This window comes from Epinephelus lanceolatus, chromosome 15 (genome assembly GCF_041903045.1).
Source record: "Epinephelus lanceolatus isolate andai-2023 chromosome 15, ASM4190304v1, whole genome shotgun sequence".
In the NCBI taxonomy this organism is placed as follows: Eukaryota; Metazoa; Chordata; class Actinopteri; order Perciformes; family Serranidae; genus Epinephelus; species Epinephelus lanceolatus.
The window spans coordinates 29,202,855-29,273,861 of record NC_135748.1 but is presented as its reverse complement, the minus strand read 5'-3'; the positions used below and the strand labels follow the sequence as shown (position 1 = coordinate 29,273,861).

Here is a 71,007-nt window from a genome sequence, read left to right as displayed (position 1 = left end):
GCCAAAATGACACATGGTAAACATAATGTTAAACTACAGATTGGTTTTGTGTGTTTGGCAGCAAAGTCACGTGGCTGATTTAAGCAAACATCTAATTGAACACTAAAACATCAGCAAAGCAAACACACACTCATCTGAAAGAGATAACATATAGATGGAATCCTGAATGCTCTGTCAGATCGCTGTCTTCAGCTGCTTCTCCTCCCTCCTCCCAGTGCTGCTGAGGAGCTGTCATGTCTCGGGGTGATTCAGAAAAAGATGACAGTCAACGCTACAGATGACTCGTACGATAAGGCTCGTCAGAGCATGGCGCAGGCTGAGGAGGAGACGCGCAGTCGAGGGGCCATCGTCATCAAACACGGTGGGCGCTTCCAGGGTAAGAAACACACAGAAAGAAAGAGAAAAAACAACACTCACATGTGCGATCTACAGCCTGCTCGGTTATACAACACATGACTCCAGCTAAGGAAGAATACTGGCCTGGAGACAAATCTGTACACAGTCAGCCATATTGCATCGGTTGCCATGGCAACACGTGTGGTAACCAGTGACATGGTAACAGTTAATCTTATTTTCTTCTGCAGGTTTTTGTCCTTTTTGTCTGTTTTCTTCAACATACGCACACACACACACACACACACACAGCAGGGTAAATATTGTAAGTGTGTGTAATAATTTTAGTCTCAACAAACACACAAAGACTGTTCTGTGCGACACAAGCACCAAAATACACACGATGAGAACAGTGATTTAGCCTTTTTTTGTTGTCACCGCTGTCTTTCTTCTCCTAACCACCAAACCACTTCCCTCTAAACAGATATTTTTGCCGCCGTCATCTTGTTTCGGTGAACGCACACTTACGCACATAGAGTACACGCACACACACACGACACACACCAGTTTTGATGATTTTGTCAGTTCCGAGGAAGCCTGTACAAAAGCACTTCCTCGCTCACGACAGGGTTGTGCAACTGTGTGGTTATTTCCTAAATTAGATGGCAGCTTGTGCTCACTGAGACTTGAATGTGAATCCCTGTAACCCGACTGTGGGTTTGTGAAGAGGTGAAATGAGGTCTCGTCTCTTTTCATCCACAATCCAGCCACAGGACAAATATGGTGATCCACTAAATCCATTTCCTCTTGTGTCTGATCTCGCCAGAGCTGGCCTGAAAAAGTACTCTTCTTAAGGAGTGGGTTCACACATTTATAGCCGGGATTTATGTTCAGCCTAGTGACTTTCTAAAAACAAAAACGACATCACAAGGTAACTCACCTTTTGATGATGAAAACCAAAGCCAAGTTTGAGCGTAGTTTTACTTTATAAGGCAAGTGCTGCTTTTGATGTGAGATTTCGTGCTCCCTACAGGCAAGAAGGTGACGGTGCGAGCCCCAGCCCCTGCGCTGGCCAGCCTGACCAAGCCCCGACACTCGTCCCAGTCTCTCCTGAGTAAAGTTAAGAGGGGGGTTGGCGTGTCCAAGCCAAAGAAGGGCGCCTGTGCTTCACACAGGAGGAGCGTGGGTGACGTGCAGGAGAGGCCGCTCAGGGAGAGGGTAACACACCTGCTGGCTCTGAGGCCGTACAAGAGGCCGGAGCTCATCCTGAGGCTGCAGAAAGACGGACTGACAGCAGGAGAGAAGGACATGCTGAACTCTGTGCTGATGGAGGTAATTTATTCTCCTCTTTAGTCACATTAACACAGTAAATCTTTTTTATTTACGACACTAAACATCCATTTTTGTGAGTTAGATAACAACATGTCACCCTGAAAACAGATTTGTACTCTGAGCACTGATGTAAGTCTTTCTCACCTGCTTTTTTTATGTGTGTATTTGTGTGAAGGTCGGCCAGCTCAATAGCAGAGACAACACATATGTTCTAAAAGACGGTCTGTATAAGGACCTACAGAAGGATTGGCCAGGCTACACTGTGGGAGACCAGCAACTTCTGAAACGAATCCTCGTCAGGTAACGCAAAAGAGATTCTTGCCACCTGCTTCATATCATGAAAATGTCTAGCATTCAGCTAGAAGGAAAAGATATATAGTTCAGTCAGATACCAACTAGCTGCAGGAAATATGGAGCCTTCAGAAACTAGAATCAGGAGCTAAGTCTGTGTTCAGACTGCCAGCTCTTATCAAGTTTTTTGGCGTATCCAGATTGTGTCCAGATTGATTTTTAGAAAGTCTGGACAGCTTAAAAAAACAACACATGAAATGTGATTTTTTTTTTTCGTCTTCAAATTGGATCTAACGAAATTTGGAGATGAGTTATAATGCAATTCTAATTTGATATACAGATGCTTTCAGTCCGGACACTGTGGATGCTCAAATTGAATTTCAAAGTGTCTTTTGCGCACCATGTCACTGAAGCTGATCTTTTCCAGCTGAGTTGCGTGCATGAGTCTGTCTCAGCAGTGGGCCGTGAACTGGACTGAGGAGAAAAATCTGACATACTGGACACTATAAAGGGAGGGCTGTTGTGATAACCGCAATATTGCAATACATAAGAAAAGCCAGCTGCAGGGGATGGAAAGCAACCACCACAATCACTATGTAGGTTTTTTTTTTTTTTTTTTTAGCTTTATTGGCATGAACAAAGATGTGTTATTGCCAAAATAAATAAATAAATAACTTAATAAATAAATAAATAAATAAATACAAGTAGAAATAAAAGTAATTCATATTTTACGTTACATACATTCACACATATACATATTCAATACACAGTTGTCGTATATAGGTTCTATGTTATACTGCTGCTCCATTTTTGAATATTATACAATATAATATATATAGTACACTGCTTTTTTTAAACAGATGAATACATATTAATTGTTGGTCCCTCAGGCTGTGACAGGCAGATACATATTTATCTGCACTATATTACAAATGCCAGCAGAGTGAGGAGGCGTTGAGTGTCTATTCTGCCCATGAGCACTGCACGTTTACTTTTTTTTTTTTTTTTTCCTGGTCCCTGAGAGTTGAAAATATTCAGCTTTGGGTAAAATGCTGCAGCCGCTCATCCCTGTCACTTTTACAAGCTGTCTAACCACAGTGGAGGGCCAGGACAAATACCACAAAGACCAGCTGTCATATTGCTCAAGAACAATAGTGGAGGAGAAATTAATACAGAATCCGCATAGTCCAGCGGGTATGTCCTCTCTCCCTGTGTGCTTCAGCTTTCCCCATTTCAAGAGCAAGTAGATACTCTACCTTGTGCTGACATATTTGCTCCCGCAGCCATTCTGTATCATAGCAACCAGGCGCAACCAAAGCATCTCAGCTGAAAAAAACTCTGCGCTCCAGATTTTGCCTTGTTGCCCTTGTGTGTTCTGCATTTAACACTGAACAAGTTTTGCCCAGAAGCTAACATTAACAAACACTTTCCTACCATGAAACACTCTAAGAGAATGGCTGAAAACCCATTAACAGTATACAAGACAAATCACCACGACAGAGGCTGTTACATTCAGATCTATTGCAAGTCCCGAAAGAATCAAGGGGAGTTAGATTAACTACACATGGTCAGGGTTAATGTTAGTGTCATATAAATCACAAACTCAGAACAGTCAGTGGGTTTTTTTGTCTCTCGGATGATAGACAGCAGGTTGTCAATGTACCCTCGAGTCATCCTAAAATATGCCTCAAAATGGCCATCATGGAGGAGAAGCTCCTGGACCAACTGGTGGTTCTCCCCATGATCCACCCTCTTTTAGGGTCTCATGTACCCACACAGATCTCTTTTTCCCCGTGAACAAAAAAATATTTGCTTGTGTTTTGACAGCAGCTCAAAAACTGTGAATACTATACTGTATATGCTAAAATACAGTGTAGAGTTTAATATTTTATGTGTCTCCTTTTTATTTCTGTGCAGGAGACTGTTTCAGCCACAGCAGAACCTCCTCACCGTCCCAGAGGCCCAGGTCAGTCCACTACGAGACACCCCCAACTCCTCCCCAGCGCACCGTCCAAAACCTTCCCTCCCAGAGGAATACACCGACCCTTTGGCGAGTAAGAAGCCCAGGATATCGCACTTATCAAGGAAAACAGCCAGCGACACGTCAAGATCGAGGCCGTCGGAACAAGCGGCCCTTAAAGACGTCACAGAAGCGGCGGGGGACGGGCAACAAAAGAACTCGCTTGATCCTGGAAAGCTTTTTGACTCCTTGTCAGCGGTCTGCGAGCGGGAGGCAGACGTGGCCGAGAGGCTAGAACCAGCTCCCTGCGCTCAGGAGGAGCCCACGGTCACAACAGACCCCCCTCAACCCAACTCTGATCGCCCTCCATCACCGCTGATAGTGCCTGATCTGAAAAGACACACAAACAAAAGGAAAAAGAGCAAACACAAACACAAAGATCATGTAAGAGAAATACTTGTTCTTTAGTTTATGGTTTTCCCATTTTATGTGATGCATTGGTAACTGAGTTTTGTGTTTCTTGTTCAAGGAGAAGGACAGCTGGAGAGACAGGAAAGAGAGGAGAAAAGACCACAGTTCAGAGGATACGAACAATAAAGTCTCTAAGGATGGCATAGGTGAGTGCTGTCAGCTGTTGACTGGTGACTTTACGTTTTAATTTTTCAGTATTTTCAAATAGTTTAACGCCGTTTCTTTTTTCTTCAGAGTCAAGTGAAATTTTGTTTGACTCTGGTGTGCTTAAAGCTGACAAAGATGCACCAGACTATCTAACGTAAGTAAACCTGTTATTGGTTCTTTGACACAAAATACATCCAAGGTTTCAAAATGTTACACAACACAATATCTGAGATCACAGATTTGGTTATCAGGGTTGTGTATGTGTTTCTCTGACCTTGATCTCAAAACCACAAATGCTTTCTTTGTGTTCTGTAGATGTAGGTTTACTGATCTGATCACAGTGTCCCTGTATGTTCTCTGCACAGGAAGTACACAGCGATCCGCAGCCACAAGCAGAGGCAGTGCTACAAGCAGGACTTTAACACTGAGTACAGCGAGTACAGAGATTTACACGCTCGTATTGACGGAGTCACGCGGCAGTTCATGGAGCTGGACATGCAGCGCAAAAGGCTACACCATGAATCACATAAATACAAGGTAAAATAAAAAACCACAAAGACATCCAACATTTAACTTTGTGACTACTGTCAAATTACGTGAAGGGGGGTCCATCTGCATTCTTTTCTGGGTACTCCAAATGGAAACCCCCTCTCTGCTCTTAGTAAACAGAAGTGAGGTAGGAATGAGTGGTGGGAGCTAATAATTATACTAACTGAAAGGGTTAGTTTGAATGTTTTTGAAGTGGGGTTGGATGAGGTAGACCTATCCATAGTCAGTCTAAAATTTTCACTGCTTTACCTTGCCGTCAGACAGCTCTTTCCAATGGAGAACTGAAGCTGTTATATCACTCTCTTCAAAGCCACCAGGCTCCTTTGACAAAAACAGTCATTTTACCTGGCAGAACACGGGAGTTGCTGGAATACTGCTGCCTCAATTTGTTTGTTTGTGGTTTTAATTATGCCTCTGGCCGGTGATAGCCAAGGCTGATATCGCAAGAAAACCTTGAGGAAATTTCTTCAAATTTGGCACAAACGTCCACTTAATGATGAGCATATTAGATTTTAGTGGTCAACGGTCAGGGTCACTGTGACCTTGCGTTTGTCTTATTCTCATAAATGCGATATCTCAAGAAGGCCTTTCGGGAATTCTTTCAGATTTGGCACTAACATCAACTTGGATTCAACGATAATCTCATTAGCTTTTGGTGGTCAAAGGTCACTGTGGCCTCATGTTTTTCTCATTCTCGTTAAACACAATATCTCAAAAAGGCGTTGAGGGAATTCCTTCAATTTTGGCACAAACGTCCACTTTGACTCACAAGATTCCACAGCAGTACATTGCTAACCTACTGTATGGCTAAAGGGGTTAAGCGCAGTTTGGACCAATGATTCGCAAGATGACAAAACCATTTGAGAACGTTGTAGAGAAAAGTTGCGGTGGTGTAAACTGGCCGTCAAGCCTCAAGCCGGCTGATAGCGTCACCTGCAACCCGGCTGGCAAATCGCTGGCAGCTGGTTTTAGAATGTAAGGCGTGTCGCCTATTTCTACAGCCAATCGACTTGTAGTGAAATCCACTGTTTCAACATGTCTTATCGCAAATCTTTGGTCAGAACTGGGCGAATACAGCTAATGTGGAAGATTGATAACACACATTTCTCAAAGGAGGCTTGGCTCAGTTACAAAGAGGCACATTATGCGGGCTAGGGGGTTTATATGTAGCAACGTCATCATGCGGAAACCTACGTCAGGTCACGTGAAAATACTCTATAAGAACGGCTTGGGGAAAAAAGCACTATGATGCTAAAACATACATATTTCAACCAAGATTTGAATGTTCACACAATGTTCAAACACTACTGGGAAGATACAGAATGATAACCCTCAAAACTATAAATTATGGACCTGCACCTCAAGTCATAGATTCTTCTTCCAAAGAGATACTCTGCATGAAATCTAAGTTCAGAATAACACTCATTCCCTTCGTGTTTCAGTCTTCCTTTTATAAAAATGCGCATTTGTAAATCCATAAATTTCTGTTATAGGCTCTGTTGTTGTACCAGAGAAGCAAATAAAGTAATATATTGGCAAAATAATCACTGTTAATAACATACTGAGCAGAGGTATAACCATACACAAAATCTACAGCTCAATAACTCAGTTTTTGTGTCACAGTTTAAAACCTTTTCAGAGGGAACACAAAAGAAATGAAGAAAACATTTTTGCCATTTAATCTGAAAACGTGACCTTAATTGGTGCTGAATATAACTCTTACTTTAAAAATTGTGGCACTGAAATGTCGGCATATGTTCATTAAGGAAAGAAAAAACAAATGTCAACATGTCAGTAATTTTCAGTTGTTTCATTTAAGGTGCCCTGTGGGGTTTTCTTTCAAACAAACAAACATTATGTTTACATTTACTGTTACTCACTAAAATGCCCTGTTTGCTTTTGAGCTTCAACAAACATGTTGAACACATTTCCTTCCTTGCAAAACATTTTTTTAAGCAGAAGTCATTCAGCAAACTTTAACAAACAAACACGATGGAGGTTATTTATTTATCTGTGCGTATTAATGAATTCTTGTTTCTCTCCTTTAGACGCTTCATAATCAAATTGTTCAAGAGTATCGCAAAATTAAAAAGGTAAATTTCTTTTCTCAAGATTGCTTCATGGGGCAACTCCACTCCTGTCTTTGCTTCTAAATAACCAAGTCTTTTATTTGTCCCTGTAGTCCAACCCCAACTACAATCAGGACAAGATGCGCTGTGAATATCTGCACAACAAACTGGCCCACATCAAGAATCTCATATCAGAGTACGACCAACAACAGCTCTGATTGTGAGACCAACGATCTTAGACGAGCACAATAATCCCCCTGAGGCTGGGGAGGTTCACGCTGCTGAGCTGAATGCCATCGAGCTGGAAGTCTATGGTCTTCTTGGCTAAACGTGGTCTCACGGGACCTGCTGGAAATGTCACTGAGGGCAGGAGTCATTTGTGAAGAGAGGCCGTGGTATGCTGGGAAAAGCAGACCTATAATATGAGATCTGTTCTTAGAAGATGCGACATCATCTTTGAAAAAAAAGAAAAAGTTGGACCAGTACAGTGACACGATACTGCCAAGGACACAAGGAGAAACATTACTTTTACAAAGAAGTTTAAACTAAACTCTTTAAAAATACAGATGCACACATGTGGAGATGCGGTGCTAAGAAAACATTTGTAGATTTCCATCCTCCATCACACACTTCAGCTTTGTTTGGGTGTTTGCTTATGTGTTCTGTTCGCCAAGTCAGCAATAACGTTTGAGCCGGAAGCATGATAACCGCACGCTGTACATACCCAGACGGCTCGTATGGCAGCTGGGAGGCAGATGTGCACATCCTGAGAAGATATCTGTTTGTTGGGTTTGATGAATTGAGACTGTATCAGTGTTGTTGTGTCAGTTCTGCTCGGGTCAGGCCCGATCTGCTCTGAGAGTATTGCCAGCGCCTGAAATGGTTTCCAGTTCTGGGCTCATAGTATTCCACTGGTGTTCTCCCTCATGTGGCTTTCCTGGGTGTTGAAGACAGTATGAACCATTGATAGCACTATATGAAGTTGTATTCAGGGACTTTACAGTATGAGTAACTGCTTATAATTATCAGAGTTCAGAAAGTTACGGAGTCGTTGTTACTGTTCGCTGAGACAGAAGAGCTGAGAAACAAAGACTTTGTTGCATGCTGTGTAGTTTACAGAATGCATGCAGAATAAATCAGACGTTTTGTCAGAGTTTCAAATAAATTCATTTGTATTCATTTTGTTTGATCTTTTTCCTTATTTATGTTTGTCACGTACAAACCCGACTCCAAAAAAGTCTGAATGCAGTGTAAAAGGTACATAAAATCCTTTTTTGACCTATAGTGGGGGATAGAAGTATTAAACATGTCAACATTTAATGCAGGTATTCGCATGAAATTAGACCAGATATTGGTGTTAACTCAATAAAATTACACTGATAAAGAAATCATGTTTTAGCCCTTAAAAATAAAGTGGACTGACAATAAAAAAGGACTGAACATGCTAACTGAAATGTTTTTAATACTTGGAGAAGCCTTTGTTTGCGACGCCAGCTCCAAGATGCTTCCTGTCTGAACAAACTAATCTCACATTGTTCAGGCTGGAGTTTGGCCCACTCTTCCACACAGACTGTCTTTGACTGTTGAAGATTTTGGCAGGCTTGTTCGTGAATCTTGAGAAAGAAATCCATCTTTCAGAACTTCCCAAATGCTCACTGAGTGTTGTTTAAAGAAAAGATGGTCTAACACTGGTAATGATGCCCCTGCCCAACTGTTTTGGAAAGTGGTGCAGGCAAAATGAGTGCATATTATCATTTTGAACATTAAATATCTTGTCTCTGTAATGTATTCAATTGAATATAGCTTCCCAATTTTCTTGGGATGGAGGTTGTACAAGGCTGGTCAAAAATCTCATGCAGTTATTGACACTGTGAAACAAGTATTAATCTCGTCCAGTCAGGCATCTCTAGCAGACAAAAAAAAGAGGTTGTCTTACATGTAATGTTTGCCAGACATTATTAATGTATTTTATTTAAATGACGTTTTATATTTCTGTTTTAGATTATTTAAAGTGCTTAAAAGTTGTAATTTAATTTCGTCTTTGTTGAGCTGAGCTTCATTGGCTAAAGATGTTTGAGCACACAAGGAATTTGGTTCCAGGAGCTCTCAGTATATGTGATGCTGAGAGCAAACGGCGGACAACAAAACTACTACTACCACCACCAAGAAGAAGAAGTAGAAGGAGGAAGAGGAAGAAAAAGAGGAAGGAGGAGGAAGAAGAAGAAGGAGGGGGAAGAGGAAGAAGATTGGGAAGAAGGAGTAAGAGGAAGAAGTACTACTACTAAAACTACTACTACTACCACCACCAAGAAGAAGAGGAAGAAGAAAGAGGAAGAAGTACTACTACTATTACTACCACCAAGAAGAAGACATAGAAGGAGGAAGAGGAAGAAGAACTGCTACTAAAACTACTACTATTACTACCACCACCAAGAAGAAGAAGTAGAAGGAGGAAGAGGAAGAAGGAGGAAGAGGGAAGAAGAGGAAGAGGCAGAAGTACTACTACTAAAACTACTACTATTGCTACCACCATCAAGAAGAAGAGGAAGAATGAGTAGTAGAAGAAGAAGGACGAAAGAAGATAGATTTATAGCACTTTTATGGATACTCAAAGATACTTTACAGAGAACAAGAACAAGAACAAAACAACAAAACTATAAGAAATGAAACAATGTGGGGTGGGGGGTAGAAGGAGGAAGAGGAGGTAGAAGGAGGAAGAAGTAGAAGGAGGAAGAGGAGGAAGAAGGAGGAGGAAGGAGGAGGAGGAGGAGGGGGAGGAAGAAGAAGAAGGAGGAGGAGGAGGAAGAATGAAGATGGATTTATAGCACTTTTCTGGATACTCAAAGATACTTTACAGAGAACAAGAACAACAAAAAAAATACAAAAAAACAAAAAATGTATTAATCTACAAGAAGGGAACCAATGCAGAGGGGCAGAAGAAAAACTATTTTTTTAGAGGTTGTAGGAAAATTTCAAGAGGTGTGTTTGAGGGATTTATTGAAGGTGGAGAGTGAAGGGGGGGGGTCTCTGATGTCTTTAGGGAGTGAATTCCAGAGGGTGGGAGCAGCAATGAAGAAAGTCCTGTCCCCTCAGGTGTGGTGGTTAGTCCTACGCCTGTACATGCTGCTGCACATGGTGCAGATCACACTGTATATGTTAGAGTGTCAGATCAAAGACCTAAATCTTTCTACTGATGAACCTATAAATTACCAAACTTCTAGATCCAGAGGGTACTCTTCTTTTTCTGTATAAATGGCAGGTGTTCCAAAAAAGGGTTGTTTTTTTTTGGCAAATGAATTACACTCAAAATGCGAGTTTAAGAAGGTGGAGAGAGTCTGTGACCATAAATCATACAAAAAAATTATTTAACTTCATGGCTTGTGAAAACGCAATCAGATGAGGGAGACAAAGCAAAAATGTGAAGAAAAGAGATGATTTAAGAGGGGCTGGATTATTTACACAGTATTGTCATATGTGTGTTATCAACATGATACCAATATCTTATTTTTAAATATCATGGTTATTGTCAATACCGGTATTTGGCATCACCCTGAGATGAATAGTGTTGCATTAAAGGCATTTGCTCTAAAAAGTCAAATATGTACTGTATGTCTGTTAAAGTTGATCTCAACCCCCAACCTCAGCTGCCAGCTGAGTTGGCCTGATTCGGGGGTGTCAATCATGCCAAGTTTCAGCTGAGTCTGGCTGCATCCAGTTACCAGTGAGTTTGGGCCGATGCTGTGCCAGGTCATTTTGGCTACCTGGGAAGTTAAAAAAAACCCAAAGGCTTTAAAACAGGTAAAATGTTCTATTGTTGTTGTTTTTTTTTTTTAGTAAACATTGATAAATCTCAGTGCTAGGGTTATTAAGCATATTTTTGTTATACAGTAGGTATGTCAGGCATTTTTCATCATTTTACAAATCAAATCCTAATTTAATCAGCTCATTTTAAGCAAACTGTCTAGGGAAATATTGAATCAAGCAAATTAGTTTGTTTCCAGTCCAGGCAGCACGTGGGAACACAGATTCTCCCTCGTGCTCAAATAAAAAGTGGGTAATTATTCACTTTGTCTCACTAAATCACAGAAATGCATAGGTGCATGTTGTATTCTACGGCTCTGCGCATGCTCAAACAAGAAGGGAAAGTGACTTTCTTTCCCACAATCATGATTGGCTGCCCAGCCACGATGAAAGACTCGCAGTTATTGGTTCAGTTAGCAAGACAGCCGCTGATTGGCCCATTCCTATCTCTATGACCCTTCACCCTATCAGGCTCAGTGGCGTCCTGCACTCCGTACCATGCTAGCTGTAAACATTCACCGTGGTCATGCTTAAGTAACTTTACTGCCCTTGAACTTTGTGACACATTTCGCTTTGAGATATGACACGAAAAAGACACGCGAGGAGAAAGATGCGGATTGTTAGCTGAACGTTCACGGTGAGTAAATAACGATGTTGCGCGCTAGTTTTTTAACAAACGGTTTGCTAATCGAGCTAAGCTAACTGAGGTGTTAGCTTCTTCGAGGTTAGCTTTCCAGGAATTAACCTTTTGTTGTGGTGAAAACAGCGATGGAAACAGGTGTCAGTCTGCTAGTAGTTTGTACGCATGCTAGGTGAATGCATCGTAGTCAGGGAAGTTGTTGCCAACTTGTTTTTCTTCCTTAATTGCAGCAACAGTACAGTGAATACGTTCAGTTAACTCACAGGTATGATGGGACATGACTTCTTAAATCATGTTCAAACTGTATTTCACATGGTGAAGAGAAACAAAGTATCTGTGGTATGTGTCTTGTTGAATCCAGACGTGGACTGAAATTGACCTCAGTGAAATATCACAAAGGTGTATATATATATATATTTAAAAGTTAAATATCTTAAACATTTAATGGCTTTTTACTTTCTGTATTTAATTACGTAGAAATAGAGGATATTTGTCTCCACACCTGTAAAAATAAATCTAACGATTTGCTTTTTGTTCAGGCATATTCATGAAAACTTAAAAGGATATGGATCTTATAAGAAACTAAAAAAAAACACATTTAGATAAATATCTGGTACATTTAATGATTTTTTATTCTCTGTATTTATTCATGTAGATATGGAGAATATTTGTCTCCACAAAATTTAACGATTTGCTTTTTTTTGTTCAGGCATGTTCATGAAAACCTATAAAGATCTGGAATTTATGATGAGTAACTAAAACCTAACTAGATGTGGAAATGCTCATTACAGAATATTGATTTTGTAAACCCGTATCACTGAATTTATAGCATTGAAATATGTTGCTGCTCAAAACAACTATCTGAATTTATTAAATTTAAAAGTTACAGTATCAGTCAATCAATCAATTTTATTTATAAAGCCCAATATCACAAACCACAATTTGCCTCAGAGGGCTTTACAGCATATGACATCCTTAGGACCCTTGCAGGGTATAAGGAAAAACTCTAACGGGGAAAAAGTCAGCAAGTAATTCCAAAATGTGCAATTTCAAAGACTTGATTTAAAATACATTTTCTTTGTGAAGCCAAAACATGTAAGTGTCCTATATTAAACAAACAATATGCAAGTTTATCAAATTCCCTTGTCATTTTCTGATATGAAAATATCAAATTTAATATTTAATATCAAGTTGCTCAAATTGGATTGGCCAATTGGCATTGGCATGGATTGGCATTACATGATCCAAAGCTCAGATAAGCAGCTGACATTTGCATTTTCTATATGAATTTGCAACCCCAGGAAGAGTAGCTGATGTTATGTATCCACTAATGGTGATCCTAATAAAATCAAATAAAACCTGCTCAATGTATATACTGACTATAGATTTCTCTCTGTAGTTTTTCCAAGTTTTTCAGAACTTTTATGTTAGTGGACAGCAGGAATTGATAAGATTTTATTGATATCAATGCCATTATTGATTCTGCTTATCAGCCTGACTCTTTATTGATTCCCTTAGCGATTCCTGATCAGTTTTCAATGTGGAAAAAATAGACATACACAGGTTTTAAGCGTCAACGCACCAGTTTTATTATCTGAGTCTGAACACAGTATAGAGACAGAGTAGAGAAGAAGGCATGCATGTGACTCAGCCAGGCAAAAGCTCCACTGTTAAACTGTTTTCTTAGTCAAAGAAAAAATGTGCCACACCTGCCCATATGGTGCTAATGTTAGGATAACCGAGGATATTTACCCTTGATATCAGACATGCTTGGTTTGGAAGCAGTGGCACTCGTGTTTAGAATGTCAAATACACGGCATTCCTGGAAGTTAAGCCCATGTTGTGTAGACATGAAAGCATATTGCTTCCTCACTTGGAATTATCATTTTACAGACATTTTAAGCAGCACTCATGTCATCTTTCTTGATGAAATGAAGTGCTGCTTGGGACCTTCTTGCTGCAAGTTTCCAGCAATGCAGATGCATGACTTTGACGTCATTGTTTTGCAATGTGCAGCTGTCAGAAAAACCAGTTCTCAACTGGAACCGGTTCCAAACTGGTTCCTAAGTTTACAGTTAATGAATAAGTTTTCAATAGACAGGAGGACAGTACTTTGAGATTACATTATATCAGTGGCTTGGTAACTGACTAACATTATCTACAAAGCAGACAAATGAATAGAGACGTGTAGTTTTAGTTGTTATATTACCCAGCTGCTCCACATACTTAGTCCCAACTCCATACCAGGTAAATAAGAATTAGAATACTGGCTCAAGTAAGAGATTAACCAGCCTCTGTCTCAAGGAAACAGATTTATAATTCAACCCACATCTTTTCCGCAGCCTGTTTTGTCGCCTATAGTCCAGTAATGGCGGGGATTTTCCAAAAAACACTGAGACTGAGGACAGCTCTCAGACATCTGAGCCCCCACAGCACCTTCTCATCAACAACCACAGCCAGACTTTCACCTGTGGACCTCCGCAGTCTGTTTCTTCCCACCACATCATGGCATTTTGGAGTCTGCTGTCAGAAGCTGCACACAGGGGCAGACAGGTCCTCCCCCTCCCCCTCTGCTGCTCCAGACAGGCTGCCTTTCTCCAGAATAACTCAGGAAGATTTGGCCTTCTTCAGGAAGATCCTACCAGACAGAGTCATCACTGATCCGGACCTGCTGGAGTCCAGTAATGTGGATTGGCTCAAGACAGTGAAAGGTGATGGTTAGAAATGAATTAAGCTCATCCCACTTAAAGATATGTTTCTTACACCAATTCACTGATGGTAATGTTTGTTAATACGGCTTCAGGCTCCAGTGAGCTGCTGCTGAGACCTCAAACGACTGAGGAAGTTTCTCAGATTCTCAAGTAAGGAGCAAACAGTGGGTGGAAGGACAAACACAGAAGCGAGGAGTCTATAAGGGGGGTCTAAGTTGTTGTATTTTCACTCCTGTAGGTACTGCAACAGTCGTAATCTGGCGGTGAATCCTCAAGGAGGTAACACTGGGCTGGTTGGGGGCAGCGTGCCGGTGTATGATGAGATCGTCCTCTCCACTGCCCTCATGAACAACATCCTCACCTTTGATAGTATCTCTGGTAAGTCTTAAAGTACTAAAGTTTCAGCCAAAATGAGCAACCTGCTTTATAAAAAGCCTGTGTGACTAATCTTTAAGAATCGTTCCCTCCATGTGTCAGGCATTCTGACCTGTCAGGCAGGCTGTGTCCTGGAGAACTTGTCCCTTTACCTGGAGGAGAGAGACTACATCATGCCACTCGATCTGGGGGCTAAAGGCAGTTGCCACATTGGGGGAAACGTGGCAACAAACGCAGGTGGACTCCGGCTGCTGCGATACGGCTCCTTACACGGGACTGTGCTGGGTTTGGAAGTGGTGAGTGGAGTCAATAAATGAGTAGCTTTGATATTCTTTGAATCTCAAGGATAAAAGCACTGGTTGAATGTTTGTGTGTGTGTGTATGTGGCATGTTCAGGTGTTGGCAGACGGGCGAGTGCTGGACTGCTTGGCCACACTGCGGAAAGATAACACAGGATATGACCTCAAACAGCTCTTCATAGGGTCAGAGGGCACACTGGGGGTCATCACCGCAGTGTCCATCCTTTGTCCACGGAAACCCAAATCTGTTAATGTGGTTTTTCTGGGTAAGAGTTTCTCATTGCTTATACCATGACAACCACACACAAACTGTGTCTCAGTCCAGGTGTCAGGATGAGTGTGTGTTGACAGAGCAGCAGATACATGATGTTACTGTCTAAATTTGTTAGGCTGTGAGACCTTTGAGCAGCTGCTGAAGACATTTCAGCTCTGCAGAGGCATGCTGGGAGAAATCCTGTCAGCCTACGAATTCCTGGACAGTGAATGTATGAGGCTGCTGAACACGCACCTCAAACTCCCCAATCCCATCTCTGGTAGGCACACACACACACACACACACCTAGCATATAAAGCGATTAAACACGCACGCACGACAAACTCTGTCCTCCATCTTGCAGATTGTCCGTTCTACGTTGTCATAGAAACGTCTGGATCCGACCCAACACATGACGGAGAGAAGCTCCACAATTTCTTAGAGGAGGCGATGACATCATCGTTGGTTACAGATGGGACTGTGGCAACTGAAGACTCAAAAATCAAGGTTTAGTTTCTAATCTTCTAAGTCTGTTGATATTCTGCAGCAAATCCCACAAAAAGACCAAAAGCAAACTAACAAGTGTTTGTGTTTTAAAAATTGTGATACAGCATAATCCTCTGTGCTACATCACTCTGATGTTGTCCTAGAAGTGTTAAAAAGACATCAGTTGCTGTTAGTGACATACTTCTTTGTTACAATGAACACAGCCACTGCAATTTTTGGAGTCAATCCCACATACACCATCCTACATTTATAGTGTCATGTGACGCGTTACCATCAGAAATAAACTGTTCATTGTTTTCATTTTTCATTCATCCACACCGCTCCACTTCCGCGATTGCACTTCCAGAAAAAAAAACTTGAATTTTGTTGTGTGTTGTCATGTCATTCATTATACGCTACCTTACAGAAGGGTGCCAGTGATGTGTGCCAGTCAAATCATAGGCCCCAAATATCTGTCTATATCTCCTTATTATCAGACTTTGATCCTCTGCCTGACCCTCCCTGTGTTCAAGGCTACTTAATGGTTCTATATCATCACACTATTATTAATATAAGCAGAGGATTTTAATACAAAGTGGGAACCACTGTATGTGAATGCATGAATGGGTCAGAGCTGCAGCACTGGATTTAAAATGAACTGTAATAAACTGGAGCTTCTGTGCTTTGATCGGCTGCTGTGAAACAACAAAGCCCTCATTTATTTATTTGACCTTTTTATGAATGAAAGTATACATGTGTGACTTATTTTTTAAATATGTAAGACTTCAATAGAAACGACATGCTTCAGGCTGAGTGCCACAGACAGGGGAGGGAAATCAGAAAGTATTGAAAGATAAATGCGTTGTTGGCTCTGGTCTTTTTATGGGATTTATAGACAATAAGTAATGTAGAATATCACCAGCCTTAACCCCTAAATCTTTTGACCCAAGCTTTAGTTACCACTCTGTTGGGGTTGTTTAATTCATACTTCTGTGTCAACTCTATAATGAACTTATTTTAATCCTCATCTATGTTTAAAACTGCAAATGATGATGATGATGTCATCAACCTTTCCATTTCCACCTTTCCAGGCTCTGTGGTCGATGCGTGAACGTGTCACGGAGGCGCTGACTCACGATGGCTTCACTTACAAATATGACATCTCGCTTCCAGTGGAGCTGATCTACCAGCTGGTGACAGACATGAGGGAGCACCTGGGGGACCGAGCCAAGAGTGTGGTGGGATATGGACACGTAGGTAAGACGTGAAAAGAGCCTGTATATCAGGGGGGAAATAACGGCCTGCTAGCATGAGATGATTCATTGGCAAGTCTTTCCATGTGTACTTTTAGGAGACGGAAACCTCCACCTGAACATCACCTCTCCTGCCAAAGACCCTGCTCTCCTCGCTGCCATCGAGCCCTTCGTTTACGAGTGGACGGCCAGCTGTCAGGGCAGCATCAGTGCAGAGCACGGACTGGGCCTGAAGAAGAGGAACTATATCTACTACAGTAAACCCAGCCAGGCTGTGGCTCTGATGGGTGACATCAAAGACATGCTGGATCCTAAGGGCATCCTCAACCCGTACAAGACTCTGCCCGATAACCTGAAATGACCCAACGTGTCTCACTGCGGTGGGGTAAGTGGCAACGTACACAGAACTCATGCTGGAGCTCTATTTCAGCTGTAACTTTATTACCATGTTTTGTTTTTATGGCAGCTCACGGCCTTTCCTGTTGTACCTTTGACACACATTTGGTGCCGAGCTGCAGGGTTTGCAAGTAGTTTCATTGTCATGTGCACAAAGCATCACTTTCAGAATGATGTCCACTTTAACACGCTGCTGACTTTGTACTGTAGCAGTCTAGAGTTAGACTGTTACAAGTCAAGTTACTGCTTAACATTATCAACTACCTCTGCTACTCACACGCCCAGAGTAGCTTTAATGACATCCACGGGTATTCCACGGAATATCCAACAAGTTTTAGACCTTAAAGGGACAGTTCACCACAAAATCAATGACACATTTTTACTTTTACCTGTAGTGCTATTTATCAGTTTAGATCAGGGTTAGGCAACCTGCGGCTCCGGAGCCATATGCAGCTCTTTAGACCCTCTCCAGTGGCTCCCTGTGCCTTTGATATAAATTTATATGGAAATGAATGATTGTTTATCATCATGCAGATTTATATTTATCATTGTTGTAGGCCGAGAGCGATTATTGCTTTCTACGTTTGTAAAAATGTGAAGCCTATACATTGAATTAAAAAATGTTTTAAAGTTTCATCAACTAAAATGCGTGTCATACGTCTAGGACCTGGTGCTTTATCTTCTAAAGTTTACTGAACTTCAGTTGCGGTGGTTAGCCTTAAGTCTCTCTAGCAAGGCTAGCTATTGATTCCAAATCCATTAAAGGAAAAGTCCTGGAGGAAAACAGCGAATTTAATATGTGAACAGATTCATTTATTTTCACCAACGCTGCAAAGTTAAAGTACTATCTAATTATTAATAACCCACTGCAGAGTAGCTGCCTTGTAGTAAATCATATCAATAAATGCTAATTTAGACCTAATAGGCTGTTACCTTTATTCAAAAATGTTCTGCAGCTCCAGACAGAATTTTTCTTTTCCTTTTCGGCCAGTAATGGCTCTTATAATAGTAAAGGTTGCCAACCCCTGATTTAGATTGTTTTAGTGTGTGTGGTGGAGATATCAGTCATCCTTCTCTCTGATATAATGGAACTAGATGGGACTCAGCTTGTGTTGCTAACAGCAGCATCACTTTCCAGAACTCATGACCTGGTTACTCAAGATAATCCAGAGATCTTGTTTTGAGCACTTTCATAAAGAACAATTTTCTTTCTATCGATACCCACTAAACATATCAGTGTGCAGAAGGAAGTGTGAATGTACTTGTGGATGAGAGGCTCGTGCTTGTGACAGCATGAGATGTTAACACTGATAGCGTTCCCCTCAGCTGTAACGTTAGGTAGTGGTAGTAGGCAGTGGTGCTAAGTGAGCTAGTAGTAGATGCACGCTTCCTTCTGCACAGTGATACAGTTGGTGGGTGTAGTTTGGTAGAAAGAAAATAGTTCTAACATGAAACTGCTCACAACAAGGTCTGTGGATTATCTTGAGTAACCAGGTCATGAGTTCTGGAAAGAGACATTGCTGTTGAGTTTTTCCAAATGTTTTTTTTTTTTTTTTTTTTTTTTTGGCACCACAAGCCAAGTGCCTTCTAGTTCTGTTAGAGAGATGGCAGATATCTTTACAGCTGATATCTCCCAACACTCTGCAACTCACACTAGAACAATGTAGACTGACAAACAGCACTACAGGTAAGAGGAACTATGTGCATTTTTAATTTGTGGGGTGAACTGTCCCTTTAAATAAAAGACACTTTGTACAGATGAAAAGCATAGAATATATTTTTCAGTACTGCTAAGAGGAAGTGGATGAATGATCATGAATGACAACGTAGGTGTTAGTGTGCCTACTAGTAGCCACTAGAGGGCAGACAGAGTGTGTCTGGATATACACTGTAAGGTTTTGTAGCATTTTGAAATTGTGTAAATTGGCCATGTACATGTGAACCTTACTATTGTTTCAAGGCTGATTTCTGAGACTGAATCTATAAATGAAAATGTATTTGTATAGATAAACTCAGCTGTCAGTTTATTAGGTACACCTGGCTTAAACTAACACAGTCTAATGCAACAGTCCTGCAGTCAGTCTGACCGTCATGAAGGTTGTGATGTTCAGTTTTTGTTTAAAGTGTTTTAGAAAAGTGCTGACTCAAATAGATTGTCATTTTGGAGGCTGCTGGTCGAGGTGCTGTTGAACTGTACTGCATGATAAAGAGGGTTTTTTAAAGCCTAACCTTATTGAAATAAATGGGATTAACAAAATAGAACAGTGCAATGCAGTACGGTTCAACAGCATCACAGACTGCAGCCTCCAAAATGGCCATAAAATTGAATCAGCACCTTTCAACAAGAAAACTGAACTAAATAATCTTGATGAAGTTATAATTTATTGCAGGACTGTTGTATTTGACTGTATTAGTATTAGCTAGGTGAACCTAATAAACTGGTAACTGAGCCTACATCTTTTCTAAACTCACAGGCTGGCTAATCATGAGGCAAGAGTGCAGTAAATGTTTTATTACATATAAAAAAAGACAGAGCAACATTTCTTCCAAAACAAACCCAGCATTTGTGAACAAATTCATCTGTAACTGCACAGCTAGGCAACTTTATCTGTTGAAAATGAATCTTGAATAAAACAGCTTCCAAATGAAGACAGTGTGTTTTTTTTCTTGTTATTCAGGCAACTTGTACAGTGTGGCATGATGGGAGGAGTTAATGGAAGCCCACCTCGCTACCGAAAACAACTTCACCTCCGGTATCTTAAAAAAAAAAAAAAAAAACATCAGCTCTATCACAAACAAGTCTTCCTCGATTCCTCTCTGCCTGCACAGGAGAGCCACAGTGAGTTTACGAGGTGTGCCCTGCAGAGAGGATCATTTTCTTATTATAAGATACAGACTAATGCCTATTGGCAGGTATTTACTGTGTCTACTCCAGAAACCATCAGGATAATCGTGTATCTGTAGTATCTTATCCTGTTTTTTCCTCTATACATCTCAGCGGGAACAATTTCCTACTTTTCTCTCCTATTTCTCAACAAATCATGTTGTACTAGCTCCAATAATGACAATATGGGTACAGAAAGTCCAGTAGAGTAAATGCCTATATATGTATACAGTCTGTTTCACGCCCCATCAGTCTTACATATCCTCAGTAGTGTGGTTGCAGTGGAGATTTAATAAATATACTTTTTAAAAAGTTGAAAAACAAATTTGATTCTATTGGCTCTTTTCCTTTAGTCAGTGGAAATATTTCTGTGGTTTGTAGTGTGTGTTTGTGGCGATAGTTGGCATGTTTTGATAAAGCTAAATGTGTGAAACACTTCTGATTGTCTCTGAGCAGAATGCCACGACCGCATGCCAAAAACACTGGCTGGGGATCAGAAATTGAATTGTAAGAGACACTCAGTGTGTAGTGTTTGGTGTGTGTGCAGTCTGAGATGGGCGTTAAAGCATTTTGGGATGGAGTACTACAATATGCCATCCATGTTCTTCACACTCAGTAACAGTCTAAAGTTCAGGTCAGTGCGAGCACAATGGCAATGAGTTTGTGTCCTGTAACAAAGGCTGGCTTATTCACACAGGACAGGTCCAAACATCTGTGGGCTTCAAGTCAGAGAGAGGGATGTCAGTGGAAGGCAACCACAGAGATAATGAGAGCAAGAGAAGGATGAGGCTGGATGACACTTGAACAACTTTTTCCTCCGGTCCTATGTCCGTCCCCCATTATCATCCTTTCTCAAACGATGGGCTCCTCTCCAAGCTGATCCCTGACATCAGGCAGCTGCCTCCGGGGCTCCTCTCCCTCTCACGACTCCTTGCCCTTCTCCAGAGAGCTGTGAATCTTGTCCAGGGTTTTCTTTATGCGCAGTGCTGTTAGCCTTGCAGAGGGGTTCTGGTACCAGCACTCTTTCATCAGTTTCACCAAAGCAGAAAGAGTCTGAGAGAGGAGAGAAACAAGATGGAAAAATAAAAGGTAAGTTCCGCAGTAATACACCTACAGTGACAGGAAACTGTGCGATCAATGTGACTGCAAGAGCTTTTAGATGTGAAAGGGTCCTGCTGTTCTTTGTACTAGTGGGTTACAGCTATCTCACATCCATCAGTATCAATCTCTTAGCATAAAAAAGTCACAAAATAGTATAGTATGCCGCAAAAAAGGTCATAGTATAGTATGTTAAAAAAAAAAAAGTCATAGTATAGTATGCCGCAAAAAAAGTCAGTATAGTATGTAAAAAAAAAAAAAAAAAAAAGTCATACTAGTATGTCAAAAACATTATAGTATGGTATGTAAAAAAAAAAAGTCATAGGAAAGTATGTAAATAAGTCATAGTATAGTATGTTGAAAAAAGTGCAAAAAAGTCATAGTATAGTATGTTGGAAAAAGTGCAAAAGAGTCATAGTATAGTATGTCGAAAAAGTCATAGTAAAGTATGCCACAAAAAAAGTGCACAAAAAGTCAGTATAGTATGTAAAGAGAAAAAGTCATAGTATAGTATGTCGAAAAAAGTGTAAAAAGAAGTCATAGTATAGTATGTCGGAAAAAGTGCAAAAAAGTCATAGTATAGTATGTAGGAAAAAGTGCAAAAAAGTCATAGTATGTAAAAAAAAAAAAAAAGACAGTATAGTATGTCGAAAAAAGTGCAAAAAAAGTCATAGTATAGTATGTCAGAAAAAGTGCACAAGAATCATAGTGTAGTATGTCGAAAAAAGTCATAGTATAGTATGCCGGAAAAAGTGCAAAAGAGTCATAGTATAGTATGTCGAAAAAGTCATAGTGAAGTATGCCACAAAAAAAGTGCACATAAAGTCATAGTATAGTATGTCAAAAATGTTGTAGTATGGTATGTAAAAAAAAAAAAAAAAGTCATAGGAAAGTATGTAAATAAGTCATAGTATTGTATGTCGAAAAAAGTATGTCATAAAGTGCAAAATAGTCATAGTATGGTATGTAAAATAAGAAGTCATAGTATAGTATGTACATAAAAGTCATAGTATAGTATGTAGGAAAAAGCGCAAAAAAGTCATAGTATAGTATGTCGAAAAAAGTGCTATAGTCATAGTATAGTATGCCGCAAAAAAAGTCAGTATAGTATGTCAAAAAGTGCAAAAAAAGCATAGTTTTTCAAAACAAAGTGCAAAAAAAGTCATAGTATAGTATGTCGAAAAAAGTGCAAAAAGTCATAGTATAATATGTCAGAAAAAGTGCAAAAAAGTCATAGTATAGTATGTCGAAAAAAGTCAGAGTATATTATGTTGTAAAAAGTTCAAGAAAAGTCATAGTACAGTATGTTAAAAAAATTGCTCAAAAAGTCAGTATAATATGTCCAGAAAAGGAATGTTATCTTTTGTCAAAAGAAAAAAAAAAAGAAAGAAAAAAAAGGCTAAAAAAAGACAGTATAGTTTGTCAAAAAAAATCATGGTATACTATGTCAAAAAAATTAAATAAAAATAACTTAAAAAAAAAAAAAAGCTGAAAAGTCATAGTAGTATGTCTATACTGTAATGGTATACTATGTCGAAAAACCTGCTAAAAAAGTCTTAGTATAGTATAGTTAACGGCTGTGTGTGTTCTGTGCTGCTGTCCCTTTTCCCTCCATTGTAGATCTGCCCAGGTGTGCTGTGTTCCTTAACAAGTTGCATTACATCTGGCATGGAGGAGGTGCTTAAGATCTCCTGTGCCAGAAGCAAAAGAGAGGCCTCTGATGTGGAGACTGCTGGTCCTGCTGCCTCTCAGAGGCCGTTTACACGTTGCTGGCTATTTTCATAAACGGACATTTCACCGTCTCCGTTTTCAAAAAGATCTTCGTTTACACTTACCCGTGTATATATACACAAGAGCATGTCAAACCTGTAGGTGGCAGTGTAACGAGAAGCTCAAGCCTTCCATGTATCCATTGTCACCATAGCAACATAGGTCGCACTTTTGACACAGGCGCAAGTTCTGGCGCATACTGTGACGTCGACTGCCTATAACTCCGTTTATCTCCGTTTATCTCAGTTTACATGCAAACGCGCAACCGGAGTTTTCCAAAATCTCCACTCTGGCCAGAGTTTTTAGAAAGACTAGTTTTCAGAGCAGAGGTTTGTGTGTAAACGAAGGACACAAACGAAGGAAGATGTCTCCGTTTATCAAAATCACCGTGTACGTGTAAACGGCCTCTCAGCGTTGGATTTTTGTTGTCTTGTTTGCTGTCTTGTTTGCTTATTTATTTGTTAATAAATCCCATGGATTGGAGCGTTTTAAATGTGTCTTATGTGATTATTTTGGGTCAGTGATGGAGGTTTGTTCACCCTATAGGGCTGCCCAGGGGAGGGGCGTAACATACGGCAAAAACAGTACAAATAAATCATGTTATATGATGGCTTAAAAATGTACTTGTACAGTATGGCATAAAAAGTAGAAAAAAGTCATAGTATAGTATGTCACAAAAAAGTGCAAAAATTCATAGTATAGTATGTCGAAAAAGTGCTACAGAAGTCAGTATAGTATGTGTAAAAAAAAAAGTCATACTATAGTATGTTGAAAAAAACTGCTAAAAAAGTCATAGTATGTTGAAAGAAAGTCATAGTATAGTTTGCAAAAAAAACCTCATAGTATAATGTCAAATAAACTGCTAAGTTATACTATTTTATGTCTAAAAAAGTCATAGTATAATACGTAAAGAAAGAAGTGCTAATAAAGTCAGTATAGTATGTTTAAAAAGTGCAAAAAAAAGTCATAGTATAGTATGCTGAAAAAAGTCATAGAATAGTATGTTGACAAAAGTGAAAAAGTCAGTACAGTATGTGTAAAAAAGTGCAAAAAAAGTAATAGTATAGTATGTTGAAAAAAGTCATAGTATAGTATGTTCCAAAAAAGTGCAAAAAATTCATAGTATAGTATGTCAAAAAAAAAAAACCTGCTAAAAAAAAGAATCATGGTATAGTATAGTATGCTGAAAAAGTGCTAAAAAAGTCATAGTATAGTATATGTAAAAAAGTGCAGAAAAAAGTCATAGTATGATATGTAAAGAAAAAACTGCTAAAAAGTCATAGTATATGTTGAAAAAAGTCACAGTATAGTATGATGAAAAAACTGCTAAAAAAACCCTCATAGTATAGTATGTCAAAAAATTCATAGTATATGTTGAAAAGTCACAGTACAGTATGTCGAAAAAAGTACCAAAAAAGTCATAGTATAGTATGTCAAAAAAGTGCTAAAAAAGTCAGTATAGTATGTCGAAAAAAGTCGTAGTTTAGTATGTTGAAAAAAGTGCAAAAAAAAAAAAAAAGTCATAGTATAATATGTTGAAAAAAAGTCATAGTATGGTATGTCGAAAAAAGTGCTAAAAAGTCATAGTATAGTATGTTCCAAAAAAGTGCAAGAAATTCATAGTATAGTATACCGAAAAAACTGCTAAAAAAGCCATAGCATAATATGTAAAGAAAAAAGTGCTAATAACATCAGTATAGTATGTTTAAAATGTGCACATAAAGTAATAGTATAGTATGTCGAACAAAGTCATAGTATAGTATGTTGAAAAAAGTGCTAAAAAGTCAGTATAATATGTGTAAAAAAAGTCATAGTATATTATGTTGAAAAAAGTGCTAAAAAAGTCATAGTACAGTATGTCGAAAAAAAGTCGTAGTTTAGTATGTTGAAAAAAGTGCAAAAAAAAAGTCATAGTATAATATGTTGAAAAAAAGTCATAGTATAGTATGTTGAAAAAAGTGCAAAAAAGTCAGTGTAGTATATCGACAAAAGTGCAAAAAAGTCAGTGTATTATGTGTAAAAAAGTGCAAAAACAAGTCAGTATAGTATTTCGAAAAAAGTCATAGTATAGTATATTGAAGAAAGTCATAGTATAGTATGTCGTCAAAAAACTGCTAAAAAAAAGCCATAGTATAGTATGTCAAAAAAGTGCAACAAAAGTCAGTATAGTATGTGTAAAAAAGTGCAAAAAAAGTCATAGTATAGTATGTCGAAAAAAGTCATAGTTTAGTATGTTGAAAAAAATGCTAAAAAAAAAAGTCACAGTATGTCAAAAAAGTCATAGTATAATATGTTGAAAAAAGTCATAGTATAGTATGTCGAAAAAAAGTCGTAGTTTAGTATGTTGAAAAAAGTGCAAAAAAAAGTCATAGTATAATATGTTGAAAAAAAGTCATAGTATAGTATGTTGAAAAAAGTGCAAAAAAGTCAGTGTAGTATATCGACAAAAGTGCAAAAAAGTCAGTGTATTATGTGTAAAAAAGTGCAAAAACAAGTCAGTATAGTATTTCGAAAAAAGTCATAGTATAGTATATTGAAGAAAGTCATAGTATAGTATGTCGTCAAAAAACTGCTAAAAAAAAGCCATAGTATAGTATGTCAAAAAAGTGCAACAAAAGTCAGTATAGTATGTGTAAAAAAGTGCAAAAAAAGTCATAGTATAGTATGTCGAAAAAAGTCATAGTTTAGTATGTTGAAAAAAATGCTAAAAAAAAAAGTCACAGTATGTCAAAAAAGTCATAGTATAATATGTTGAAAAAAGTCATAGTATAGTATGTCGAAAAAACTGCTAAAAAGTCAGTATAGTACGTTGAAAAAAGTGCTAAAAAGTCACAGTATGGTATGTTCCAAAAAGTGCAAGAAATTCATAGTATAGTATGTCGAAAAAAGTCATAGTATAGTATGTCGAAAAAAGTGCAAAAAAGTCAGTATAGTATGTCAACAGAAGCGCAAAAAGTCAGTATATTATGTATAAAAAAGTGCAAAAACAAGTCAGTATAGTATGTCGAAAAAGTCATAGTACAGTATGTTGAAAAAAGTGCTAAAAAAGTCATAGTATAGTATGTCAAGAAAGTCATAGTATAATATGTTGAAAAAAGTCATAATATAGTATGTCAAAAAAGTGCAAAAAAGTCAGTATAGTATGTCAACAAAAGTGCAAAAAAAGGCATAGTATAGTATGTTCCAAAAAAGTGCAAAAAAATTCATAGTACAGTATGTAGAAAAAACTGCTTAAAAAATCATGGTATAGTATAGTATGCTGAAAAAAGTCAGAATAGTATGTTGACAAAAGTGCAAAAAAGTAATAGTATGATATGTAAAGAAAAAACCACTAAAAAGTCAGTATATGTTGAAAAAAGTCACAGTATAGTATGACCAAAGACTGCTAAAAATAACCTCATAGTATAGTATGTCAAAAAAGTCATAGTATATGTTGAAATGTCACAGTACAGTATGTCAAAAAAAGTCATAGTATAGTATGTCAAAAAAGTGCTAAAAAAGTCAGTATAGTATGTGTAAAAAAATCATAGTATGTTGAAAAAAGTCAGTGTAGTATGTCGACAAAAGTGCAAAAAGTCAGTATATTATGTGTAAAAAAGTGTAAAAAAAAGTCATAGTATAATATGCTGAAAAAAGTCAGTACAGTATGTTGAAAAAAGTGCAAAAACAAGTCAGTATAGTATGTCAGAAAAAAGTCATAGTATAGTACGTTGAAAAAAGTGCTAAAAAAGTCATAGTATAGTATGTCAAGAAAGTCATAGTATAATATGTTGAAAAAAGTCATAATATAGTATGTCAACAAAAGTGCAAAAAATGTCATAGTATAGTATGCGTAAAAAAACTGCTTAAAAGGTCATAGTATAATACGTAAAGAAAAAACTGCTAAAAAAGTCAGTATATGTTGAAAAAAGTCATAGTATAGTATGTCGTCAAAAAACTGCTAAAAAAAAGTCATAGTATAGTTTGTCAAAAAAGTCATAGTTTAGTATGTTGAAAAAAGTGCTAAAAAAAGTCATGGTATGTCAAAAAATCAGTATATGTTAAAAAAAGTCATAGTATAGTATGTCGAAAAAAGTGCTAAAAAAAAGTCATAGTATAGTATGTCATAAAAGTCATAATATAAAATGTTGAAAAAAGTCATTGTATATGGTATGTCGAAAAAAGTGCAAAAAATGTCATAGTATAGTATGTCGAAAAAAGTCGTAGTTTAGTATGTGTAAAAAAGTGCTAAAAAAAAGTCATAGTATAATATGTTGAAAAAAGTCATTGTATCGTCAAAAAAACTGCTAAAATAAGTCATAGTATAGTATGTCAAAAAAGTCATAGTATAATATGTTGAAAAAATTCATAGTACAATATGTCGAAAAAACTGCTAAAAAGGTCATGGTATAGTATGTCAAATAAAGTGCAAAAAAACGTCAGCGTTGAAAAAGTACAAAAAATCATAGTATAGTATGTCAACAAACCTGCTAAAACAGTCATAGTATAGTATGTCAAAAAAGTGCTAAAAAGTAATAGTTAATTATGTCAAAAAAGCTGCTTATGTGGAAAAAAGTCATGGTATACTATGTCGAAGAAACTGCTTAAAAAAGTCATAGTATAGTACGGCAAAAAAGTAGAAAAGGTCATAGTATAGTATGGCATAAAAATGTCATAATATAGTATGGCATAAAAGTAGGAAAAAAAGTCCTAGTATAGTATGCCATAAAAAGTCATAGTATAGTATGGCAAAAAAAGTCATAGTAAAGGATGGCACAAAAAGTAGAAAAAGTCATATTGTAGTATGGCATAAAAATGTCATAGTATAGTGTGGCAAAAAAGTAGAATAAAAGTCATGGTATAGTATAGCAAAAAAAAAAAATAGAAAAAGTCGTGGTGTTGTATGCCATAAAAAGTCATAGTATAGTATGGCAAAAAAAAAAAAGTCATAGTAAAGGATGGCACAAAAAGTAGAAAAAGTCATGTTGTAGTATGGCATGAAAATGTCATAGTATAGTGTGGCAAAAAAGTAGAAAAGGTCATAGTGTAGTATGGCAAAAAAAAAGTCATTTAAGTATGGCAAAAAAACAGAAGAAGTCATAATGGCATAAGAAAGTCAGTATATTATGTCAAAGAAAGTAGAAAAAAAGTCATAGTATAGTATGGCATAAAAGTGTCATAGTGTAGTATGGCATAAAAAGTAGAAAAAAGTCAGTATAGTATGCCTTAAAAATGTCATAGTAGGCATAAATATACAACACCTAAAACCTTCAATTTTCATGTCATACTGGTTAGTAAGATAGTAACTGCCTCTGACATCCTAGTGATCACTTTTGAAGATTTGTTTGAAGATTGTTATGAAATTAAAGTGGCCACAACTCCAGCGGGACCATGAATGGACAAATCATTAACAGGATTAAATACACTTTAAGTCAAAGACTAATACTTACAGAATCAGAGAACCAACGATTAGGAATGAAAGGCCTCTGCTGCTCCACGCACACCACCTTCCTCATGTCCTCAAAGCTGGGGTCATTTGGCACCTGATCATAGAACGGAGGCTTGTACTCCTCAACAATACCTGGAGAGTCAAATTGAGATGACAGAAATGAGTCCAAGTAACTGGAGCAAGAGGATCAACTTGTGGTAAATCAGGTCTACCTGCTAACAGCATAATAGTAAATAAGAGTAAATAATAAAATTTAAAGGCGGTTGTTTACTATGTGAATATGCACTAAATGCATGTCACTCACCATTGCTGTATGTGCGTCTTGCTATCTCCCACAGCACCAGCCCAAAGGCCCAGATGTCCACTCTCTTATAGGCATCAAAGCAGTCTGTCTGAATGGTCTCGTCCAGCACTTCGGGTGCCATGTATCGCTTGGTGCCAACCTTCGGATTGTTGCCCACATCCAGCAGGTTGTCTGCCTGGGAGTGGGTCACAGCCAGCCCTGTAACATGCAGTTATATACAATATTTTAGTAGGACTTACACATGAGTACACACTAGGTAAAAGATGGACAGATACAGATGCTGGTTGCCAAATATTAAGTATTTGTTAAATATGAGATAACTGTTTGAATTACTAATTGTTCTTACACGAGGAAGTCAAATGGAATTTCATTGTACATTTTGTGTAATGGCAATGAAGATTCATTCATTCATTCATTCATTCAGTCATTTATTCAGATGGGGGAGGACCATAAATCTTCCTACTCCTTCTCGGACATGTAAATATTTTTATACTGTTTATGTTCTTTATGAGAATTTGTACACTGAGAGTTTACTGTTCATTTAATTGTTATTCTTGTTTTTTTCTTTCTTTAATTTTCAAAATAAATCGAATAAAATTCAAACTAGAATTACAGGTCACAGTGGTCTTGACCTTCGACCACAAAATTATAACCACTTTTATCATCAAGTGCAAGTGGACATTTGTGCCAAATTTGAAGAAATTCCCCCAAGGCGTACTTGAGATATACATTCATGAGAATGAGACGGACAAGGTCATAGTAACCTTGACCTTGGACCAATGACCACCAAATTCTAATCAATTTATCCTGGAGTCTAAGTGGATGTTTGTGCCAAATTTGAAGTAATTTCCTACAGGTGTGCTTGAGATATCCCCTTCACAAGAATGAAAGGTCACAGTGGCACTGACCTTCGACCACCAAAATCGAATCAGTTCATTCCTCAGTCCAAGTGCACAGTTGTACCAAATTTGAAAAAATTCCCTCAAGGTTTTCTTGAGATATCATGTTCACCAGAATACGTAAGGACAATGTGAAAACATAGTTTCTCTGGCCACGGCTGTCGTCAATATGGAGCCGGCATGTAAATATGTTTTCCTGTGAGTGCTATTAAAAAATGTAGCAGACAGAAACAAGTAAATCTTGTTTATCTGAAGTGTGAAGTACAGGACAAATGGCTGATAACAACAAGGGTCTGAAAACCCAAAGACAAACAGATTTATGTCACGACTAGAAGAAAGTGAAATACTGGACTGACCGAGGTCTGCGATGCAGCAACGCAGCTCCTTAGTGACGAGGATATTTTTGCTCTTCAGATCCCGGTGTGCAATGGCCGGTTTGCCCTCGGTGCCGAAGATCTCCGTGTGCAGGTGCACCAGGCCGCAGGCTATCGACGCCGCCATGGCCAAGCCCTCTGATGTCTCCACGGCAACTCGCTGCAAGTAGTCATAAAGCGAGCCGTTCTCATGGTAATGGGTGATGAGCCACAGCTGGGTGCTGGAGTTGCGAGAAGTCATGTCAGATGCCATGAAGCCTGGGGAGGAGAGACGGAGAAGGCGGCAGACAGACCAACACGACAGATGAGAAATAAAACAAGATCATAAAACTATGTATAGTTTATTTATTTGCTTTTACACTGGATTGCATTATATTACACAGGTGTTTATTGCATTCAACTCTGTGTAACTGTTTTTTAAACATAGAGGTGTTAAAGGGTAACTTATTTTGAGTCATTCCCACAGACATCATCTCTCTGCTGTACCAGAGCAACAAATCCTCAGCTAAAATTTGTTCTGTTGGAGTAATGTTTGTTAGAAAATACCATGTCCAGTTGTTTTGGGAAATCTGTATCACCAAACTTATTATGTGTGACTTGATTTTGAGATTCGCGTCTTCCGTGGAAACAAATATGCTTCAGGCTGAGTGCCACAGACAGGCCAGGGAAATCTTAAAGTACTGAGAGACAGACCATCACATTGTTGGTTCTGGTCTTTTTATGGGATTTATTAACAGTAACAGTAATATAAAATATCACCAAATTATGGAAAGGATCCCGACAGAGATAGACATCTTTGTTAAAGAGTAAGATCCTTTTTGTTTAACCAGAAACAGCCCTGAAATTGCAATCACCAAACACACCAGACTCCATTGAAATAAACAGTAATTTTATCATTGTAAAACACACTTCATTCAAAGATGACAAAAACTAAATAATACTCAAAAAAAAGTGGTCTTGGTTGGTCTTTCCACTCTTTTTCACTTTCAAACTCAGGTTGGTTGAAATAAACTCTTGATTCAGATGTGAAAATATGCTGCTCTATACAGGCTAAAATAACTGTTTATTTAAATGGAGTCTGGCTGGTTTGGTAATGATGATTTCGGGGCCATTTCTGGTATAACAAAAAGGATCTCGCTCTTAAAAAAGGTCTCTGTGGGGTTCCTTTTCATTATGTTAGACACTTATATACTTATATATAAGACAGACATTTACAAGATATATTAACTATTTTCTATGTGACAATGCTAAAACCATAATCTTTGATTGGAATGGCTGCAGTGGAGACAATGGGGAAATTACATCTTTTACAATGAGAAATATGCTTTGTCTTCATCAACCTTTTCCCCCTTTGCACCAACTGGTGTCACAAGAGCTACATTTTTGTGTGTATCAGACTCACCCAGTATGTTTTCATGTCTTAGCAGCACAGTGTTGTAGATCTCTGTCTCCCTGAACCAGGACTTCTCATCTCTTGAGGAGAAGATTTTCACAGCCACGTTCTCCCCCTGCCACTGGCCCCGCCACACCTCTCCATACCTTCCTTTGCCTGGAAACGAGAGATGAGGAGGAAACAGAGAGATGTCAGGATTTAGAAATTTAAAAAGTGCTTTTAGGATATTTTCGTATCATTTTACGGCAACGTTCACACTGCAGCTGACTTGGTCTGAAAACAGAGCTGATGTTTCCACATCAACAGCATGAAGCTGCACAAAGGCACATTTTTCCAATTCCAAACTGGTGCGAACTGTTACTGTGTGGTGCTAAACAGGATCTCCAGGCTTGTGACCTACATACTTTATTTGGGCACTTAAGTTTGCCAGTCAAGAAATTTGCCAGAGTTGCCATGATAATTAGTAAACCTTGTATCACCAGCTTAAGACAGCTCTCCTACTTCTGAAGACAACAACACAAAGAATGGAAAGACAAGGAAACACAACTTGTGTTTCGACAGTTGCTGTAAATGAGTCAAAATGATGTGACCTGCTATCCTCACATCATCTGTTTGACATCGCTAGAATAACTACAGTGATTCAAAACACTGATATCAGCTACAGACTGAAACTGAGTCTAGGCAAGACTGACTCATGATGACAGTTTGCTCTCAGTGTAAGTAAAATAATCTGCAATGTAGGCTACTTGTAGATTTTTCTTTTTGTTTTGAATCATTCTGTTTAATATGTCATATGTTATATAAATATGCCGCTAGTTGTGACATGAATTACTACCTTCATAAGGTTCTAATTAAATGAGTTGATTGATAAAATCAGTTTCCCAATCGAACAGACCTGAATCTGACCTACAGACGTGCTGTGATGTGTTGTTAATGGTGGCCAACAACAACAAATGTGGTAAAGTAACCCAAAAAATTTCCATCAGGAGAGATGAAATGATGCCATTAACAAAAATAGATACGAAAATCCAAAACAAATACAACAGAAACATGCTGCAAATGAAAAAAATGTGCTGCAGAAAGCCTAAACAAACACATTGACAGCAAACATACATCAAATACAGTAACCACGCAAAGTCAAAAACACAGAAAAAAACCCCCCAAAACAAATGCAACAGAAAAACACTGCACATCCAGTCAACACAGTGGAAGTTCTCCAGGCCTCTAGGGGGAGCACTACATGGAACAGCTTGATTGTTTTTAGTGTAGAGGGAGAGGGACCAGACAAGGGAGTGTGTGTGTGAAGAAAAAAATGGGGAGTGCTGCATTGGGTCAAGACAGTAAGTGTAGGTGATTGTAAAAAAAAAAAAAAAAAAAATCAGGCTCTTCAAGGAGAGGGCACGTACCTACACACTCCATCAGGCTGATCTGCCTGGCCACAGTTCTCTGGACGAGGAAGGGAAGACCTGAACCACTGCCTGATGTGCACGAGTGGTCCAACAGGTCCTAAAGACAGACACACAGATTAGCTGAGCATGCTACAATATTCAGAAGAAGCATCACATTCAGGTGCAAGGCTACTGGAATTCAGCGCTGACAAAGATCTTACTGGGAAGGAAACTTTGTCTATTTATTAAAAAAAGTGTGGTTTGGAGTCAGTGTGTAGGCAACACTATTTCTGTGCAGCAGACTTTGGGGCCTAATTAAGGCAAAAATAGCAAGAAATAACTGGAGGTTATGGAAGAGTTATGACCAAAACACCACAATGCTGGGGTTAAATCAAGGCGCCTGCAAGTTTCACTAATTAGATGGTTTTATACACCTTGTGAATGCCAATTAAAATAGAATTATATGACAGATTTTATTCACTAGGGGGAAAAATTGAAAGCAGGTTTTGTTCTATCACATGTAAATGAATTCAATGTCTCCATCGAGGACCAGCGCACCATAAAACCATATTAGACATTTCAAACATGAAATTGCAACACAAAAAGCAGTATTTAACTCAGCATCATTTAAGGCCATGCATTTAGATCAAACAAATAACCATCCTTCATCACGTCTTGTAGATAACCTTAAAAACTGAAAGTTGATGAATGTAAGCATAAGTTTGCACAACTGAAAATAATTTCTGGGAGGGGAACACTTTGCTAATCCAGATGTAACACACTACTAAGGCTCGGAGTGAGCAGAACAAGTGAGAACGCAATCTCTGTTCATTGTTTTTAACAAGAACCTCTCTTGTTCTTACCGCTAAAGTGCTGTCTCCCACATTGGAGGTGATGAGGCCGTCTATGGCTCCCTGCTCAGTGTCAAACTCCTGCAGCCTCTGCAGACGACCGTGATGGAGCCTCCTGCAGGCCAGAACTGACACTACAGACAGCAGAACCAGGACCACCACTGGACCGAGTACAAAGAGAGCTAAGGTCTCCACACGATAGGGAACTGGCTCGCCTTCTGGGACTGTGGACAAAAGGGAGAAATTATAAAATGTAAAGTCTTTATGCTTCTCAGATCATTTAACAGACGGCTACAGAATATAATTAGTCTATTTGAGAATTCTCTTCATTATCAGAATGAGGCATGTTATGATCTACCACCAACCTGATGGAAGCAGCGCAATCAGCGAACTCCTGGTGGTGTTGCCGTTGCACATGTCCTGAGAGCAGCAGAAAATGACATGGTGGAAGGATGGAGCTGTGGAGCATTGCAAATTGATTTTCTCTGGATCATCCATGCAGCCATGGTCAAACACCATCCCGCTGCTGCCCACTTTGACCGAGGAGAAGCACCGGGTACCGTGGCACTGGGTGTCCTGGAGGCATTTTGGGCTATCACACAGACACACCAATAGTCCATCTGTGGAGGAGAAGATATGAGTTCAGCATACACTCACGCTGTTTCGCAGTGCATAGAGACACACTGTTGACTTAATTAAGGCAGCGAGCCGACACCAAGACTTCCATCTCACTCAAACTAGCACGATACCCATCTGGCAAAACATAACTATAGGACAGATAAGCAGCAATGGGCACTGTGGTCACCCTCAAGCAGTTGCCACTAGGAGGGACGGACTTATACTGCACCCAAAATTAAGTTTGTGTTAGCCATAAACAAACATGATCAATAAAACAAATCCTCCAGTTTTCCCCATTTTAATTTTATTCATTAGCCAAGATCTGCCAAGTGTATGACTCACTGTTAAACTGCACTTTAATTTCAGCAATTTTTTGCAGTGGAGATTCATTATTGTTGGAATAATTGATCATAAAGCTCCTGTAAGACAGACACGTTTGTTTTTGTTTTTCTTTACCTGTAAGCCAAGTTCACGTACTGTGTTTGTCCTGTCTCACGTAACTCTAGATTCATGTTTTACTCAAAAACATCCAGAAAACTCAGTAAACCTGTTATCTGGAACAGAATGTGTTGATCTACCTAGTACATAATACAGCATACTATTGCCATATTGATGCATGGAAGCCAAGTATGTATCTTTTATTATAGACATTATCAATTTTTGTAAATAAACATTTTAATACAACTTTTGGTACTAGAACAATACAATGAATTTCTTATCTGTTTACTAGATAGTGCTGATGGGTTTTTTTTCCTGATGAGGAAGGAAGTTAATCAAAACAAAGATGGACGCACCAGAGAATTGGATAAGACACACGTGATTTGCAAGCAGTGTCCTATGAGAATAAAATACTCTGGGAATACTACGAACATGAGGACTCACCTCACACTCCATCATCCAGAGATAGTGTTAGCTGCTGATGGCCAAGCTAATGCTAAACCCGTGCTGCCGAAAAATCAACAAACACTGCACACACTTAGCTTGACAAAACTACCATCCAACTCTGAGAGAGCCAAGAGAGTCCATCATCTACTTCATGTGCAAAGATCTGCATCGAGACAGTGCTGATGAAAACAAAGGCTTTTGCTACATGTGAAAAACACTCGCACCCAGGTATGTGACTCTGTCCTGATGTATTTTCACTAACACAGCCGTACCCAAGCTCTATAGAGAAGTGAACCTAAAGTTGAGGAATCTTTGATTAAAGCAGGAAGGGTGGTGTTAACTTCTGACACTTGGACTTCAAGGTCAGTGGATTCATATGTGACTATAACGGCACGTTATCTTACAGAGGACTGGAGACTGCTGTCTCGTGTTCTCCAAACTACAACAGTACACAAAAGTCACACCTGAGCAAACATCCCAGACCTCCTGCAAAATGCAGGACAAGAATGGGGGATTGTGGTTGTAACAGACAACACTTCTAACATGGGTGTTGCCATTCAGTTAGTGGGATACCTGCATGAGTTTTGCTCATGCGCTTAATCTGGCCTCGCAGAGGGCGTTACCTGCCAAAAGTTCAGTTTGTCAAGTGTATGCAGCATTTCTGACAGGTTTTATGACAGTGTGGTCAGTCTGTCTGCTTTTTGTCATTTATTGATATTTATTGAAGTCAGATGAACAGACTGAAAACTTTATCCTATGAGGCAAAATTGGTGTGACAAAGTTTTCCTTCAGGCAAATAATTTGCAGTTGGAAAAAAAGCCAATAAATCGCAATGTATCGCGATACTCAGCATATCGAAATAATATCGTATCATGGGTCCTCTGGTGATTCCCACCCCTACTATCTAGCCAATAAGAGCTAGGGAAAGGTGGGGAGAGGAAACATTCAAAGTGATTCAAATGGGGGATGCTTTTGTCCAAAGCAATGTACAAATGAGGTATAATACAAGCCACTGCAGATGCTCAACACCCAGTTCCATCTGACACAAGTGTCACAAGATGCATAAAGTAAGTGCACAGAAAATAAAAATTATCTGGGGAGCGAGAGATAGAAAGAGAGAGCGCATTAGTTGAGTAAGTACTCTCAGAAGAGGTACATAGGTCTTCGAGCAATTCTTGAATGAAGAGAGTGATTCTGCTAAACCAAATACCAACCAAATTGCAGAAACCAAATATATTGCAAATGTGTAAACACCATTTACATCTAATTAGTTGTAGCTGTTATGATGCACACACTTTTTTGTGGTGCGGCTGTTGCTGTGCTTCACTGTAAATTTGGGTCAGGTTTATATATTTCTAGGAAACTGTTATGTTTTGGTGACCTTGCAGAGCTCTGCAATGTGACACTGTCAAATAGTTACATGGTGCAAAAATGCCACAAAGTCTGAAAGCATCTTAAATCTTTGCTAAGCTCCGAACTCCATGATTTTCCACCGAGAGATGGGTGATAATAGCTAAACAATTCTCACTAAAAATGATAGCTGCCAGCTATACACATTACTCATCAGCGTCTGAGTGCACAGCAAGAAAAGACAACAGATAAGATCGCAGTCTGAAAACAAGAAAACAACAAAACACAAAGAGGAGACAGAACTGAGCACAGTACCTGGGCCCTCAGCTGATGTCTGCAGGGCCTGCAGCAAGAGCAGCAGAAGGACGTGGACACTGCAACGACCCATGTTTCAGTGCACTGGCAGAGGGAGGGAAGAGGAGCCAGAGAGGGTTCAAATGAGTACACAGTGGCAAAGATAATTACATTTGCCTCCTCTATGTATTCTGATGATCCCTGCCAAGGCATCCGACAGAAAGGAAACAACAACTCATAATGGCTGATTGCTATTAGCACTCTGTCTCTGTCAAAGCTTTGTTTAAAACACATGACTGATTGTGGAATAAACAGCAGCAATTTCAAAGACCTGGAATATGATTCAACAGTTAATTTAGAAAGTTAAATGTCTTTACCCTCACACAATATAATAATGTGGTTTGTTCTTAAGCTGTTAATTAACAAGCTAGATATTATTTTGAGGGGAACATTTACTCTACTGTAGCTGCTCCTCTGCAAGCTAACATTTAATGTAACATAGGCAACAACTAGCATAATAATACCAATCCGCTAACAGCTAACACCTCACATTTCAATGTCACAGCCTCTGGTTTTGACTTCAAGTGTGCGACCAAGCAAAGCTATCAGCAATTCCCCTTTGTAAACCTCCCAGACTGTGTGCCCGGTTATTTGCTGTAGCTAACAGGCCATTAACGAGCGGTTTTATTGGCCGTCCACAGGCGCCTCGGAGGCGCCAGCCAGACAGACGGCTGCCCGGTGCTGCTGTTAGCCCTTTAAGCTAAGCTAGCTGCAAAGCACAAAGCGCAGCCTGTCAGCGGCGCGAGGACTCCCAAAACAGAGCGATAAAAAATACCCACCTACCTGGCACACACGATATACAGCCTCTAACTCATCCTGTCAGGTTTGTGTATTCATATATGAGGTTTGAATATTCGTAGAAGAGCAATTCGCGATGTAAAAAGCCGAAAGCAGGACCACAGCCCAGCCCACCCACTGGCTGTCTTCCCTTCAGCTACAATGACGTCACCAAAACATTATCACCGAGATGCATTGTGGGGCGGAGGAGTCCTCCAACAGGTTGTAGGCAGAGATGAACATAACATCAGATATGTCTGGGTAAATTATCTTGTTAGGACAATTTATGGGAACGAAACATGAATAGATTTTTTCCTCTATGGCACATCTACTCAGGAACTGTATTTATTCACTACTAATGAGAACAGTTTTAAGCTCTGGCACCTTATAGTGTTTTCATTTTTCCAACTTTAGTAACTATTGTACTATTATTTATTAAGCTATATACATGTCAAATGGCGAAAGAAGTATTCAGATACTTAGCAAAAAGAAAAAAAAACACTTTGTTAATAGCACATCTTTGCATTCAAAATGTTATTATTATTATTATTATTATTATTATTATTATATAAATGTTATTTATTATTATGACTGTTAAGCAGCTTTTTAGTAATGCTGTATCTGGTCAAGGTGGAGAAAATTTTACTTGCTTTAAAACTGCTGGCAGCTTAATCTACAAAACTACAGTATATGTTATAAACTAAACAATATTTCACTGACATGTAGTTAAGTAGATGTATGAAATTAAGAGATCCTCAAGGATCTCGAGGCGCAGCCGGGGGAGGAAGGGGTCCGGTTTGGGGACCTCAGAATTGCATTCCTGCTTTTCTCAGATGATGTAGTTCTGTTGGCTCCATCACTCCATGACCTCCAGCATGCACTGGAGCGTTTTGCACCCGAGTGTGAAGCAGTTAGGATGAGAGTCAGCACCTCCAAGTCTGAGGCCATGGTCCTCTGTCGGAAACCGGTGGTTTGCCCTCTCTGGGTTGGGGGAGAGTTACTGCCTCAGGCTAGGGAGTTCAAGTATCTCGGGGTCTTCTTCACGAGTGAGGGTAGAATGCCGTGAGATGGATCGGCAGGTCGGTGCGGCTTCTGCAGTGATGCAGGTGCTGCGCCGGTCCATCGTGGTGAAGGGGGAGCTGAGCCAGAGAGCAAAGCTTTCAATTTACTGGTCCATCTACGTCCCAACCCTCACCTATGATCATGAGCTCTGGGTAGTGACCGGAAGAATGAGATCGCTGATACAAGAGGCGGAAATGAGTTTCCTCCGTGGGGTGGCTGGGCTCAGCCTTAGAGATAGGACGAGGAGCTCGGACATCCGGAGGGAGCTCGGAGTAAAGCCGCTGATCCTTCGCGTCGAAAGGGGTCAGTTGAGGTGGTTCGTGCATCTGATCAGGATGCCTCCAGGGCGCCTCCCGCTGGAGGTGTTCCGGGCACGTCCCACTGATAGGAGGCCCCAGGGCAGACCCAGAACACACTGGAGGGATTATATATCTCGTCTGGCTTGGGAACGCCTTGGGGTCCCCCAGGAGGAGCTGGAAAGTGTTGCCGGGGAGAGGGATGTCTGGGGTGCTTTGCTCAGCCTGCTGCCCCCGCGACCCGGTCCCGGATAAGCGGATGAAAGTGGATGGATGGATGGATGGATGGATGAAATTAAAAAAGGCATAAAATTAACATTTTTCAAGTGAAGTACAAGTACCTCAGAATTTTACTGTAATGATTTAGTACAAAACTGGGACTCAGTTGCAGAGAAAAACCCCAAACACCAAGAACAGTTTATCAAATCCAGATCTTTACCCAGGAGGCCAGAGGTCATACTCATGAAGGCAGTAAGCAAAGGCAGCAAAATCTATTCAGGGAAATCACACAAAAATGCAAAGTCCAGAAATAGAACCTTCCCAACAGATTGCCATATTTGGTGTACCTGAAGCTGGCAAAAGTGTGTCCAAAATACAAGCAAATGTAGTCTCATTTACCTCTTTAATAGCTCGTCGGAGAGTACTCTTATTATTATGCCCCCATCTCCTATTTCATGGCTGCGTCATATGATGTATTTCTTGGAGTTGGAAAAGATCAAATTCTCCATAAGGTGCTCAACAGATACATTTTATAGCAACTGGCAGCCCCTGATCAATCATGTAAAGAGCCTGACCTCTCTTTCCCCGGAATGACCATCTGGACGAGATGATCAACAGAATATTGACAACGCACTGCAGTGGCCCATACATGTACACTTGTCCCTTTCTTTCTCCCTTTTGCTTTACATTAATGTACCTCAGTCATTATTCCTAATATTAACTGATATGTTGCTGTTCTTATTGCAGTTCCTCAACATCATATGAGGGGGGGTAGGAGGGGGTAGGTGCGGGGTCATTGTTGGAAAAACCCATGTCACTAAATGATTTTGTGACTGTTCCTAAAATGCTAATAAGATATGTTTAAAAAAAAAAAGCAAAGTCCAGAAATCAAAGCAGAATCAAAGGAATCAAACACGAGGAAAAGGCCGGAGAGCATGAAAACACAAAGGCAACACTGGACTTTAAATATACAAAGGCTGTTTGCCAACTACACACAGATGAGCGGAACAAGACACAGGTGAAACACATGAGTTAACCAACAAAGGCGGGAAAACTCAGGAAGTAAAAGAAACACTAAACACAATGAGAACAAATTTCAAAATAAAACAGGAACCGGACACAAACACATGAACATAAACCTGACAGAATATCAAATCTACTTAAATACAGTACTTGAGTGCTTTGTTAGTTTGCACCATCGCCTTTGTCTAGTTAGTTGGTACTTACATCATTGAGTTTTATTAATTTGCACAAGAAAAAAATCAAACAAACGACCTGAATAGTTGAGAAAATGAATGTGCAGGAAGAGGGAAGTGATGTGCAATACTTCATAAATAACATACTTGTATGACTAAGATTTGAATGACACTATCAGGAAAAAGGATATCATTAATGACTTCATATGTATCACTCAGTGGCCTAAATATAGACTCAGAGGAGGAGTGGTGTAGCCTGTGAGCGTGTCCCCTCAAAATACAAAGTGTATGACTCAGACAACTTTAAAAGCTTCAGGGAATTTTAGGGAGAAGTCACAGAGTATCCTGAAATCTTTTCGTTATCTTACAGTCCAGTCTGTGTGGGTAAGCATTCACATGGCCATCTCATATCACGCACAGCTCCATGGATATCTGGAAACAAGACAGACAGTGATTACAGCAGCCAGGATCAGTTCCAAGTGTGTCAATAAATAGTCTCCCCATATAAGACATGAGATTAGTAACTACCAATACTGACTGATAGCGTCATAAAACTCCTATCATTGGTCAGTTTCTCAACATAATGGTCTTGTTGAGCATTTTTATAGCATACTAACTTCCAGTGTGTAAACACTCTTGTTTTTTGTCTGTTTTTATGCCCACTTAAATGTGAAAATGTCTTTGGATGACTGAAGTTACTTTTTTTGACAGGTGCAGGGCCGAACATCACGGTTACTGTCATTCTCTGTGATAGACAGCTGCACAGAGAGTTGGCACACTGACGTTTTAGCTAAATTTAGTTCAACGCTTGATTTTCTGTGAATCATCCATCAGAGTGTTTTTATCATATGAGTTAGTGTCTGTTTATTCTGAGTGACAGCCTGCATTAATCCAGGATCACTATTTGCATGAAAGATAAATGCTTCTGTGCTACAGAGTAAATTATGTGCATTTGCAAATCAATTTGTATTTTTGTGGACATGACTTTACCCAACACAAACATAAAGAGACATGTTTGTGGCAGCATGGTTGTGAAGTGTTTAGCATTGTTACCTCACAGCAAGAGGGTTTTCCGGTTTGAACCCGGGTTAGGAGGCTCAGAGCCCTTCTGTGCGGAGTTTGCATGTTCTCCCTGTGTCAGTGTGGGTTTTCCCTGGGTGCTCCAGCTTCCTCCCACAGTCCAAAGACATGCAGGTGGATTGGTGACTCTAAATTGTCCGTAGGTGTGAATGGGAGTGTGAATGGTTGTCTGTCTTTATGTGATAGTCTGGTGACCTGTCCAGGGTGTACCCTGCCTCTCACCCAATGTCAGCTGGGATAGGCTCCAGCCCCCCCTTGAGAGGATAAGCAGTTAAGAAAAATAGATGGATGGATGAAATAAAGAACAAGTATCTCAGAATTTTACTGTAACGATTTAGTATAAAACTGGGACTCAGCTGCAGAGAAAAATACCAAACACCAAGAACAGTTTATCAAATCCAGATCTTGACTGGGGAGGTCAGGGGTCATACTCATGAAGGCAGTCAGCAAAGGCAGAAAAATCTGTTCAGGGAAATCACACAAAAAGCAAAGTCCATGAATCCAAGCAGAGTCAAAAACCAAGGAATCAAACACAAGGGGTGCGTTCTGAATCACATACTTTTTCTTTTTACTTTTAGTTACTTTACTTTTTACTTTTAGTCAGTGTGGGTTTTCTCCAGGTACTCCGACTTCCTCCCACAGTCCAAAGACATGCAGGTTAATTGGTGACTCTAAATTGTCCGTAGGTGTGAATGTGAGTGTGAATGGTTGTTTGTCTCTATGTGTCAGCCCTGTGATAGTCTGGTGACCTGTCCAGGGTGTACCTCAACTCTCGCCCAATGTCAGCTGGGATAGGCTCCAGTCCCCACCAAATATGGAGCGTGAACTAGTAGATGGAGAGGTGCCAGTTTGCCTCCCGGGTGAGCACAGTTTCACTCCAAAAGTTGTTGAAATCCAACGCTAGGGAAGTGACTTGCAGTGCAGAAACCAACAAAAAAAGGCATCCTTAAACGTTGGCATGATATGTAGCCAGTTGCTGTTATAGTTTACCGACACCTGGCAGCATCGGGGGAAACGCGGCAGGACAAGGACAAGAGTTAAGGCAGCGAGAGAGAGGTGTTCACGTCCCATTAGATTCTAAAGCCAAACTCTGTTCTTTATTCCTAAACCTAAGCATGTGTTTTTGTTTCTTTAACTCAACCATGTGTGTTTGTTGTTGAAGGAAAATTCACAGTGTTGTACCGATGTAGTGCGTTCATTTTGAGAGAGACTCTATGTAAACGTTAAGTTTCCTGTGAAAATAAAAGTGTATCTTGAAAGACGAAAACTTGACACGGCTTCCCAGAATGTCAACAACTAACTCACCCAGGGTACCTTGCGCATCCTATATGGACGTAGAAAGTCCATGACCAAACATCAGGCAGCCTCCCTACTGTATACCCAAAGACAGCTCCTGGATTTCCATATAACCACTTAAAAATGAGCAACAATAAACAGCATAGCTTTGTGATAGGACTTTCACTTAGGTAGGTCTTCACAGTAAAGCCATTACAATAAACTAGATTACACCACTGCTGACAAGCACCGATAATGCCCATTCAATCTACTGATACCAGTCAGAATGGCTGCAGAAGAGCAGTGATGCTATTTCACCCAGCAAATATTGACTGAGGCTGGTTTTTAGATACTAAACAAAATTGATTATGAGATGAGAAGTGTTATCTCGGTGGCTCCCTTATAGAGAGCCCTGTTTGCTCCCACTGTATTTCAGTCTGAATGCTTGTGCTTCCTTGCCCCGTCACCCATGCATGCTGAGGATCATATACCGCTTCCCCCAACAACGAGCTCTCCTTCTCTCAAGACCCTCATGAAAACTAAGATGGCCCTTCATCTCCTGAGCAGCCATGCAGGTCTGCCATCCCATAACACTGCAACTAAAAGGTGGATTAGAGGATGAGTTCATTTTAGTTGACTGTTTGACAAACTCTGCCAGTTTCGATTTATTTGACTCTTGGTTCTGTGGCTGTACAGAAAAATGTGTGTGTGTGTGCGTGTGTGTGTGTGCAAAGAGACAGAAAAGGGAGAATTGTATCAAGTAGCAGATATGTTTTCCTCCACTGGCTCCCGTGGCCGCCAACAATAGCCAGCGCTGTTTGTTCTTGCTTACCTGGGGCTTTAGTCTCCAGTGAGTCGGAGCAAGACCCAGCCAGTATCTATTCTCCACGAGCACAGCTCCGGCACAGAGACACATTGTCCCAAGCTTTTTTAATTAAAGACCCTGGGTCAACACTCTGTGCCAGGTGACCTGAACTGCTCCGAGCCTGCGTGTGTCTACCACTATCCTCTCCACTGGGGATAAGTCTCAGTGGATAATTGGAGGTGGAAACGCTATACTGCTATCATGAGATGGAGGAAGGATTATCTACCGAGGACTTCGACTTAAGAGGAGGGGATAGAGGAATAATGTTGTTTTCTTCCTTCCACAGTCAGCCTACCTGCCTCATTCTCCCACCTTTTACCCTCTCTCCCCTTTCTTACTCAGGACCAGGTTACAACAGAGGGAGGGGGGAGCAGAGTTAGTTTTTTCAATGAAATCCACCTGCTCCTCATCTCTGTTGTATTAGACAGATGGACCCAAGCAGGCTTCGTACCAGAGTCATCATGGAGCGTCTAGAGAGAAGACTGCCTGGAGCTTTCCTCCTCCTTCTGCCGCTTCTGTCCGTCAGCTGTGTCACCAACACAAAAACTACAGGTACATCCAAAATAATGCCAGGAAATGTTGAACAGACTTGTCATTAACACGTATAGTTTTGCAGGTGCAGTGTATGTGTTCTTATCTACACTATTATATTCTCACTTTAACTTTCGACTCTCCCTCGCTGTTCTCTTCAGTCTCCTGGTGTGTGCTGTCTGACGCTGAAGAGCAGAAGTGTCTGGATTTGGCCGGGAACGCCACAGCTCGGAATATTAGAGGACATTTAGAATGTGTCCGCGGCCTGAACACCAGAGACTGTATAGACAAAATCAAGGTACCTGGAGAAAAAGGGATGTGGAAGTGCAATGTTTAGTCCGCATGACTATTCTCACCTGTATAAATTACTCAAAAAAAAAAAAAGAGTTTTTGTTGGTGTTGGTGAGGTTATAGACTTAAATATTCCACATGATCTTCAGCAGTTAATCTGGACAATTTTGTTTTATACCATCCCATAATGTCCATATCTTCATTAACTGGTCACATTTTGCTATTCAGACATTTCTGTAATTTATCTGTGGTAATTTTGTTAACAAGTCTAACATTTTTTTTAATCTACAGGTCATGTGAAATATTTCTAGCTGCATGAAACCAACAAAACAAGCAGCATGAATATTTGTTGCCATTTCAGACAATTTGGAATAACTCATGCCCTTTTGTCATTTAATACATTTGTATGTGCAATTGGATTGTTTAGTTTAATAAGGATGAATGAATCAGTCGGGTCTTGTCATTGTGCGTAGGTGTTCTAATATTTCTACATGGTACTGTGCATCTTTTATGTAATTTTATTGTGTCGTTGTTTGGCTGTAACATTTTGTGTGCAGCTATCTTGGTCCAGGTGTTCTTTGTAAAAGAGATTGTTGATCTCAACGGGACTTACCTGGTTAAATATGGGTTAAATAAATAAATAGTAAACTGAATTAGTTATAAATTAGTTTTAGTTTTAATTTAATTTTAGCACACATCTGAAGAAATTCTTAAAATTAGTTAAACCTTACCCTGAAAGTGAGTTTTTCTTATCATGCTATATTTAGTCTGTGGGCATGTGGGACTACTGTTTTTATTTATTTAGCCTACTTCATTATATTTTAGGAAAACGACAGTAGTCCCATGTTCCGAAACACTAAATATACTGTGATAAGAAAATGGCTGTATCTCGGAGCACAAATCACAAGTTGAATATCAAGATAAGATATGCACATACATCCAGTAGTGTTGTCACAACACTAAAATTTCTAACTTTGATATAATACCTTGAAAAATGTCAAAATTGAATACCATTTTTGATACCACGGGAAAAACTGACACAGAGGGCATTAAATTATTATTTTTTTTTATTAAAAAAATAAATATAACAAGGCCATGACATGATGGCAATGGCTTCTCTTTCTTGGTTTGTAACAGAATGACTGTAGTAAACATTTACGATGAGAGAACAAGTCCAGCTTCTAACAGCTTATCTATACTGGAAAAAATGACTATCGAAACAATTTCTAATATTAAAAATCTGTACTTGTATTTGCCAATACTAATATACAGTATAAAAACTATTTTATATGGAAGATATTTAAAAAAGTGTTTGCATTTTTCCTCATTTACAAAAATCCTGATTTTGACTTCTGACATGTTTTTTTTTTTTTCATGTGATCAAAAAATGTCAAAGTCATGCTGTTAGATAGTCACCCAAAGTGTGTCTGTACCACATTTCAAGACTTTCGTCCAATCAGAGCAAATGTTGTGGCTTTTTCTCCTCATCATACTAAATATAGACGTTGGGCACAAGTGGGTTAACAAAATAAATGTGTCTCTGTCAGAACGGGACGGCAGACGCAGCCTCCATGTTTGCTGATGACATCTACGCTGCTGGCCTCTGCCAGGGCCTGGAGCTGGCTGCAGGAGAGTCCCACAACGGAGTGGGTAAGTCACAGGTTTGAGCCTTGAGTATGTTCATCTTGCCGGACACATTATTCTTTGTGTCTGTATCTTTATTAATCATTTTCTTTTTTCCCCATGCTCCCCTGATCTGACAAATGATTCCCACATGCTTCCTCCAGATGGTGTTAGCTACTACGTGGTGGCAATGGCACGTCGCTCCTCATCAGACCTGTCCCTGCTGGAGATGCACGAGCGCAGTTCCTGTCACCCTGGCATACGTACCACGGTGGGGTGGACGGTTCCTATTGGCTACCTAGTCAACACCTCCCAGATCAGCGTAGGGGAGCAGTGCAACTTCCCCAAAGGTGAGAGCAAACAGGACGGGTATAGGGGAGAGATGGAGGCAGGGAAGGTGAGTGGATGTATGAGTGGATGTGTGTGACTGTGTGTGTGTGTGTGTGTGTGTGTAAGCTATATGAGAGGTTCAGAGGGAGGAAGGGTGAAGCAGTGATGTGGAACGGAGAGTGAAGGGATGGAGGAGACTGGAGGTAAGAGGAGAAGAGTTAGAGAACAGTGCATCTGTCTCTGTGAATGTGTGTGTGTGTGTGTGTGTGTGTGTGTGTGTGTGTGTGTGTGTGTGTGCATTCGCTGAAACAATGAACAGAAAGACATATTGTAAGATTGCAATTTCCTCAAGACAGGGAGAGGAAACCAAGCTGGAGCAGAAGAAGGCTGGCAATATTGTCTTTGTATCTAAAGTCTAATATATCTTAACCTTCTTTGCCGCAGAGCTGCAGTGTTGTTCAGAAACCATTAACAACATATAAGTAAACCACAGTGTTGCTCTCTAGGTGACATGTTCTTCTAATGTGAGAAAGACGGGGACTGTAGTTTGAGTCTTGCTACTGTTTGAAGAAAGGTGTTCACACATCCGACTGTCTCATATGCAGGTGTGGTGGAAAATATCACTTGAGTCTTTGAACAGAAAATCCTGCACACTCCTCTTGCTCAGCTTCACAGCTTATTAATAACACTAACGTTTCGGTCCTCCTGGACCTTCGTCAAGAGTGTTCAACACCATTGTTTCCGACAATGAGCTTCAATAGAGACTGCCCCACCCTTTATAGGTGTGCACAGGTGTTAGGGAATTAATCAGCTGTGAGTGTGTTTCTCAATAATTGACAACAGCCTGTGCATCATGTGTCACATATCCCACAAAACTAAATAACAAGGGAATAAAAAACACAGGAATAAAATAGAAAACTCAAGCTCCTTACACAACAAAGGCTATTAACAAGATTATTTTCAAATTACAAATATTTTCCTATGTTTTTCTTGTTCCAAGACTTGAGTCTTGCTACTGTAAATAGTCACTACAGCATTAATATAGCAATATTCGCTCTAATTTCAATACTCTTTGCTACAAATGACATGACCCAGGTGATTGAGAAAAGTACTATCTATAGATTTAAGACCCATTTTGAAAATTTTCCCTCCTCAGTAGGAACAAATCCATTTGGGGCCGAGAACCACAGAGTAATATTGTAATATTGGAAAGTATTGAGAGATGGACTACCGCTTCTTTGGCTTTTGCAACCCAGTGGCTAGAAAGAAAGTTGGCATTGTAAGTGTCTGCAGACCATGTTTATGTTACATTTGTACATTATTACACAAGTAGATATGTTGAAACTATACGTTTCAGTAATGCTGGTTTACGTGTGGTTAGGATAGGCTCAAAAAACACTTGGTTATGATTTAGGTGGCTTGAGCACGACAGGAGAAGCTGTTGATGTCTTAGTAAAAACCAACTGCTTTTCATGGCACTATCCCGGCTGGAAACACAGCGATGAAACGCTAAAAAACAACCAGTTTTGATGTTTGTTGGTCTCACACAGTGATCTACAGGTTGGCAGGCGTCTTGCTATAGGTGCTATGGGACAAAGTCAGCTCATATATCATGTCACTTTAGAAATGTTGATGTGATTATGTATGAAGTGTACAAATGTAGCGTATTTGTGGTTTGCAAAAACATACAATGCCAGCATTTTCTTCTGGCGACTGGGCCGGGTTTTGACATAAGAAAAAGAAAAAAAAATATAGAATAAAGCCAAATTTCTTCTTTAAATTAGCTACCATCTTATGATGTTTTTTTCCATTGTTGTAAGTAAGTAAGTAAAATTTATTTATATAGTGCTTTTCACAGACATAGGTCAGAAAGTGCTTCACAAGGACAATATACAAGAAATTCAAGAAATGAATCATACAGGCAAAGTGACTACGTGAGCCACATAGTGAAAGGAGTACAACTAGCAAAACTATTTGCACACACACAAGAAAAAAAAAGAAGAATTCACACTACACAACAACAATATATAAAATTTGAAAAAGTAATGCTCTGGTTCATACAAATTACCCAAGCTCCTGTTCAAACAGGTGCGTTTTTAGCTGGCGTTTAAAAGAAACCACAGAGTCAGCAGATTGTAAGGGAGCAGGCAGAGCATCCCAAAATGTAGGTGCTACGACTGCAAAAGCTCGATCACCACTTACGGCGAGTGCAAGGGACAAACAACAAATGTAGCATATGTCCGTCATATTGCAGCAGGCAGGAAAAAAAACAATCATTACTGACATGTCAGTTAACACTGTAGACTACAAAATATAACAAAATAAAAACTCTTTATAAGAAAATGACAGATTAATACTTATTACCAATTAATTAATTCATTAATTAATTCATTAATTAATCATTTGGTATATAAAAGGCTGTTAGCCAAGGTGCTGTCAAATCCAAACCCCAAATATATTCAGTGTACTGTCACATAAAGCAAAGAAAACTGACAAAGTAACCATCCTTTCTAATTTCTAATCACATATCCAAATAATGTGTTTGTACTTGATGAATAAATTCAAAGTCTTTCAGCTTGAAGAGTTAATGATAGCTCACACCACTTGTCTTGAATAGACCTGAAATCATTAACTCTAGGTGAGTGCAGGATAAGTTAGAAGTGTCTAATTAGAGCATTGTCTTTTAATTAAAAACATGAATGATCTCCTTTAGCTTCTCCTATTCTCTCTCTAACTCACTCTTTGTATTCTTCCACCAGCCGTGGGCAACTTCTTTGGTTACAGCTGTGTGCCAGGTGTTAAGGATGCCCAGCACGACCCGAGAGGCAACAACCCCAAGAACCTGTGTGAGGCGTGCATAGGAGACGAGAACGACAGACACATCTGTGCCAACAACCACAGAGAGAGGCACTATGGAGAGGCGGGGGCACTGAGGTACAACACTCACTCTAATAACATGGGAAATAATAATAATGTATTAATGGCACCCGGAGGTGGAGTAGTTGTTACGACCTCTGCCTCTGTGTCCCCACTACTTTATATCTGTCTCAGCCCACTGTCTCCATAAAGGAAAAACAGTCATTAAAGCTGCCTGTAAAAAGCTGAGTGATGACAGTAATAATACAGAGAATACACAATGAATATGATGTAACATGATGGTGCCAGACAGAAAGTTCATTTATCAAAGGGGCAGTAGTGCTTTATTGGTCGAGATGTTTTGGTGTGAGTTGCAGAGTGTTGGAGATATCGGCCGTAGAGATGTCTGGCTTCCCTCCAGTATAATGGAACTAGATGGCACTCAGCTTGTGGTGCTCAAAGCGGCAAAAAAGCACATTTGAAGTACTCAACAGCGATGTCTCTTTCCAGAAATCATGACCCGGTTACTCAAGATAATCCACAGACCTTGTTGTGAGCAGTTTCATTTAGCAACTATTTTCTTTCTACCAAACTACACCCACCAACTCTATCATGACACAGGAGGAAGTGGCATCTACTGCTAGCTCGCCTACGCCAGTGGTGGACAGAGTACTGAAAATCTATACTCATGTAAAAGTACATTTACTTCAATAAAAAATAACTCAAGTAAAAAGTAAATGTAAAAAATTACCTGGTCAATAAATTACTAAAAGTACAAGTTACTTTCCATTTTTATACTCTTTTCAGTGTGCTGGCCAGAGCAAAATAATGAAACAAACAAACAAACAGCACTGGCTGTTGTTACACTTGAAAAATTAACAAAGCTAACCATAGCTAGCTAACTACATTTTCACCTCATGCAGCTCACTTCAATCTGCTTGTGGAAGTTAGAAGAGGAATTTTCAAAAGGGGGGAGCCGCATGCACTTCATCACGCAGCTGTAGTCTTTTTTAGATTTTGATACAAAAGTGTAGCCAGATGTAAACAGGGATTATAGCTGTGAGCTGCCTCTTGTTCTGGATTTATGCTTCATCATCGGATCGTGGTCAAAATACAGGTGGTGCTTCTTTTTCTTCAAAGCAGCTAGAAACTTGTCATCTGCAGCAGAGGTGCTCCCCTCTATCATCGCATTTAGAGCAGACTCAATGTAACGAAGGTATAAAGGGGAAATGCAGTGAAGTTAAAAGTAGAGAGCTAAAATATATACTTGAGTAAAGAGCAGAACAGTTTACAAAAAAGAACATGAAAAGTACTTGTTCTTGAAAGCTAATAATAACCTAAAGATATGGGAAGAAGGCAATGAGCCACGAAAAAGGAAATGACCCCAAAAAATTAGCAAGAAATTAGTAAAAAGACGAAAATTAAAAACAAGAACCCCCCCCCCCCCCTCGAAAAACAGAAAAAAAGAAAGAAAGAATGACCTTTAAAGGGTGCTTAAAAATTCAAATAATTCTGTGACATAATTTCAAAATGTAATAATAATTACAAATACAGTTTTTCCCTTGCTTTTCCTTTTTTCCCTTTAAAAAAAATCCTAAATCTATCTTTTTTTTCACACTTTGTGGGACATTTCTTACCAAGTTGCTCATTGCCTTTTTCCCCATATTTGTCAAAGAAATCACACCAATTTGATCAAGGTTTAAAGGTCTAAATTCTTGCATAAGGCATCTGAAATTGAATTGAATTGAATCTGAAAGCAGCACGAGAAAAGTGACGTCACTCCAGGTTGCAAATGGTTAAAAAACCTAATTTTTCACTTGTGCGTTATTTGAAGTTCGTTACTACCCACCTCTGCCTAGCACCTATGAGCTAGCTAACATTACGGCTCAGCTGAAGAGGACATCATTAATGTTTACATCTCGTGCTGTCACAAGAGGCCCGTTTCCACTGAAGAAGTTTCTGGTACTATTTGTGGGGCAGGAACTACTACAGGAACGTCCTCTCGCTTGGCACACTCAACCACCGTGTCTCCACTGAGAGAGCGGAGTACGAGTTCGAATTTTCGAATAGTCGTTTTATTTTGAAAAATTGATTTTTTTAATGCGACTATTACTATTCGCCGTCTTATTTCCCCCCCTTTATTTGACATGCAATTCAGCTCCTAACCGCACGAGGGCAGTATAGGATTGCTACAGCGGTGTGAGATGGGCTACCAGCTAGTTTGATGCGCTTCTACAAACAGGAGAAACATGCAGAGACTACTACAGTCATCAAAAAGTTCCCTGTGGAACAACTTCGACAAAATAAATGAAAATGAGGTGCAGTGCAAACTCTGTGAGGCAAAGCTTGCGTATCACAAGTCTACAACAAGTATGCACAGTCATTTGAGAGCGACTGATTATTCGAAAAATCGTCGAATAGTTACCATGATTTTCAAATAGTGCTTTTGTTTGTGCTGCCCATCCCTAATACACACTTGATCCTGCGTGGTGATACGATTGGTATTTTGAGCACTACAAGCCAAGTGTCATAGTCCCATTATATTCAATAGAAAGCAGACATCTCTAATTTCCAACACTCAGCAACTCACACCAAAACAATCTAGACTAATAAACAGCACCACAGGTAAGATTAAAAATATGAATTTTCGATTATGGCGTGAATTGTCCCTCTGGGGCGTTGGTGGCTTAGTGGTAGAGCAGGCGCCCCATGTACAAGGCTGTTGCCGCAGCGGCCCAGGCTCGACTCCAGCCTGTGGCCCTTTGCTGCATGTCACTCCCTCTCTCTCTCCCCCTTCACGCTTGTCTGTCCTATCCATTAAAGGCTAGAAAGCCCTAAAAAATATTAACCCATAAGAACCCACTGTGACACAGATGCCACACATCCTTTAAATGTTCTGGAAAATTCCATGAACAGCTTTCTCCTTGACTTTAAAAAAAAAAAAAAAAAAAATGTCAATTCCTGTTTGCTGCAATTTCTTCATAGAATGTGAGTTTCAGTCATTGCTGACAGGCCATAATTGCAGACGACAGCGTGATTACATCCACAAATATCACTGTGTGTAACACAGTAACAGTTGGTGCAGCAGTTCAGCGTGTTTGAGATAGGAATAAAAGAGCTACAGGGGCTGTTATTAATTTTTGAAGTGCAACAATAGGCAGCAGAGGGAGTTTACTTATGATCTCCAGAGTCATGCTGTTACAATAACACGTTCCCAAGTGTGCTGATTTCCACTTTATTCATCTATTTATAGACTAAATGAGTCCCATTATTCATGTGTGTTTCTTTCAGGTGTGTGGCGGAGAACCTCGGGGACGTGGCCTTCGTCAAACACACGACAGTCTTTGACAACTTGGACGGTCGGTGTTAATGTGTATTTGAAGGAAAACACCAGTGGTTACATAATGATATAATTTTATAATTTAAATGATGCATGATGAGGTTATTTAGGGCCAGCAGACAGAGAGAGTGAGAGGGTGCTAGTCCCTGTGACGACACAGGATGTCAGTGTTTCACAATGTTTAACAGTGTGTGACATCCAGATTACAGCGAACAGATTGCTGTTTATATGGTACATGATATAATAATGATCACACGGTTTATTTATAGGTGCCTTTCAAGACACCCAAGGACACTTTACAAAACCAGATGAGACAGTCAGTTAGTGCATTATAAATGAAAAACAATGATGATAATAACAAAGAACATCAGCAATGATGAAATATAAATACAGATATGTGCGTTTGTGACACAGAGGTCAACAGAAAGATAAAAATAAAAGGGATCATGAGTGAGACGCAGACATCGCACGGACATGAAGGGACAGGCAGTGGTTCAGACATTTTCGTCCGATAGAGAAATGCCCTAATTCTTTGTTTGCTGCATCTGCTCCTCCGCTTTGGGCAACATCCAAAATTAATGGTGATCATTATCACAGTCACGCTACACAGACTCTGCTGGTGCAGCTGAGAAGGAGCAGTTTGACGCCAGCTCCACAAACACTGTAGCTGTTTAACGAAGCATGCTTTCTCATATGGTTCAGAAATGTCCGGAGTCAGACCAATTAACGGAGGTCAAGAAAACACAGGAGGTCTGTGCCGTCGTCTAGAGACACAAAGTAGCTTCAAGGTGGTTTATTTTTGTCTCTAATTATTTGTTTGGCTAAATGAGAGTTTTTGTGCTTTTAAACTCTTCGCTGGCCAACCAAATCTCTCAATATTAAAACGTGAAATTTTGAAAATATAAAGTCAACACTCCCAGCTCTAAATGAGAAATACACTATTTGAAATATATGTTAATTTAGCAATAGTTGAGTGATCAAATCTCAAACTAATTACTGAGTACTGAGCTGTTGGGTATCTTAAATTTTAGTTGACGACACAAACAATATAACACATGATGTAAGTAACTTATAGCTAATGTTATCATTTTTTGAGAGACCCTTCCAGGTTACATTGCAGCACATATCTCAAATTAGCCTCCATAAACTCTGTCCACTTGAGACCTGAACTTTTGTTTGGTATGCATTTTTAATTTCTACTAGCTTTTGGGATCAGTAGGACCCGATAAGTATTAACAAACTAAACATTGTCAATGATAATAAAATCCCAGTGTCCTCAAATGAGACGACAATGACGTCCCAATGCCCTAAAACAAGATGATAGTAAAATGCCAATGTCTTCAAACGAGTACTTCCTAATCAACAGTGTCTTAGCTTTTAACTGTTGTTAAAATTGGGCAAATTTGTTCCCATATCAAACTACAAACAGTATTAATCATAAATGTGATCAGGTTTTGTATTTTGTCCACTTTTGTGTCCGGATTGACTTGGCAGAGATGGCTGCCATCTTGTTTTTACATGGATTAGTGTACTGTGCTCTTACTACCACTAGATGGCACATAAAAGTGTCCACGAACAAGGACAACAGGTCTAACTTAAGTAGAATGAAGTATAAGGTCAAGTAAACCCAAAACGTGATGTCCTCATATGAGGACACAGGGTCTCAGGAGGATATAGGTCGTACCGAACCAGCAGCTGTAACCACAGAAGTGTTCACTGAGCCTTTGTTATGCTGCATTCACAAGGAATCAGGCAGATGTTAGGTGGCGAACTGTGTGTCATTTTAGTGGGCGAGAGCAGGACAGTGACACTAGATAAGGTCAGCAGAGAATACCAGCAACAGTAAAGGTACACAGCACTGCCTTCCAAAGTTAAAATATAATATAAATAACCTTTTTGTCATCCTCCATGATAGAATCTCAATTCAATTCTATTTAATTCAATAGAACTTAATTTATCTCAAAGGAAATTTTTGTGTCAGAAAATACTTCAAATTACAGTTACACTAAGTACAGTAACCACAATTTAACATTCACAACTAGTAACAACCAGACAACAGTGGGGTCTGTGCATCAGGGTCACTCACCGGGCCCAGTTTTAGAAACAACAGAGTATTACATGTCTGGCAAAATATACAAATAAGATATAATAATATACAAGATAGAGGTGTTTTCAAGGAGCAGAAGCAAAAACCAGTACCTTAGAGAGTAACAACAGGAGTATGATAAGTACAAGAGTAAGAGTTTGATAATCAATGTTATATTGAATATGAAATAACAATGAGAAGTAGCATATTTTATTTATTTAACAGGGACAATGCACAGCTAATTTTCATCTCTAGTCCCTGGGCAGGAAACAGATAAAAATTTCTCTGCTAAAAGACATTATTAAATAAAAAACACAATAACAATACTGAACATATTCATGACACAACGGCTTCAGCAATAACAATAGCAAGACTACACAACATCAAGTCAATGCAACAATAACAACAGCAACAACAATACAACTACAACATTAAGATGTAACAAGATTCCATAATGTTAGGTCAAGAGTTTGAGTCCATGTGTGATGTGTACATGACTGGGTTGATTTTAGCCATGATATCATCTTAAATTTACAACCAACAAAGCTGTCTTATCTCACTTGGTGCTGAGCTCCAATAGTTTGCATCTATAACACTGAAGACTGATCTACCAGACTCAGTAGATCTGCACTACACAGTGGCCTCTGTTGGTCCTCCCATTGTACTGCACATGGCTGAGAAAATGATACTGCACTACACTGACAAGTGATCATGATACTGAAGAATAATATTGCACATGATGTTGTCCTAATTCCTACTTTACAACCAGATGTTACGTAGCTCCCTAACACATGGAGAAAACATGGGCGATCTGGCCAATTAGTGGACATAACTAGAATAATTGAATATAATAATAGACACTATATAATTTTAATATATTTTATTCCATTCTTTGTAACAGTACAGCAGCACCATCGCAACATAGCGTCATATGTGGGGTTTGATTTTGACGTCCTGCCATTCTGTCAGACTGTTTGTTATTCCCATGCCATCTGACAGTACTGTTCGTCTGCCATCTGCCGTCTGCCCGATTCCATGTGAGTGCAACATTAGTGTTGCTACCGAACCACAATTACAGTCCTGGGTCAGTTTCAGACGGATAAACAAAAGTAGGCTAGTGTAAACTAATTCTTGTGCTAACACTCTGTGAATTGGTTGAAATGTTGGCTGCTTTAAGAAGAAGAAGAGAACTGTAAAAGGCAGTGATGTAATGGTAGTGGATGAAGTTGGTGTACTACTAGGTAGATGGATAGGACACCAAGGAGGAAGTGGATATACTCTCCTTTATATCCCAATAGCTTTTTGGCTGATAGATGGGTATACTGCAAACTGCAAGAAAAAAAATGAAAAAATAATGTAGTTAGTTAATAACATGCCCCTTGCCATTGGGGCTAAGGTTGCTACTGAAGGTAGTGAGCTAGTTAGTCGAGATGCTAACATTTGGAGCTTACATTGGAGCAAATGCACACGCTGTTTAATCCATTCCTTGCACCTTTTTTCATGTACTTCTGGTTTTGGAGACCCCACCCTCCGAACAGTTCTAAGGATCTTTTCAGACCTAGAGTTGTCTTACTTTGGTCCGAATCAGGGACTGATTTTTGTCACAAAGTTGTATAATTGCTTAGAGTTGGTTCGTGTTCTCACGGCAGCATTTACAAGCGGACCAGATCAAATGCCTTGCGCGAGAAAACTGCTCTTGATTGGTCAAAATTTCCATGCGGGAAAAATCCAGGAAGTAAACCAAACGCTGAAGAAGAGTACACTTGCAAGATAAATGCAACACTTTCTAATGTCACAATGGAGGGACAACTACGCAGGTTGATTTTAGCGCTGCTCATCGTGGACTATATTGCTGTCATTGTTCATTTTAGTCAAACCATACAGTTTGAAAACGAGGCGCGGCTCCAACTAGAAAACAATGTTTTGATACATTGGATGTGCTGAATGTGCATATTAAGGCAGTACAGGAGGAGATGCACATTAATAATCCTCCAGGACTGTAACATGCTCATGTTTAACCCAAACAATGTGTCATGTGACTGCAGTTGGTTCAGATCCAGGTCGGAACACGTTCTCACCACAAACGAACCGCACCAGAGTTCGTTTGTAACCGAACCGAGACCACCTCTTCAAGAAGGTCTCAGTCCGGGTGTTTTGGTGCGCACCCGAGTGCTGTGTTCACACCTGCCCAAAGAAACCACACTTAGGGGGCAAAGGAACTTAAACCGAACCAAACAGGGCAGGTGTGAAAGCACCCCAAGCCCCATTCACAATGGCTCGGCAAATGGAAAATCCAAAGCTTGAAAGGCTTGCTAACATCAGGGGATGGGGTTTATTGAAGGTGGTCAAGTGAGCAATGCTGCACTTTATTTCTGACCTGTAAAAAGTTGCATATCGTCTCTTTAATTTATATTCTAATACATGATAATGCTGCTTCTCTGCATGGGTGTTCTGAATGGTCTTGACATAAAATCTGACACACTTTCACTCTTCTGCTGCCCAGGCAAGAACCAGGAGTCCTGGGCTCTGGATCTGGAGCTGGAGGACCTAAAGCTGCTGTGCCCAGATGGAACTGAGGCAGGTCTGGGCGAGTTTGAGCGATGCCACCTGGCAGCCGTCCCTGCTAATGCTGTTGTGGTGCGCTTGGAGGACAAGTGTCGTGTCTGGAAGTTCCTGGAACGTTTACAGGTGGGTGTGGACAGAAATTGCATCAGCTGCGTGTGTGTGTGTATTATTCTCCAGATATGTGTGTTTACGTCTTCCTCATCTCTGTGGAGTCAGTGTTATCGATCAGCACATCTCAGAGCGCAGGTTTCTGCTAAACTGTCATCCATCCTTCCTTACTGAGTGTGTGTGGGAGACGCCAGGATGACTGATACGTCCTGTGCTGATCCCCTGGCTACACACACACACACAAACCCAAAGAAACACACACACATACACAGTGCATGCCAACGCACATCCATGCATGCCCGCATGCATTAAGTCCTGTCACACACTTTCTCCCTCCTGCAGAATGCGTTTGGCAACGCCACCGAGGGCTTCCGCCTGTTCAGCTCAGCAGGCTACGGTGAATCCGATCTGCTCTTCAGTGATGCCACCCACCACCTGCAGAGGGTTCTGGGTAGCTACACCTCCTGGCTGGGCCCCACTTACACCACCACGCTGCAGGCCTTCGAGTGTGAGGGTAAGAGTGATGGTGTGCTTTTGCTTGTGTGTAAAAAGGGTGTTTACGTGGATCTGCTGACGAAACGGGTAGCTAAGTGGCTGGAGGAGTGTGTTCTCCTTTGTGTGTGTGTGTGTGTGTGTCCACTGCAGCTGTTCTCATTATTGCGCTTTCCCTCCAACAGGCTTCTGCTGATGGAGCAGGAGGAAGACATCCAGCACATCAACTTCCATCCCATCCCTCCGTCTCCGTCCTCCCCTTCTGCCTTCCTTCGCTGCCATCTGTGTCCCTCTGCCACTCCGTCTCGCCATCTCTCATCCTCTTTGCTTTGCTTCTTGTGTTTGTTTTCTCCCTGCGTTTCACCACCCATTCTCTGTTATTATGTCCTTGTCCTTCTTGCACCTAGTGCTTCACTCTAGTGTGCTGGCTGGCAGGGAGGACATTGCAATCCATTCGCCAAGATAAATACTGGCATTGAACATTTCTGCAAACCACAAATGTTACATTTCTACATTTCATATGTCGAGGACAAGTTGAAACTTCCTTTCTCCACATTTTAATTTTTAATTTGATGTGACAACGCTGTGGTTAACGTGTGGTTAGGTGCAGACACAAAAACCACTTGGTTAGGGTTAGGAAAACATGTTTTGGTTTAAAATATGTGGTGTGGTCGTCACAAACACTGCTGGAAATTTCCAGAACTGTCATTAAAAACACCCAGTTTTGTTGTGGCTGCACCACCACCCCCCTCCGCCTCCTAAAGACAAACTCAGCTCATAAGCATGCAATCTGAACTACGTCAATGTTCTCCTTTCGTAAAATCTCCTGCTCCTTTTCGGGTTGTGAAAGCTGTTTGGTTGAGTCATTGGCAAAGGATTCAAGAGATCCCAAACTCCCTTCACATTTCTCCACCCTTCATTTTGCAATTAGTTCTTTCACAGTTTGCAACTTTGTGTCAAATGCATCTGATATTTCCTTGCGGACAATATTGTGCAGTGTGGTTGCCAGTTCAGCATTCTACATTGTTTGTTTCAAGCCTTTTGACAGCATCATTGGGAACTTAAAGGGATAGTTCACCCAAAAATGAAAATTCAGCCATTATCTACTCACCCATATGCTGAAGGAGGCTGAGGTGAAGTTTTAGAGTCCTCACATCACTTGCGGAGATCCAAGGGGAGAGGGGGTAGCAACACAACTCCACCTAATGGAGGCTTACGGCACCCCAGATTAAAACGTCCAAAAACACATAATTGAAACCACAAAATATCTCCATACTGCTCATCCGTAGTGATCCAAGTGTCCTGAAGCCCCGACATAAAGAGTTGTTTGGAAAAACGTCATTTGAACTCTGTTTTTAGCCTCATTGTAGCCTGAAAAAACTTCACCTGAGCCTCCATCGGCATATGGGTGAGCAGATAATGGCTGAATTTTCATTTTTGGTTGCACTATCCCTTTAAGAAAGCAGTACCTGTTTTTCTGTGCACTTTGATTTAGCCCTCCAGTATTTGTTGAGAAACTGACAAATAGGTCTGTATTTAGGAACAACAAAAACACATGGTTGGGTTTAGGAAAAAAGAACAGGGTTTGGCTTTAGAATCTTACAGGACACAAACACCGCTCTCTCAGGTGAAAGTCGATGTTTGTTGGACCCATCTGCCCCACTTATAATTACAGATCATCCAGACGCACTCTCATTTATACATTCGATGCCAACGGAACTGGATATCCTGAACTACGTCAGCGCGAGCCCGGTCTCACTCCGAGGTCGTCGAAATCCAGCGCTTGGGCAGTGTCTTGTGGCATAAGAAACCAACGACAAAAGGTGCTCTTTAACATCGGCATGATACTCATCCAGTTGCTGTTGTAGTTTAACGGTGCCCGCCAGCGTCGGGGGAACGTGGCCGGACAAGATTGAAAGTTAAGGCGGCAAAAGTCTAAGTGGGGCAGATGGGTCCAACAAACATCGACTTTCACCTGAGAGAGCGGTGTTTGTGTCCTGTAAGATTCTAAAGCCAAACCCTGTTCTTTTTTCCTAAACCCAACCATGTGTTTTTGTTGTTGAAGGAAAAAAGCTTCAATTCACGGTGCTTTAATGACATAAATTTCCTGTGCAAACAGAAGTGTACCTCGAAAGAAGACAATGCATGTAACAGGCAGAACTTGAGACAGCGTCCCAGAACGTCAACAACCAACACATCCAGGGTACCTTTCATATCGTCCAAATGTGACGAGGTCGTAGTAAGAATGTGTCAGTGTTGATAAATGTACAAAGGTAACAGATATGTGGTTTGCAGAAATGTACAATGTCAACATTTTATTGTCACGGCTTGCCTGGATATCGCTAAGAGGGGCTAATCTGCTACAAAAAACTTCAGAAAATGTCCCTAAAATTGAGCTTACGTTAAAAAGGACACTTGGCAGAAAGGGGTAGGAAATAGAAAACCATAAAATAGAATGTAAGTGCAAGTAAACATTTGTAGTTCTTATATTATGGATAGATTGTGTCTATTTTTAAAGCTCTTTAAAAAGATTTTGATAAAGATTTTAGTGGAGATACAAACAAAAAAAGCCCTGTTAAGAGTTCCTACCCTGTTTGTTTGTTAGAAATTGTGCTGCATTAGTCTGAGCTTCAGCACCACCCATACACCCCCCACCTCCCTCCCACAGGGTTTGTCTCTGGCACTGAACAACTGGGTGCTATTAACTCTGAGCTTAGACGTCTCAGTTACTGTATGTGTGTGTGTGAGTATAGACTTTTTCCCACAGCCATTATTGTCCTAATTGGCAGTCTGGCATATCATACTGTTTGTGTGCAAGTGAGAAAAACTGTGTGTGTGTGTGTGTGTGTGTGTGTGCATGTGTGTGTATGTTTATGTGCCTATGTGTTAGTGTGTTAATAGGATTGCTGCTTTCCCATGGCTTGTATAGCTTAGGACTTTGGATCACTGCTTTCTCACATCTGGTATGGTGGACCGGATGATGCCAGCTCGCAGTGTACTGTTACACTATACAGTTAAAGGAGAAACTGGATTAGGGCTTGGGCTGCCTCCAGTGACCCCTGAGTGAGTCTTTTTGTTTAAAAAGCCTTGATATTTTTCTCATCTGTGACAACAACTCCCAAAATGTCCTCTCTTATACCCACTTTGTCTGTCCTGCTTTAAGCCGTAAAGGACTCCTGCTGCATTTTACTACCATTTATCATTTATACTCTAAGATTGATAATACCAGCAAGACATTGATAAGTTACCAACAGGAGGATGTCTGAGGCAGTTTGTGATATCATCAAGAATTGTCACAGAGTATTACTGAATGAATGTGCTCTGAAGATTTATTTTTCTGACATGTTTAAGGCAGCGTAATTACAGAATCACGCTTAGATCAGAAGCTCATTTAAAGCCTCACTTGACCTACTGAATCATGTACTGTAAAATATATAATGGACTGTAATTCTGGGCTTTAGTTGTCGGCTCCACTTTTATTATTTTCTCTCCCGTTCTGCACCACAGAGCTCGGCAATAAACTGATAAACCGGATGAAGTTCTCCTCGTCAAACTGTGGTTTTTGACCTCATTGTACTGCAAAAAAATCCAACGAGTTAGAGCTAATACAACAGATACTAATGCAGGTTTTTGCAGGACTCTGCTTTGAAAGAAACCCTAATGCCTTCATTTTGAAATAAAACAGTCACAAGAACTCCTCAAGTGTGAATGTGCGTGATTGAAGATGCCATAATTCTTGAGAGGAGCGATATTTTGCACCTCATTTGCAAAGGGTAAAAGGCATATCTGTTGTACTAATTCAACTCTGGTTTGTACCATTGGTGCTGTTTCTACTGTTGTCCGACAGGCTTCGAATGATGTAAATACTCCTCACAGCTTAAAAAATGTAGTGCTGCAAATCTTCTTTTTTTTCAACCAATTAAATGAATGATGATAAAGAAAATAATCCTCTCTGGTCCTTTCTAGCTGACTTCTAATTATCCTGGAACAGGCACATGATATCTGTGTGAAAATGAATTATGCTCGATATCATCTCTTTTGGTCCATCTCGCACTCCTTCCTCTCGCTCTCAGCACACTCATTCACTCAGAAATAGGCTGTTTGCTCCCTCTCGGTCATTTGGGGAAGGAAGGAGAGAACGAGGGGAGGAATTAGGACATAGAGAAGTCGAAAAAATAATGGAGGTCACACAGACAAAGACCTACATACAGAGGTGCTCACTCAGGTAGAGAGAAGCACCTCCCAGGTAGACAGGTGAATCAGGGACACAAAATCCTCATAGGTGGGCTCGGCGTGGAGACAGGCCTCTGCTCAGCGTGCACCAAATGCCCCTGCTGGCACTGCTTCACCTCATTTACAACATTAATCCTTTAGAGTAAGTCTGTGTCTGTGACGGAGGAGTACCATTTAGCAGTGAGCAGATACTGTAGATTAAACTGCATTGCAGCAGAGTGCTGCAATCGCTCTCAATCCTCAGCTCTCTTGCTGGCCATTTTGCTGTAATGCACAAATAAAAACAACTAATGTGGCCTTAAAGCCCTCAAGTTGGAGGCGAGGGTTTGCAAGAGAGGAAAGTGTGTAATGCCAGTGGTGGAAATTGACTCGTAATTTAATAATTTTGCACTTATAAAAACAGATTACAAGAGTGTAAAAAATGAGTAAAGAGATCAACAAACCATATACAGCTGAACTCCCCCAAACTTACAGTAATAACCTCGTATAAAAATCATGAACAAGTCAAATAAAAACACACATACTACAGTTTGACCTCAAAACTGTACTTTGATGTATTTCCATTTATGCTACTTCTTTTTCTTCACTGCATGTCAAGGGGGAACATTTTACTTTTTTACTTCATCCGACAGCTGGGTATTCAGATTTTACAAAACAAAAACTATCCTATAAAACATGATACACTGTTATAGATTAAATTACCCAATAGAAGTTAAGCTACAACAATAAAGTCTCTCTCAGGCACGGTAATTGAGTACAGTTTTAGGTATTCATACTTGATTAGTATCATCATTTCCTGCCCTTTCACTTCTACTACTTCTCCGCTACATTTCAAAATGAAATATTATAGCATACCTTTTACATTTATTCAATGGTGTCATGGTAGATGATGAGGTGGGTGTACTGCTAGGTAGATAGGTTAGCGTGGAGGAAGTGGATACATGAATGGGTATATTTCTAAAGACCAGAAAAATAGTGTATATCCCATATATCTGCGTATACGCCAGGCCCCTAGGAAAGCTGATTAGCTTTGCAGCAATTGTTTCCCGGTGGCCACTTGCGGTATTGCAATGAAAAAAAACATTTTCCCCATAGACCACCACTGTAAAAGACATGTCTTTGAAACTCTTGACAGGACACCACAAACTGCAGACAAGGTCTGTATGAATCTTTCTATTCTGAATTTTTGAGCCATGGAGGTTTCATATATGTAAAACTATCCTGGAGCCAAGAAAAGTGATTTAAAAATACATGAGGTCATCACAGTGTAAAGTCTATGAGCTGAGCAGGAGGAAACACTACTGTGCATAATGGCATGGTCAAAGTTGTCACATTGGCTACGGTTACATGATGGCTTCTCATTCGGAATGAAATAAATCTGAATGAAATCATTCGGAATTAAAGTTTTTCCAGGTAGTTTACATGGTAAATATTCATTCCGAATGAGGGTTCACATGGGAGATCAGTTCAATCGCCTTTATTCAGGTCTGCACAAGGTTTGGGCCAGGGAACGTTTCTGATTGGATAGGGGGCGGGGCGGATGTTACGTGTTTACGTTTACCGGAAGAAAACACTGTAGTCCTCACTCCGGATAACAAGATGCTTGACGTCGCCGTTCTTAGTGCCTTTTTCGGGCGTGTTTTGCTTATATTCTTGAAGCAGCAGTACGACAACAACCTTGTTCTGCTAATGCTTCATCTGTTGAGGAGGAGAAGGGAGGTAGAAGACCGTGCTGTGGCGAATGGAAACCGGTGAGTGCAACGAGTCCGACTGCTCTATCTCAGCCCGTTGCTAAGCAGCCCGTTGCTACGCGCGCTATATACGTCATCGCGCCACAAGGGCAAGGAAACGAGCATGCGCAGAAAGACCGGAATGAACTTAAAGAGGAATGAGTGTATACATGCACACAAAATTCTTTCATTCGGAATGACAAACGGAATAAACCACCCCCTTTAATCAGATTTAATTTTCAATCGGAATGACCGTTTTTCAATTGGAATGACCGTTTTTCAATCGGAATGACCGTTTACATGACCACTTTTAATCGGAATGGCCTTTCATTCCGATTAAAAGCGGAATTAAACTGTGCATGTAAACGTACTGAGTGGAATTTAAAGTGTGCTGATGGATTCTTGTCGTCAGCTCATACATTGAGTAACATTACAAGTTCCATCTTAAAAGTTGCCGACAGTCGGACCAGTGAATTAAATTAGTTTTCCTCAGACTCCAGCTGCTGCAAGAGGCAGCAAAACATCCTTTCATTTTATAATTACAGTTTACTAATGTAAAACTCTCCAAGGTATGAGCAGTGGTTACATGAGCCTCAAAACCAGCCACAACTCAGCCCTGAGCGGAGTGACCATCCTCTATTGACCAATCAACAGACTGCAGTGTTCACAGCTCCACCTTTTAGTACCAGATCTGTGTGCTAGGTACCCCAACAGAGGGGGGACCAAAAATGGGGATGGTACAGAACGGTTCCATTGGTACCATCCACAACTTTTCACAGTGGAAACGGGAAAATGTGCACTGAACTGAACTAGACCATACCATACTGCTTGGTGGAAATGGGGCTTAAGACAACGACTGGCTTCTGTATCAGTGATGTACCTAATCTAGCCTGTCTGTGGTGCCATTTTTTATTTCGTGGGATGGCGAAGGCATGACCCACCCTACTCTCCTTCTGAATGGCTAGTGCTCGTTGCCTTAGTTGGTGGGATTGGTTATGTTTAGGCAGGATGAGTGAGACTGGTTAGGGTATGGGCAAGAATATCAGGGGTTGAAAACGCACTCTGGCACCAACTCCACCGTTCATAAATTCCATAGACTGTATAAAAATATTGACGTGGTCATCGTGACGTCACCCATTGGTTTCTGAGGAGCGGGTTTGAAGCCCAAAGTAGGCAGTTCTGGCCGTCGCCATCTTGGCAGTGCCTGACTCCGCCCAACTCCCGGCCAATCAAAAATGGGCAAAGAGGCGGGCCAAATGAAGCCTGGTTGCTTAAACACGCCCATCTTGCTCGAAGCTGCTAAGTTAGCTAAGGCTAACAAGCTACACTACTTTGGCTAACCCTGTGGTGTTGGCTGCTCCCGCTCATGCTTCCACTTGGTGCCAGCTCCCTCATGAAACAAAATATCCAAAAGGCACAAACACGGCTGAGAGGTCAGGTTCAATGACTTGCGAATTAGCTGAGATGACGCCTAGCAGTCAGCCAGCGGCTAGTTAGCCACCCGTGATGGTGCCACCCGTCACTCAAAGTGACCACACCTTTAATTATGCCCAACTTTAAGCCTTAATAAAATTTAAATGGATGAGTTATAAGAAAAATTCACCCTCCCCACAGTTGTCATGAAAGGGGAAATTAGCTATAGAGACCACAACTGTTTTTTGTACCAGGCTGTAAACATGTTTATTTCTGCTGTAAAATTGGGCATTCTAACATGGGGGTCTATGGGGATTGACTCGCTTTTGGAGCCTGCCTCAAGTGGCCATTCAACGAACTGCAGTTTTTGGCACTTAAGCATTGGCTTCACTCGTCATCCCTGGAGGTTGCCGCTTGGTAAATTCAGAGCACTGTTGGAATGAACTGTTCAGTTATTCAGAGCACCACACTCTCAGAGCAGCAGAGCATACTCTGGGCACTCCATCTGGGAAAAAGGAGCAACAGAGCGCCAGGCCGAGTGAATATATGATAAACTTAATGGTTCGTTAATTCACATAGAAATAGAACGCTCTGTTACCTTAAACAACAGGGCTCTTATTTTAACGTGGAACATCAGATTGGATTTACGAATGCACTAAGGGTAAGCCAATGAGCAAAATAAGGGGGGATCATGCCTTCGCCTCACGCCCTTTGTATGTTTAAAATTTAGACTTTAGGGAACAGATGTCGCCCCCTTCAGTGGATGAACGTGAAAACACCTCTCTAGTGACAAACTTTGCGCAGATACGTGCCAGTATAGTCAAGGTCAGAAATTTTAGGGGGTGTTAATCACAAGAAAACACATTTCAGAGTGGATCTTACGGATCTGAATATTTCTTCCACTCCTTGTGGACACTAACATGCAGATAAAAGTGTGTGATGATGCATGTTTGCAGAGTGGCTGTGTGTGCGAACCCATGCAGGCGTGTCATCTTGCGTGTTTGTGGGTGTCTTTATCTCCACTGGCACGGGTGACGGCACGGGACGGGAGACAATTTGACCGGAGGTTGTGAGGCGAGAGTGGCAGAGAAGAGAGGGATGACAGTGATGGAGGGAGAGAAGAGGGAAGACTGACAGGTAATCCATCAGAGGCGTTACTGTCATTATTCAATTACCACCCATCCTTAGCACTCCTGATAACCCCAACACACACACACACACACACACACGCAGGCTACATACCCACACATGCACTCAGTGGGAAGTTGCACTGAAGAAGCAGATCCTCTTACACAAGGTGGGTTTGTGCTGTGTGGGTGGTGAGGTGAGTCGGGACACGGGGCTTGGCATTGGTTCTTTATATGCTTTTAGTGCAGCAGACCCTTAAATCTCCACTCCTTCCCCTCTCATGTCCTCTACTCCCCTCACCTCTCTCATCTTCCACTTTTTCTCCTCCTCCACATCTCTCTTCCCCTATCGCCTCTTGCTCTCTCCCCTTCTTCCTCCATCTCTAGTTCCCACCGTATCCCCCTTCCCCTCTTCCTTCTCCTCTTCCTCCTCTTCTCCCTCTCCACAGTTCATTCCGTCTCCTGAGCCTGGAGCCGATAAGGAACATGGAGTATGATTAGACGCCAGTGACACCAGGCTTATCGCTCTGCTCCCATAACGCTCCCCAGATCACTTACACAATAAAAGCCAAGCAGCACAAACACACACTCAAACACACACACACACACACACTCAGATGGCGAGGCTCACGAGACTGGCTATCAATTCTAAATATGTTTTTGCGCTCAGTTTGTGTGACGGCGCATGTTGCCTCCGTAATGACACATGGGCTGGGGTGAAAAATGACCGCGAGCAGCAGATTGTTTGAGTGTGAAGCGGCGGGGAGGAGGATGTTTATGCATTACAGTACAGTTTGTGTAGGTGAGAGTGAGTGTGACACGAGGGGTGCAGGGCTCAGTGGTTCTCACTGAAGGACAGAGTTTCAGGGACCAATCACTAGATGGCACTGTCTCCTCAGCAGTACGCAGCACATCCATCATGACTTTTCCAATATAACTGCTGTAATGCCACAGGGGCATCCAAATAGCACACTTACTGAGGCTCCTCTCTTCTCATCACAACTCTGCATCCTCCACCTCCCTCTCCTATTTTCTCATATCTGTCCCCCCTCTCCTTTCCTCTCATACTTATCCTTTTTTCTCCTCACCTACACCCTCCCTCTTCCTCTCTTGATCTCACCTTCACTATGCTCAACTCAACCTCTCTCCTCTTCGCTCCTTCCCTCTCCTCTCCTTTTCCTTCCCACTTTCATTTCCTGTTCACTCTTACTTATTTCCTCCCCTCTCTTTTAATACTAGTCGACACAGTGGTATTGTTACAGTCTGTGAGTGTGTGTGTGTGTGTGTGTGTGTGTGTGTGTTGTCATGGCCCTGCTGACACCCATTGCTGCCAGAAACTACCACAGAAGTGCTGTTGAGTATTTTGCCAAGCGTTTATATGTCTGTCTGAGCGTAGCCGTGCAAGATGCAGTCACAAAACTTTACAGGTGTGTAGTTGGGTTCAAAATGAAGGCAGAATTTGAATACGGGTGTGGTACCGCCACTTTACGAACCTGTCTGAAATTATATTTAAAGGTCCAGTGTGTAGGATTTCGGGGGATATATTGGCAGGAATGGAATATAATATAATAAGTGTGTTTTCATTGGTGTATAATCACCTGAAAATAAGAATCATTGTGTTTTTATTACTTTAGAATGAGCCATTTATATCTACATAGGGACAGCATTCTCCGTCCTCTTATGGCTAAAGTATACTTGCTGCACAAAATGCGTGTGCGTGCAGTTTTCGTGCACGTTTGGCTGCCACGCGTATTTTGCGGTCGTTTGGCGCGTAACCCGCACACTTTGCTGCGAGGTAACGTGACGCGTACGTGAGATGCAATATTGACATGAACACTAGAGGCGCTCGTGCGAAGAATACCTAGAGACTGTGAATATGAGGTTGAAGGTCATCACAATGGCGGTGAATAATTTACATACCATCTCCGATGGCGGCGGAGACGACGCCTTTTCCTCTGCTGAGATCTTAACAGCAATAAAATTATGATCTCCTCTTCATCGAGAGTGTCCATGTTTGTGTTTATCCGGAAATACACTGTCACCGCCTTCTCTGCTTTTCGCTACCTCTGTGTCTGAATGCTGCAGTCTGCCCCTAGTGGAGACCACCAGTATCAGGCGTTTTGACTGCATCAACGAACGTCCATGCTGCAGCAAGTATACACACAGGTGCAGCACACCATGTACGCGTACGTTTGGCCACGCAGCAAGTATACCTCTCGCTTTAGACAGAGATCGGCATGTTTCTACAGTAGCCCAGAACAGACAAACCAAACACTGGCTCTAGAAAGTTAGATACCTGTTTGTGTTTTTGAATCAGCCACCATGGTTAGAAGCCCCTCCAAGACGAGGACCATCAGAAAAATACAGATATTTTTAAATGTAAAAGGTTAAAATCAATCTTGAATCAATCTTTCAAAATAAACACACTATATCGGTACAACACCACAAAGAGATGTTTTTTTTTCCTTCAGCAACAAACACATGATTAGGTTTAGTAAAAAAAGAGCAGGATTTGGCTTTAGAATCTCGGGTGACGCAGACACTGCTCTTGCGGGTGAAAGTCGGTGTTTGTTGGACCCGTCCACCACACCTTCCGATCGCCCCACTGGACTTTCACCGCCTAATTTTTGCTGTTGCCCTGCCGCGTTTCCATGTGATGCCACTGGGCGCCATCAAACTATAAAGGTAACCGGCCGTATATCATGCCAACGCTTTTTTCATCTGTGTCTGATGCCGCAAGTCACTGATCAAGCGTCAGATTTCGATGACTTCGGCGTGAGAGTGGGTTGTTTTTGGAGAGGAGGAGACTTCTGCAGATATTTTGGCTCCTGATGAAAACCTCCTGAACATCTGGATCAGAAATAAGTTGAACACACGTTAGCAGGTGCTGGGTTAGTGGCTGGTCTGTGATGTGCCAAACAGTGTAGGAGAAAAATTAATTTCTAACTTGATTCAGTGTTTTAGTGGTTTTAATTGGAGAGGAAGAGACAGAAAAACTCCTGAACAATAAACACCAAAGGAACTCTAACCAGGAGAAGTTCCAGCTGGTTGCAATCTGCAATCCTCACCACTAGATGCCACTATATCTCCCTAAATCTTACACACTGGACCTTTAAGTTGTGGATTGCTGTATCACAGCTGTGTTGATCCCATCTCAAGATGGTCCCTTGTTTATTCTCTTCTTCACTCTTTTTCTCTCTCCTCTACATCTTTGTCTCTTTTCACCTCTCCTTATGTCCACCTGTCCTGTCCTTTCTTTGTCTCCACCTCCCAATTAATTCTCCTCTTCTTGTCTCCCCCATCTGTCCCGTCTCTTGTCCTTTCTTTTTTCCTCCTCTGCCCCTCTCTCTTCTTTCCTTTCACTTTTCTTGGCATTCTCTCGCCTCCTTGTCCACCTCATTTTCCTCTCCACTCGCATCTCCTCTTTTATCATTTCTCCTATCATTCACTCCTCTTGCTTCTGCTCTCCTCTTCTCCCATGTCTCTTTCCTGTCATCATGTCCTCTCCTTCTCTTTTCTCATCTCGTCTCTAACCGTCTCTTCTTTCCTGACGCTTTTCTTTCCTCCATAACCCTTTATTTCTCCTCTCTTTTACGTCTTGTCTCTCCTCTCCTCTCCTCTCCTTTCCTCTCCTCTCCTCTCCTCTCCTCTCCTCTCCTCTCCATGGGGCAGTAGCTCTGTAATGTTGTTAGGACATGCTCTCATTAATAACCTACACTCTGAGAGTCTTTGCTAGTGAAGCGTAAATCTCTCGTTCGTTTGGGGACGAATAGAGGGTGTTTCACTGTGCGTGCGTGTGTGTGTGTGTGTGTGTGTGTAAAAATCAAGAGAGAGAAGACAGACAGAATGAGAGAAAACACGACGGGTGGGTGCGATGAACAAAAAGCATGTGTTTCCTCACATTGTTTAATGGTGCTGGATCAGCTTGCAGTCTGCTGGTCCAATATGTTTTATGTGTGTGTACTGTAGGTGGGCGCGTGGATCAGTGCCAGACGTCCTTGAGTCTGACCCTGTGGGGGAACCTTGCCTTTGGGCGTCCCATGGCCCAGTGCTCATTACTGCTGCAGGCTCACTCACATGCATGCATGCCTATTCACACAAAGCGATCGCCTTGCGTGCCAACACCCACCTCCAGTTACAGGTAGATTGCAGGTGCAGTCGTCAAGGTGTGTGTTCCTGTCTCTCAGTGTGTGTGTGTGTGTGTGTGTGTGTGTTTGTGCTATCTATGTATGTCCACTGTCTTATAAGGTCTCGGTCAAAGAGAAATTTGCGAGCAGCCCTCACTGAACCTCATTAGGAGAACGGTTATTTTAAGTGTCACACATAAACGTGAAAGTTAAGGTAATGGCTGCAGTCAGGCAATTAGCGGTGATGGGGGAGGGGGAGTTAAGGGAAGTTAGAGAGTGAGGGTAAGTCAACACAAGTATAACAAGGATGTGTGTAGGCGTGTGTGTGTGCATGCAGCATGTGTGTGTGTTAGATTTATGCTCTGTGTGCCACCTCTATCTGTTCCTGTGCTCCATAACGAGCCGACAGGTGTACGAGCCAGC

General features: G+C 40.6%; 4 protein-coding genes across 6 annotated transcripts in view; 3 read left to right on the top strand and 1 right to left on the bottom strand.

Moving 5' to 3' along the window:
* LOC117267373 (RNA polymerase II elongation factor ELL-like) overlaps positions 1-8,330 on the top strand; it is a 13,008-nt gene extending 4,678 nt beyond the window's left edge. The window contains exons 4-12 of the mRNA XM_033643256.2: positions 216-376; positions 1,367-1,665; positions 1,841-1,965; positions 3,874-4,360; positions 4,446-4,533; positions 4,622-4,688; positions 4,900-5,071; positions 7,132-7,176; positions 7,266-8,330. Coding sequence (XP_033499147.2) covers positions 216-376; positions 1,367-1,665; positions 1,841-1,965; positions 3,874-4,360; positions 4,446-4,533; positions 4,622-4,688; positions 4,900-5,071; positions 7,132-7,176; positions 7,266-7,370 — 1,549 coding nt within the window. The 3' untranslated portion in view covers positions 7,371-8,330. The remainder of the gene's footprint in view (positions 1-215; positions 377-1,366; positions 1,666-1,840; positions 1,966-3,873; positions 4,361-4,445; positions 4,534-4,621; positions 4,689-4,899; positions 5,072-7,131; positions 7,177-7,265) is intronic.
* A 3,092-nt stretch (positions 8,331-11,422) lies between these two features.
* d2hgdh (D-2-hydroxyglutarate dehydrogenase) lies at positions 11,423-20,188 on the top strand. Of its 2 annotated transcripts, XM_033642542.2 has the most exons (11): positions 11,423-11,590; positions 13,936-14,304; positions 14,397-14,454; positions 14,543-14,682; positions 14,782-14,975; positions 15,076-15,244; positions 15,368-15,511; positions 15,596-15,738; positions 16,809-16,974; positions 17,069-17,355; positions 20,045-20,188. In XM_033642542.2, the coding sequence occupies exons 2-10, from the start codon at positions 13,962-13,964 to the stop codon at positions 17,329-17,331; spliced, it is 1,620 nt and encodes a 539-aa protein (XP_033498433.2). In that variant the 5' UTR covers positions 11,423-11,590; positions 13,936-13,961; the 3' UTR covers positions 17,332-17,355; positions 20,045-20,188. The 2 variants fall into 2 exon arrangements, with proteins under 2 accessions (XP_033498433.2, XP_078031291.1); XM_078175165.1 differs by lacking the exon at positions 20,045-20,188 and having other exon boundaries at positions 17,069-18,012.
* On the bottom strand, positions 19,864-37,903 carry acvr1l (activin A receptor, type 1 like). 2 transcript variants are annotated; one of them, XM_033642544.2, is made up of 10 exons: positions 37,746-37,903; positions 36,924-37,007; positions 34,121-34,375; positions 33,768-33,979; positions 32,923-33,022; positions 31,526-31,672; positions 30,106-30,381; positions 28,851-29,048; positions 28,548-28,678; positions 19,864-21,303 (listed from the first exon to the last, which is right to left on the bottom strand). In XM_033642544.2, the coding sequence occupies exons 2-10, from the start codon at positions 36,994-36,996 to the stop codon at positions 21,172-21,174; spliced, it is 1,524 nt and encodes a 507-aa protein (XP_033498435.1). In that variant the 5' UTR covers positions 36,997-37,007; positions 37,746-37,903; the 3' UTR covers positions 19,864-21,171. The 2 variants fall into 2 exon arrangements, with proteins under 2 accessions (XP_033498435.1, XP_033498436.1); XM_033642545.2 differs by having other exon boundaries at positions 37,742-37,891.
* A 6,046-nt stretch (positions 37,904-43,949) lies between these two features.
* otomp (otolith matrix protein) lies at positions 43,950-59,556 on the top strand. Its single transcript, XM_033643483.2, has 9 exons — positions 43,950-44,284; positions 44,425-44,561; positions 46,102-46,204; positions 46,342-46,527; positions 49,267-49,441; positions 52,655-52,722; positions 57,293-57,477; positions 57,805-57,976; positions 58,140-59,556. Exons 1-9 carry the CDS (start codon positions 44,161-44,163, stop codon positions 58,148-58,150), a joined length of 1,161 nt encoding a protein of 386 aa, XP_033499374.1. The 5' UTR covers positions 43,950-44,160; the 3' UTR covers positions 58,151-59,556.
* The last annotated feature ends 11,451 nt before the right edge of the window (positions 59,557-71,007 follow it).

Excerpts from the sequence above, each read along its gene's own strand:
- otomp (XM_033643483.2), top strand. The coding sequence starts at position 44,161 with ATGGACCCAAGCAGGCTTCGTACCAGAGTCATCATGGAGCGTCTAGAG. Across the intron at positions 44,285-44,424 it reads CACCAACACAAAAACTACAG|TCTCCTGGTGTGTGCTGTCT; the intron begins GTACATCCAAAA and ends TGTTCTCTTCAG. Across the intron at positions 57,478-57,804 it reads AGTTCCTGGAACGTTTACAG|AATGCGTTTGGCAACGCCAC; the intron begins GTGGGTGTGGAC and ends TCCCTCCTGCAG.
- d2hgdh (XM_033642542.2), top strand. The coding sequence starts at position 13,962 with ATGGCGGGGATTTTCCAAAAAACACTGAGACTGAGGACAGCTCTCAGA. Across the intron at positions 14,455-14,542 it reads GAAGTTTCTCAGATTCTCAA|GTACTGCAACAGTCGTAATC; the intron begins GTAAGGAGCAAA and ends TCACTCCTGTAG. Across the intron at positions 15,245-15,367 it reads TGTTAATGTGGTTTTTCTGG|GCTGTGAGACCTTTGAGCAG; the intron begins GTAAGAGTTTCT and ends TAAATTTGTTAG.
- acvr1l (XM_033642544.2), bottom strand. The coding sequence starts at position 36,996 with ATGGGTCGTTGCAGTGTCCACGTCCTTCTGCTGCTCTTGCTGCAGGCC. Across the intron at positions 34,376-36,923 it reads GACATCAGCTGAGGGCCCAG|ATGGACTATTGGTGTGTCTG; the intron begins GTACTGTGCTCA and ends TCTCCTCCACAG. Across the intron at positions 30,382-31,525 it reads AAGACATGAAAACATACTGG|GCTTCATGGCATCTGACATG; the intron begins GTGAGTCTGATA and ends TCTCCTCCCCAG.